Here is a 72,089-nt window from a genome sequence, read left to right as displayed (position 1 = left end):
CACTTATCCCTTGATGCGCTTCGGCCAGCACAGCTTGTTGTTCATGCTCAAGGACACATCTTCTCAGGATTTGGTCAATGCCCATCTTGTAAAGCTGACCTACTAGCACCATGAACGACTTTCTCCGAAGAGTCAGCTTTTTCCTCTTATCTCTAGACATATACTTTAAAAAGAACAAGTCGGAGAGGAGCTGCAACATCTCATCATACCTCTCTTCATCTATGATGATGAAGAGTTGAGCATCCGAGAAGTCATCTTCCACCCCTTCTAGGTTTTCTCTCGACTCCAATCCAGACAAGAAATCTACTACTACGTGCTTGTTTCTTGGGGTGTGCTTGATAGTGAACTCAAACTCTTGTAAATAGTAGTATCCATCAAGCTAATTTTCATGCCAGGTCAGGTTTGTTCACCAAATACAAGAGTGCTTTTGTGGTTCTTCACATGAAATTCAAACACATTTCCTAATAGATAGTGCTTGAATTTCTTGATCAAGTAGATAATCCCCATTGACTCCTTTTCTGTGGTGTAGTTCCTTTCTGGCTTAGACAGCCTTCTGCTTGCATAGTAAACTAGCCGGAACCAACCTTCTTGTGCCTCCTACATCAAAGCACTACCAATGGCAAAATCAAAAGCATCAACAAATACATGGAACACTAGATCAAAGTTTGGCTGTTGAAGAATTAGTGTCGATGACAATATCCTCTTGAGATTTTGGAATGCCTCCTGATAGGATCCTGACCAGACATATTCTACATCTTTCACAGTTTGGTTGTACAGGGGTATTGCCACATTCGCTAAGAACCTCATGAATTTGCTATGCCATTTAATCAGTATGAAGAATCTGGCAAGTTCTTTGGTGTTCTTGGGCATCTACAATTTTACAATAATCTCGACCTTGGCTGGATCTACTGCCAGTCCTTTTACAAAAACTATGTGCCCCAATAGGGATCCACTCAACAACAAAGGCCCACTTAGCTAGATTGAGGCTAAGTCTAGCTTTTTTACACTTCTCCAAGCACATCATGAGGTGCATTATGTGGTCTTCTTTCTTTCCGAACACACTAAAATCGTCCACAAAGACCCTCATGAAGGTGGTTAAATATTTGTAGAATATTTCTTGAACCATCCTTTGGAACATGGCTGGAGCATTCTTCAGCCCAAAAGTCATTACATTGGAGGTGAAATCTCCCCATTCTGTCTCACGAAGACTATTTTTTCCTTATCCTCAAGAGCCATCTGCACCTAGTTGTACCCACTAAACCCATCTAGGAAAGATTGTCTCGTGCCCAGCTTCCGCATCCAGTAGTAGTAGAGAATTTATGAATGGTAGCGGGAATGGATCTGATATGGTGGAGGTGTTCAGTTTGCGGTAATCTATATAGACTCTGAGCTTCCCATTATTCTTGGAGACAATGACTATGGGGGTGATAACCATTCTGCTCTATCCACTAGATAGATGAACCCCACCCTTACAACTTATCAATTTATTCTTTCCCATGTTTGGCGTAGTTAGAGTTCATTCTATACTTGCTCTACCTGATACGAATTGCATCCTCCTTTAGGTTGATCTTGTGCTGGTAAAAGTTAGGATCGATTCCTTTCATGTCCAAGGAGTTCAATGCAAACACGTCCTTGTAGGATCTCAACAGCTCCAGGAGTCTTCCTCTAAATTCTTGATTCAACTTTGTGCTGACTCTGACTGTTTTGGGCTCTTGATCATCTCCCCAGTTTACTTCCTCAAGCTCATCTTCTTGAAATCTTATGTTCCCGCCTCCTCAGTTGGTCTTCCTCCTGTTTGAGAGCAACCATGGCTTTTTCTTGCTCTGCCTATATTTTTGCTATATTGTCCTGCATGGCCCCCTCATCCTCCTTTGTACTTTCCTCATTCATGAGCATCTTAGGGTGAGCGACTATGACTTCTGAACCATATCTTTATACAATCTGCTTAATTTCCACCTCAAAGAGTGACAACAGTTCTGGATTTTCTTTTAGGATCTGCTCTTCCTTGTTATCTTCTACCCCTTCTAGGTAGTTTAAGCCTTCTACATGCGATCTACTATGGCCAGATTTACCTTATCTTTTCTTGCGATTGAGATGAATACCTTCTTTTTCCCCCTCTAGATCGTGATTCTGTATGTATCCTAGTTGTGCTTGATTCTTCCACTTTTGAGTCAGTGTGGTCTTTCCAACAACATGGGATATGTGCCCGCTATCTCAGTCATTTTCAAGACTATGAACACAGTAGTGAACATGCATCCTACCACTTCTATTTATTCTCCCCTGATGATTCCAACTAGTCGGACTCTTCTCTGGTCAACCATCCGGATCTAGAATAGAGCAAGCTGCATATTCATGATTTCTAGCTTTTTGGCCAGGCTATCTGCTATTATGTTTACTCTTGATCCTCCATCTAGAATGACCCTTGACAGACTCTATGTTGCCCTGCCCACTATTCTAGCTTTTTCTTCTGTTCTGGCTCAGAATTCTTACCTGTCACCGTCTTGAAAAGTCATTGTTGTGATCTAGTCATAGCCATCACCACTAGTGACTTTTCTTGTTGTTTTCCTGTCCATTGGTCCACTTTTACCATATTCATACTGCATCAATTCTTGCTAGGTTTGCCTCGCTTTGCTACCTTCCTCTTGCAGTTCTTGCTGATGGCACTATAATATGGGAAAACCATTTTGTCTATGCCTTGGGCCATTGCAATAGAAGCATATCAGCCCAACTCTCCTCTTTTCTCAAATCTTCCACCTCCTCTTCCATATGGTCTGTTGTTTTGAGGCCCTATGTGGTGACCTGGTTGTTGATAGAGCTGGGACTTACGGGCGGATGATGTTGCTGCCTTTCCACCACTTTTGGATTCATGTTCTGAGTGTTGTAAAAACACATGTCAATGATGTGATTGTTCTTCTTGCAGATAGTGCATGGCTGATGCATGCTTTTCAATTGGCACTCTTTCTTTGTATGGACCTAATTGTTACACTTCGTGCACCAGACATCTTGTCTTAGTTCAGAGCTTGCATGTCCTCCAATAAGCTTGGCCAAGGTGGCTTTTAGTTTGTCTTAAACATCCATTGCCTACTTCTTGCCTTTCTTCTTTTGGGGCTTTTGCTCTATAGCATTTGACTCTTGACTGGAATCTGATTCTGAGGTGTCTTCTTCAGAATCCGATTCGGAAGTTTCTTCCTCCTCTTTCCTTTTGTCCTTCTTTTTCTTCTTGGGGTCTTTGCTTGTTTACTTCAAGATCCCCTTAGCTCTAGTTGCTCCTGCCACCACCACTTGTTCGAAAGTGAGGATATCCAAATCATATGAGGCCACTGTTGTCTGGAGCTTTTCCCTCAGTTCTCTCATGAACCACTGACTTAGTGTGGCTGGAGCAAGTCTGTTGGGCTGATCTAGACGCATTAACACTACTCAAAATTTTGCTGCATAATCTTTTGTTGGCCTCTTCTTTTGAGTTAGCCTCTGCAGCTTTTCCAATGATGGTCTTATCTTTCTTGAATCTTTTCAAGAAGACTTTCTTCAATTCTTCAAACGTCTAGAAGTGCTGGACCAGAATATATTGTGCATACCAGCTTTGGTGGGCTTGCCACCCAAAGTTCTCACAAAGTACTCTGCCTTTTTTGCGACAATGGAGCTCAGGTGGACAAGATGTGGTTTCGAAGGTGAAGATGTGAACATCTGAATCCTCCTAGCTCTTATCCTTAAACTTCGGGTACTGAGAGACATCCTTCCCACAGCTACCGGTTCCTCTTCTTCTTGAGCTTCCTGCCTCCTGTTTTGAAGCTCTTGGTGCTCTCCTTCTTGGTTCCTTGCGATGGTTCCTGAATTTGCCATTCTTGTTGGCACGGAATCCCTTCTGAAAGTCTTCTTGGACGATGCACTTACCCTTAATTTCCGGTAGCTTCGGCTATGTCTGTGGTGGTACGGCATCACTCTATTTGAGCTCCCTTCATTCTCCATGCACTCTCTATCACACTCCTATGACTTCGTCGCGTGAACATTCCTGACATCAATGTGTGTGCACTTCCTTTCTAGATCTACTCCAACTAGCTTTTCTATACAGACTTACTGTGCAAGATTGACCTTATAACTAGCCTCTATCTTTCTACTCCCCTACTTGTTTGCATACCATGTTCCCCCCAGCAGGATCGTTAAAAAGTCGGTACATTAGGAGAAATGTGGACTCAATTTTGGGCCCTGTAAGAAGTGCGAACTCAGCTTAGAGAGAGAAAATAAAAGGTTTAAAACATATCCAAATTTGTAATTTGGCTCATTTTTTACTATTATAATAGTAGGTTTAAATATATTAAAATATACATATTCTTTCAATGAGGTTTCATCATGAGGCGGCATTCTTTGTTGGATGCACGTAAAACTTGTTAGAACCAAGCTTTCACAGATTTGAGGTAGTTATGCATTTAATAGATTTGAGGAAAGCTTTAATCATCATCTCGACCATGGGTATTATCCTGCTGAAACTTTAAAAAAACGTTCTTACTAATCAAGTTAATTATTGTTTCAATTCTTTAATATATTTTATGATGATAGAAAATACTAGCTTTGCAAATGAGAACATTAATCCAAATTTGGGGATTCCAATTAATCCACCTTCAACAACACATGGAGACACTCAAATTCTCAATAAGAGTAGTAGAAATGGTGCATGTAAAAGAACATATGATACTTACCATCTTCATGTGCACATACAATCTGAGTACCAGCCTTTGAAGAAACGAAATAAGAGATTTTTTTAATGTTATGAGCAAAAAGAGCAAAGGAGGAATAATGGAGAGCATCATTTGAACTTCTGGAGACCGATGGGTCAATGTATCCCAAGGATCCATTTACAAATGCACCACCTCCATTTTACAACATTACAAACCTACTACATTTCACGGGTGATGGTAGACAAGGTTTGCTGGGTTATGCCCAACACTTGGAAACAAAAGCGATGGTTGCAGTACAGCAGAGGGATTTTCTAACAGATAGAAAACACTGAAATAAAAAAACTAAATGGGTTATATGCAGAGAAGCTTATGGCAAATAAAGAAACAATTCAAGACTTGGAGAAAAAAATTGATGCTTTAAGGAGAAAGGACACAACACTAAGGCCACGTAATGAAAGAAGGCAACTTTGCAACATAGAGAAAATGAAAGTTGGAAGTGGAGGGATGAAGAAGCGAGTACAGGCTGTAAGGTAATGTTAACTCTTGTTTCATATATATTTCTCTTTTTAGATTAGGTTCTTGGTTTGAAACTAGACATAAGTAATCAGATTTGTTGTTATTCTATTTTTAGATCTTTACTTCATCCAGAGTCCAAGGTACATTCCGAAGTTCGAGTGCATTATAGTCATTTGGTACCAAAAGGAATAGTGGAAGAGATGCCGTATCAAAAGAAGTTTCAAAAAATCAATGAGAAGCATGTGTCTTCTTTTATGAACAAGAACCAGCTCGATACAACTCAGGTGCAAGCAATGCTGGATGAGATTGGCATCTCTCAAAAAAGCATATAGTATACTATTTAAGGCACTAGTAGAGAAATGTCAAAGTAAGAAGCATAAAGGTTCATTACTTCCAAAACCAATGCAAGTAAATTGTGCACGCCAACATGTGAAATCAGAGGTGTTTGAGAAGCTTGGTTCAATACATATTGAAGCAACATTCGTTGCTAAAGACAGAGATGTGCTCTTTAACTAGCACAACAATATTTTCTTTTATCTTGAAGCTTTGCAAAGGTACAGAGTTTAGTTCTTTGAGATTAGTCAAGAAGAATGTGAAGGATTTCTAAAATTTGTTTTGAAACTGGATGAGTGTGAGATTTTAAAGAACAGAAAAATGGAGAGGATTACTATCACTCTAATGAACAGGGCCTTAGACACATCAATTACAAAAGATGATGCAAGATATTTCAGTGTTCAATCGGAGAATAACATATTGCCGCTTGGATCTTTTGAGGTATCTTCTTTATCATTGAATATGACTGTGTATTACGTTGAAATAATTTAAACACAAAACTTTTATTAAACATGAGCTTCTTCCTAATGACACGGGTGGATAAAGTGTTGCCATATATATAGGTGTAGTGATGTGTGTCCGGGGCATTTTTTTCCCTCTTTAGGAGGTTTTTTTCCCCGGCTTGTATATACACCCATTATTCTAGGGCTAACTCATCTTTTGTACATTAACACAATCTAATACATTGTGTATTGTGTGCATTCTTGTTTCTTCTCCAAGCTTTGTGTGCTTTCCTGCAACCCTAATTCCAACAATTGGTATCAGAGTAGGCATCGACTCCCAAGGCTATGCCGCTAGCATCCTCCGACTCACGTTCTCTGATTGAGATGAGCTTTCACGAGCGCTTGTTGCAGGTCCTTATACTCTATAAATGGCAGCGCAAAAATTGCATATGAGATCGTTTCGGGCTTCGTTTTTGCATTTCAAGTTCTACACAAGTGTTTTCGTCATTTTGTGTAAAAATTTTAACAGTGCAGTTTTCTGCAAAACAGGCATACGTATTCTATTGTGGACCGTGCTACATAGCACGAGTTGTTTTTTGTTCAGACTTTGCTTCATTACAAGTAGCTTTTGCATCAGTTTCAGTCAGTGGCCATGGCTGATAACAGCAATGATGTATCTCGCATGTTATCTGCTAATGATAAACTGGATGGAGACAGTAACTACCCACTTTGGGCATACATGATGCAGCATGTTTTGGTTGCAAAAGGAGTGTGGAACATTGTGCAAAGTATGGATGTACGTCCAGGTTCTATGGATGTAGGATCTGTTGAGGATGTTGCAGGTCCTAGCAGCTCTACTGTTGCTGTTGACACTGCTGAACAAGCTCGTTTTGGGATGGTAAAGATGCACAAGCTCATGCCTTGATTGCACTTTCTGTCAAACATAACACCACTCCACATATTTGTTCAGCTAAAACAGCAGAATAGGCTTGGGATATTCTAGCTGGTTTGTATGCAGGTCATAAACGAGGCAAAAATCTCTTACCTGTGATGCTAGAATCGAAGATTATGCAGGAAGATGATGACATGAATGTTTTTCTTGTTGAGATTAAAGATCTCAAGGAACAGTTGATTTCTGCAAGTGAGATTATTCCTGATCATCTCTTGTGTGCAGACTGTTCTTGATGCTTTACTTGAGTCATATCAGACTTTTGCTTCCACGTGGAGACTTGTTACTGAGGATAGACCTGATGTTGTCAACAAGCTCTTGCAAGAAGTAGAGTCCAGGTAAAACAGGGCTAGGCAGCGTGTAGTTGATCAGGCATTTGTTGCTGCCCAGCAGAGAAGAAGTGGTAAGGCAATCCCTTCCACTGTTTCTTCTCCTATTAGTAGGTCTGCAACTTCTTCTCCTTCCACAGGTAGCAACAATAGGTCTGAGAAGGTTCTTGATAAAGGTAAGAAAAAGATCAAGTGCAACTATTGTAAGGCAATTGATCATGTCATTAAGAATTGCCCTAAGCTAAAGGCTAAAGAGGCAAAGAAGAAAGAGTCAAATGCAGCCACAATAGTGGATGCCTCTACAAATGCAGATTCTACAAATGTTGTGCAGGATACAGAATGGGCGTTTAGCATGTATTGCCAGTATGATCCATCTGTACATATGAGGTCATTTCGGGCTTCGTTTTTGCATTTCAAGTTCTGCACAGGTGTTTTCGTCATTTTGTGCAAAAATTTTGACAGTGCAGTTTTCTGCAAAACAAGCATACGTATTCTATTGTGGACCGTGCTACATAGCACGAGTTGTTTTCTGTTCAGTCTTTGCTTCATTACAAGTAGCTTTTGCATCAGTTTCAGTGCATCAGTTTCAGTCAGTGGCCATGGCTGATAACAGCAATGATGTATCTCGCATGTTATCTGCTAATGGGACAAATTGGATGGAGACAGTAACTACCCACTTTGGGCATACATGATGCAGCATGTTTTGGTTGCAAAGGGAGTGTGGAACATTGTGCAGGGTATGGATGTACGTCCAGGTTCTATGGATGTAGGATCTGTTGAGGATGTTGCAGGTTCTAGCAGCTCTACTGTTGTTGTTGTTTTACCCACTGCTGAACAAGCTCGTTGGGATGGTAAAGATGCGTAAGCTCATGCCTTGATTGCACTTTCTGTCAAACATAACATCACTCCACATATTCGTTCAGCTAAAACATCAAAATAGACTTGGGATATTCTAGCTGGTTTGTATGCAGGTCGTAAACGAGGCAAAAATCTCTTACCTGTGTAAAGAGCTAGAATCGAAGATTATGCAGGAAGATGATGACATGAATGTTTTTCTTGTTGAGATTAAAGATCTCAAGGAATAGTTGATTTCTACAAGTGAGATTATTCCTGATCATTCTCTTGTGTGCAGACTGTTCTTGATGCTTTACCTGAGTCATATCAGACTTTTACTTCCACGTGGAGACTTGTTACTGAGGACAGACCTGATGTTGTCAAGTATGATACTTTAGTCAACAAGCTCTTGCAAGAAGCGGAGTCCAGGCAAAACAGGGCTAGGCAGCGTCCAGTTGATCAGGCATTTGTTGCTGCCCAGCAGAGAAGAAGTGGTAAGGTAGCCCCTTCCACTGTTTCTTCTCCTGTTTGTAGGTCTGCAACTTCTTCTCCTTCCACAGGTAGCAACAATAGGTCTGAGAAGGCTCTTGATAAAGGTAAGAAAAAGATCAAGTGCAACTATTATAAGGCAATTGATCATGTCATTAAGAATTACCCTAAGCTAAAGGCTAAAGAGGCAAAGAAGAAAGAGTCAAATGCAACCACAATAGCGGATGCTTCTACAAATGCAGATTCTGCAAATGTTGTGCAGAATACAGAATGAGCGTTTAGCATGTATTGCCAGTATGATCCATCTATACATGATGCATGTTTGGCTTCTTAGAAATTGCATATGAGGTCGTTTTGGGCTTCGTTTTTGCATTTCAAGTTCTGCACAGGTGTTTTCATCATTTTGTGCAGAAATTTCGACAGTGCAGTTTTCTGCAAAATAGGCATACGTATTCTATTATGGACCGTGCTACATAGCACGAGTTGTTTTCTGTTCAGTCTTTGCTTCATTACAAGTAGCTTTTGCATTAGTTTCAGTGCATCAGTTTCAGTCAGTGGCCATTTGGCTGATAACAGCAATGATGTATCTCGCATGTTATCTGCTAATGACAAATTGGATGGAGACAGTAACTACCCACTTTGGATGGAGACAGTAACTACCCACTTTGGGCATACATGATGCAACATGTTTTGGTTGCAAAAGGAGTGTGGAACATTGTGCAGGGTATGGATGTACGTCCAAGTTCTATGGATATAGAATATGTTGAGGATGTTGTAGGTTCTAGCAGCTCTACTGTTGCTGTTGTTTTACCCACTGCTGAACAAGCTCGTTGGGATGGTAAAGATGCGCAAGCTCATGCCTTGATTGCACTTTCTATCAAACATAACATCACTCCACATATTCATTCAGCTAAAACAGTAGAATAGGCTTGGGATATTCTAGATGGTTTGTATGCAGGTCGTAAACGAGGCAAAAATCTCTTACCTGTGTAAAGAGCTAGAATCGAAGATTATGCAGGAAGATGATGACATGAATGTTTTTCTTGTTGAGATTAAAGATCTCAAGGAACAGTTGATTTCTGCAAGTGAGATTATTCCTGATCATTCTCTTGTGTGCAAACTATTCTTGATGCTTTACCTGAGTCATATCAGACTTTTGCTTCCACGTGGAGACTTGTTTTACTGAGGATAGACCTGATGTTGTCAAGTATGATACTTTAGTCAACAAGCTCTTGCAAGAAGCGGAGTCCAGGCAAAACAGGGCTAGTAGGCAGCGTGCAATTAATCAGGCATTTGTTGCTGCCCAGCAGAGAAGAAGTGGTAAGGCAGCCCCTTCCACTGTTTCTTCTCCTGTTAGTAGGTCTGCAACTTCTTCTCCTTCCACAGGTAGCAACAATAGGTCTGAGAAGGCTCTTGATAAAGGTAAGAAAAAGATCAAGTGCAACTATTGTAAGGCAACTGATCGTGTCATTAAGAATTGCCCTAAGCTAAAGGCTAAAGAGGCAAAGAAGAAAGAGTCAAATGCAGCCCACAATAGCGGATGCTTCTACAAATGCAGATTCTACAAATGTTGTGCAGGATACAGAATGGGCGTTTAGCATGTATTGCCAGTATGATCCATCTGTACATGGTGCATGTTTGACTCTCATGTATGGTATTTTGAGAGTGGTGCTACAACGCACATTACCTCGTATCGTGATATGTTCACTTATCTTGAGGCTGTCCCTAATGGGAATACTGTCACATGTGCCAATAATGCTTCTTACCCAATGAAGGGCATTGGTAAAATTATGCTTATACTGCTACAAATGGCAGCGCTTTCACACTTTCAGATGCTTTGTATGTGCCAGGGATAAAGAAGAATCTATTGTCTGTCTCTGCGCTTGCTAGACTTAGACTTGTAGTCAAATTTATGGATGATAGATGTACTGTTCATGATTTGACTTCTGGTGATACGATTATTATATCTGGCACCTTGTTTCGTGGGCTGTATAGGCTCAATTCTTATGACAAGTGTGTGGAAGATTCAGCAAATGTAGTTTCTAATGAAAAGGCAGTTTCACATGCAAAAATATGGCATGCTCGTCTTGGTCATCTGAACTTTGCTAGTTTGCTGCGTTTGGAGAAATTTGATATGGTTGCTTCATTGGCCCCTCTTGAGGCACCATTGAAACATGTTTGTGAAGGCTGTATTTTGGGCAAAATGCAGTGTTCTGTGTTTCCAAAGGATGGTTCTGTGCGGGCCACTCGCAAATTGCAACTTGTACATAGTGATGTATATGGGCCTATGCAAACTCCGTCATTTGGTAAACACTTGTACTTCGTGACTTTCATTGATGATTACTCAAGGCATGCATGGGTATATCCACTGAAGGCAAAGTCCGAAGTGTTTTTGTGCTTCAAACAGTTTTTACTTATATGGTTGAAAATGTATCCAATTGTACTGTGGGCACCCTCCGTTCTGATCGAGGGGGGAGTACATGTCTAAAGAGTTTGATGCATTTCTGGCTAGTCGTGGGATAAAACACCAATATACACAGTGCCGTATACCCCTCAGCAAAATGGTGTTGCTGAGAGGAAAAACAGGTCACTTATAGAAATGGCACGATGTATGGTCAAGAGCCAAGCTTTGCCACATGCGTTTTGGCTTGAGGTTGTCATGTGTGCTGCATATGTACTCAACAGGTGTCCCACTAAGGCCTTGCAATCTGTTACTCCATACAAAGCTTGGCATGGCAGGAAGTCTTCTACTATTGGTCACTTGCGTGTCTTTGGTTGCTTGGCCTATGCTTTAGTGCCTGTGCAACAACGTAGAAAATTGGATGATAAGGCTGTCAAATGCATTTTTGTTGGTTACAGTGCTGAGAGCAAGGGTCACAGATTGTATCATCTACAGTCAAAGCATATCTTGATTAGTCGAGAGATAGGTGTGAGCTCACGGGATGTATTTGATATGTTGTTGCCTCTGTTTACAGGTGGGAATTCAAATGTAAGTCCTAATGAGGCAAATATTCAGCCTATGCAGATTTCAAACGACATCATAGATCAGCCTATTTCTGATGCAGATTTACAAGATGTAATTTATGAGGATAGGGCTGAAAATGAGCAGGCTAGAGGTATGCCTAAATGGCTGGTACAAACCTTGCGTGGTATTAAAATTGATGCACCTATGTCTAGTCGTACTCGTTCAGGTTTTCAGCATGCCTCTTATGCATCAGATTGTTATGCTTTGGCTGTGTCTAGTATGTGTGAAGAGGAAGAACCTCTTTCATTTGATGAGGCACAAAAAATCAGAAAATTGGTTGGCTGCAATGCAAAGTGAATATGTTGCTATAATGAAGAATGGTACATGGTCTTTGTGTGATTTGCCTATTGGTAAAAAGGCCATTAGATGTAAGTGGGTTTTTAAGTTGAAACGAAAGCCAGATGGCAATGTTGATCGCTATAAGGCTAGACTTGTTGCAAAGGGTTATGCTCAAGAAAAGGGTTATGCTCAAGAAAAGGGCATTGATTTTGATGAGACCTTTGCTCCCACTTGTAGTATGACTACCATTCATAGCATTTGTGCATTGGCAGCTCATAATGGTTGGAATGTACATCAGTTGGACATAAAGACTACGTTCTTGAATAGAGATTTGCATGAGGAGGTGTACGTATCGCAGCCTCGTGGTTTTGTTCAAAGAGGGCAGGAAAACAAAGTGTGCATGCTGAAAAAGGCTATATATGGTTTAAAGCAAGCTCCACGAGCTTGGTATGAAAAGATACATGCATATTTTACTGCACATGGTTTTCAGAATAGTCCAACAAAAATCACTTTGTATGTTAAACATGTGGATGATGTACATCTAATCATTGCTCTCTATGTCGATGACATGCTGCTCACAGGACCAAATGAGAGTCATATTGCTGATTTTAAGGCTGATTTGAATGCCTCTTTTGAGATGTCAAATTTGGGGCATTTGCATCATTATTTGGGGAGACAATTTAAGCAGTGTGATGGAGGTATTGCTTTGTGTCAGACAAAGTATATTGAGACATTGTTGCGGAGATTTGGCCTTGAAGACTGCAAGCCTATTGCTACTCCAATGGAGACAGGTTTGAAGTTGAGTCTTCATGATTCTGGAGATTACTTTGATGTCACACTCTGTCAGACAGCTGTTGGTTGCCTCATTTATGTATGCATTACGAGGCCGGACATTCAGTTTGCAGTCTCACAGGTGAGCAGGTTTATGCATAGCCTAGGGTCTCAACATTGGAAGGCAGTTAAATGCATCTTTCGCTACTTGAGTGGCACCATACATCTTGGGTTATTTTATCCCAAGGGGGGATCATTGCCGCCAGATTTACATGCTTTTTTGGACTCAGATTGGGCTGGTTGCTATGACACAAGAGTTTCCACAAGTGGTTTTTGTTTCATGCTTGGTTTTTGCTATGACACAAGAGTGTCCACAAGTGGTTTTTTGTTTCATGCTTGGTAGCTCATGCATATCTTGGTTAAGCAAGAAGCAACCTACTGTGGCCACTTCTAGTTGTGAAGTAATGTGGATTAATGAGGGATAATGTGGAAAAATGAGAGTTAATATAGAAACTGTATTTGTAAACTGTTTGTAAATGCTGTTTGTAAATGGCTGTTTTATGTCAAGAATGCTGGGGAAGCATTTTGACCGTCTTGTGATTAAGGTCGTGGAGACCTAACTGATAAAGTTGCAACTGCTGACGGAGAGTCAATGGAGGACGTCTCGCGTAGCAAGGTCGACCGAGGTCTTGACCAGCCTCGGTTCGATTAAAATGGTGAGCTTCCGGTACGGTGGATGAGGGACCAAGGAAGCGGCCTATGAGTGAAGCGCTAGGTCACCTGCGAAGGATCCTAGAGGGTGCTGACCATACGGTGCTCGGGCTCTGGGTCGCCTAGGATACCCACGCGTGCGTCGAGGAAGATATTGGAACAAGGAGTAAGAGTTGTTTTATGAAACCGGGCATGGATCTGGTTGATTGACCTTGCTGGTCTTCAATGGATGAGTCCATGGCTCTTTATATGGATCTGTTGGTTGATCTTGCTGATCTTCAACGAGAGTCCATCTTGAATTTTTATAAGTGATTATATTGCCGAGTATTATGGGCTAGGAACTATTGAAAAGGCCCCTGTGTGGACAGGTGGTGAGCGTTCTAGTTGCCAATGATGCCATAGATACTCTGATGAAGGAATGATGGGAAATTATGAATCAACCGGATAAATTGGAAGATTGTGATCAGTGGTACTATGGTTTCATTAAAGGATTGTTTTAAAGTTAGCTGATGCTAAGAAAAAGGCAATTTCATATTGGGTGTGTAAGTGGTGTGACTAGTTTTATGTTTGCATGAACTTCCGGCTAGGGGGCCTTGGAACTCTTTTCCTTGGTACCCGGGACAAAACCTAACCAAATTCCAAATTGGATCCCATCACTACAGTGGTTGGGCGGTTGGCTAACCCATGGGATCGGATGGGGTTAGGCTGGACTGATGGATCCGTAAATCGAGACTCAAACTTTTGTTTTTACGATAGAAAAAAATAATAATAAATCCCGGACAGAAACTGTTCTATGGATAGGAATCAACGGCTGTGCCTCTTGAATGGGGAAAAAAGCGTTGATCCCAATGATCCAAGTGCAAGTTTCTTCCTTGAATTGACTAAGTATCTTATAGATGTAATCGGATCATCTCGATCAGAAATGATCTTGACTACGTTAGAGTAAAAAGTTATCCTGGTGGAATCGCCCGTGCTTTCCGGTAAAGGAAGTTTTTCCGGGTTCGGTTTTGGAACAACCGACGGATTAGTCTCTTATCCGGATATCCGTGGGCGAGGCCCCGAGTGTGGGACCCCTGTCCCGCGCGAGAAGCGCTACTTCCGCTGCTAGTACCCCGAATCCGTTGCTCGGTGGGAACAGGGATCTTACATGCATTATCACTATGTCAGGGAGAGACTCTCAGCAGGAGAGATCAGCTTGGCCTATGTGCCAACACAGGACAACCTCGCCGATCTTTTCACAAAGGCGCTTCCTCGTGAGAAGTTCGAAGCTTTCCGCAAAGCTTTGGGCTTGCTCCCCTTTGTGGACTGATCTACTTCGGGCATGGCACTTCCCTGTACATGAGTGCCAGCTCTCGTTCACACCATCACTCCCAGGGGGGATTTGTTGCCATATATATAGGCAGTGATGTGTGTGAACACACTTAGGACCGCCGGGGTATTTTTTCCCTCTTTAGGAGGTTTTTTCCCCGGCTTGTATATACGCCCATTATTCTAGGGCTAACTCATCTTTTGTACATTGACACAATCTAATACATTGTGTGTTGTGTGCATTCTTGCTTCTCCAAGCTTTGTGTGCTTTCCTGCAACCCTAATTCCAACATAAAGAAGACTTTGAAATTTTGCATTGGGTGTTTCATCAAACTACAATTCCATCACTGATTAGTGAGCAAAGAAATGGAAGGGCCCTTCATGTGCCTGGGTTTGGTGACTATAAAGTGGAATGGCACATGGCAGGTGATTTGAAGACTAAGCAAAGGTGCAAATGCAAAGAGTCCATGTCTATATTGCATGTCAAATGCCAAGATTAGATCGTGTACTATGGAATAAAGCTCCTGATAGGCATTTAAAAGATAAAGATTTCAAAGTAGTGCTTGATATTCCTCTATCCAGAGTGCACATATGCACATTGCATGCACTATGTAGAATTGTAGAGAAGCTGTTGTATTTGTACATATGCTTTGCATGGACATTAAAGCCTAAAAAAGAATCTTTAAAAGCAATCAAAGCAATATAAAAAGTGCTATCAGACATTGACTTGCATGGGGGGGCATGTTAAAATTGAGGAGGACGACAAGCGGTCATAAGGGGGGGCAGCAAAGTACCAAAAAAACCTCAATAGGTGGTGTGAAAGCTAAAAGATTTTTATCATAGTGACTCAAAGACTGTCGAGATAAAAACAAGCAAAAGATGTTTAATCAATGGAAAGATCTACATAATGCAGTCAAGGACATTGGAAATGAAGGTTCAATCCAAATCGGAAGGCAGATGTGTGGATTTCACTTGACAAGATCTTTTCATTCATGGAGAAAAAGAGCTGGAGCAATAGTGAGATAAAATTATTTGAAAACATATTAGAGACTTGGAGGAAGGCATTCATTGCAGGATGGAGTGATCAACATGTAACTCATTACATGGTAAGAACTTTAAAAACTGCTGCAATCTCAATACTGTGAGACCAACTAATACATACATCTGATTTTTTTCTATTTTGTCATTGATTGTAGCATATACTATATAATCATACACCATATTTCGCAAATACATACGGTTCATTGTCAATATGGTCAACTCAAGGCATGGAGAAGTCACATTACATGGCAAGAACAGGTTACTTTAAGCACACTAGACATGGTGGAGGCAAGAATCGAGCCAATAGTCTTTTAGAGTTACATCAATGGACTTACAGGAAATTGATTCACAAAGCAAAATAAGAAGACACATTCAAGTCCTCATCATCGACACGTGCAATACAATTGATTAATAAAGAAAAGCAACAATGCGCTTGGAATTAGTCAACTGCGAGAGAGCGCCATTAGTTGGGGTGTCGCTCAAGAGTCAGGGTTGGGAGAAGGTGGTCTAGATGAGGTAGGCTTGATCTTCTTCAGTGGTCTTCCTTCTTCATCTTCCTTTTTCTCTTCTTCCTCTTCATCTTCCGAGAAATCTATTTTTGGCATCTGCACCGTTGGAGGCAACAGTTTCGACCAGCTTTTTCTTGTCCTTATTAGATATCTTTTTCCATATGGATGCAATGTGTCTGGGTCTGTAATTCCTGCTACAATAGCATGCGCTGTATATGACAGCAGGTAGTAGGGGCATCTTAGTGCTTGGCAACCATACCCCTGACCAAACACCCGTAGTGCAAACTATTTCTCAACAAGGACCACCTTCTTAGCATTTAAAGGTACTTTGTGTCCACTACAAAACCTGGATAGTACTTTGAATGCGAATAAAGGAAATTTTGCATTGTCTTTTAAGAACTCCTTGTGAAATATAATGATCTACGTATTAAAATTGTAATCATCATGACTCATGTCACTACATGCTGTTATTAATTCTAAGCAAGTGTCATAAATTGCACGTACCTTTTGATGATTCAAATGTCTTATATATTGAGCGAGAGCAACATCCTTTCGATGACCTATTGACTTTGAAGTGGAAGCACCGGATGATCTTGAGCCTCCTGCTCTCTTCAGGAAATCATTCATCATATACAAAAACTTGGAACCAATGTTATATGTTTAATTGACACAATCGACAAAGTCTACGTAAATCAAATTCTTATAGTTTGAAAAATCTTCGGCTCTATTACCTGTTGATTTTCATCACCCTCAAGCATGGATCTTGTCCACAAAGGGATCGTGGACTTACTATCTTCATGCACAGTAGGTGCCAAAAATTTTGCCCATATCTGCCAAACCAAGACAGTCGGCAATTGTTGCAGCCTCCTCCTCGGAAGGCAATTGGGTTTCATATGTCCTAGCTTCATCAAACATCTTCTTAAATATCTCCTTTGCCAAGCAGGTACTCGGAGTCCTGGACTGCAGAATCAGCTAGTAGATAATTGTCAACTCCTTCCTCTATCCAACCCATGTCTACTTCACCAAAATTTGCTAATGTAGCCAAGCAATAGTCTTCATGAATATTGAAATGTTGCATAATGTCTGTTAATAATACATAATCAGCTTGGGCTGCCATAGTAAAGTTGGGCAAGGAAGGTAGTGATAACTCCCCCTGTTCATTCTCATAAGATTGATTGTCTTCCAATGAAATAGGTGCTGCATCGAAGGGGATAAGGGATGCATTAGCCTCAAAGGTTTCCTTTTCGGCCTCTGCTCTCTCCTCTGTTGGGTCTATAGCCACCTCTTCCTCAACCCCATCATCCTCGATTGGCACTTGAGTGCTTGCCAAAGTCATTGTCTCAGGCTCTGAGTCCTTAGTAAGAAGATGCAGAAAACAAAGAAAACCATAACTAAATTGGAGCATGCGACACTTCTTTGAGTGTATTGGGCATTTCTCCTCTACTCTATTGCTGTTGCTGCAGTTGGGAATCTTTTCAAGAAAATGGCTAAGCCTCCTCTTCATGACTTTGTCTCTCTATTGCAAAATCATATGGATGAGCATATCGTTCACCATCGAACATAACGATATTGGCAGAAACAGTATCTTCATACTCCTGCTCACGGTCACCGAGAATAATCCTACAAGAATTAATGATGTTCTCAAGAGAAAGTTCCTTGTTGAACATTGAAGACAACTCATGTAAACGCTCGTGGACTTGTGCATTTTTCAAGAATATAAACAACTTTTTTGCACAAGACTCCCTAGACTCGTCATCCGATTCGTAGAAAATGTCCAACTATTTCGAAGACATGACTAAAAAAAATATTTCAGTTAATTAGAACATACACGCTTATTATACATGGGGTGGTCAGTACTACTTGGCGGGGTGATAAGGAGATTTGGATATACATATGCAAGCCCCCTATCGCTTGGTACTTACACCAAAAAAGAGGGGTTAGTACTAGGCGGTAGAGGGCTCATGCGGAATTCACGAGCCCATCACCGCTTTGGTACTGACCCCTAAATTTAAAGAGACTTAAAGGGTTCAATAAGTTTTTTTTTAGATGAAGCCTTTATATATTAAATAAAAAACATACAAGCAGCATATTTTGTATTTTAGTTGTATTTTGTAAGCTGAAACAGTCTATCTTCCAAGCCTGAAAATTGATGGCCTGCCCTAACCTTCAACATGAAAGCCTATAAACTTACTTGGCCTTCATATTTACAGAAAAAATATGAAGGTTTTTGCTTTAGTGGAGAGTGGCTCAAACCAGCTCACCCCCCCACCTCATCGTGTGTGTGTGTGTGTGTGTGTGTGTGTGTGTGTGTGTGTGTGTTTGAGAGAGAGAGAGAGAGAGAGAGAGAGAGGGAGGGAGGGAGGGAGGGAGGGGAGAGATGGGCATACCTACAGAAGAAATTGAAAGCTTCAGTTTTCCAAGATGAAGAGGCGATGGCATTGGCAATGCAGAGGGACGGCAACGTATCTTACTCAATGCAAATGGGTGTCTCAGCTTATCACAGAGCCAGTTAGCTTTGAGGATTTCCTATTAGACTTAAACCTAGAAGGATTTTAGCTTGCAAAGAAAATTTATGAAATAGTGTAAAGTTTTAAAAATGTAATTAATGAAATAGTGTAAAGTTCTAAAAATGTATGTCCCAAATTGCTTGATTTGCTGGTTTGAGAAGAGTACAATGGGAATTCGGGTACGTTTCTCAAAAATATTTCCCCGAACACTGCTCCCAAGGGAGATTTGGGATGGTATCGACTCATACCACTCGTGCGGACATTTAAAAGATCGGACGCATTAATGACGCGTCAATATGGTATGTACTATGTGCTCACTCCTCTCCTTTCTTGCATGTGTTTATTTTTTTCACCTTTGAGTCTCTCACAAAATAGCAAGAGCCAAATGCCATCGCTGCTACATCCATCGTCCTCCGAGTCTCCGACTACATCAGCCTCCTCAATGCCCCCCAAACGGAGCCAAACGCCATCGGCCTCTACATCCATTGTAGGTATTTTAGAGTTCTTTCGGACCCTCTATTAAAATTTTGCTGGTTCCAACCTGTGGGTTTTTGTCTGTGCATATCGCTTGGTTCCGACCTGTGGGTTTTTGTCTATGCATATCGCTTGGTTCCGATCCCCATAAGGGGATAACGTTTTTTGTGGGGTCAGTACCAAGTGATTCAAAGGCCTATGGAATCTTGTTTGCTTTATATCGTTTGGTATACCGACCCCATTGTCATAATGTTTTTCGTTGGGTCAGTACCAAGCGTTTCGAAGCCCTTTGGAGTCCTGTTTGTTTTATATCGTTTGTTGGCGACCCCATTGTCATAATGTTTTCCATGGGGTCGGTACCAAGCAATTCAAAGGCCTCCAAAATCTTGTCTGCTTTATACCACTTGGTACCGACCACCCCACTGCGATAACGTTGGTCATGGAGTCAGTGTTAAGATTCTAGAAATGGGATTGATCATGGTGAAGGACATAGATTAAGCAACATAATTAAGGTGGATTAAACCACACTAAAAACTCCATGAGAGAGAGAGAGAGGGAGATTGCACACTCAACACTATTCCCTTGTATTGCATATCACAATGAACCATACAATGATATAGGCTCTCTAGCCTTATCCCACTTTACACATCATCATCCATGTGGCAACTCCTTTTCCACTCTTTTGGTCAACTCTCACACACCATGCAATATTACATGTGGCATTCCTATCTCACCACAATATCTTGCACCTCTAGGGTGCTTTCCCACATACACACAACACCGCGATTATATCTCTCAACACCCCCTCTTAATCGAGGTGTTCCACAACTCACCCATCATCCATCACCCATATCAATGTAGCATTGCACAACCGCAATCGCTACCTCTCAACACACCCCCTCAATGATACATTGGAGTGTTTATCAACCAAACATGTGTGCCCATGTCTACCATCTTAGACACCTAGTCCATTTTGAGCCGACTCATCGCTCACAGCGGAACCACTGGAACATGGAAGCTCGGGTGGGATCCAACCCATGCGCATGCACCTCACACGTGCATCGCTCTTGCACACATCACACGACAACCATTTTGAGCTTCTCGGTGAGCTCGGGTAGGTTACCCTCATACCATGGATGATTACAAAAAATTCTGTTTTGAGCACGCATGCTCGTGGACGATTTGTCCATCATCATTTTTGGGTGAAAAATAAAAAAATTACAAAGCCTTTTTGGCCAAAGCCGGGCAGCGGACCCAAGTGTGTGTGAACATCTTCATCAACAAAAAAATTGTGTGTGAAACCATACAAACAAGCTTTGAACCAACATTTGTGGGAATCAAGAACCAAACAAAACATTTAAATTTCTTTAATTTTCAGTTGTGCGTCAACCAGTTGGTGCCTGCTGTGCTGTTGAATGCATTAGCTGTTTACTGGTCTATGCGAGACCCACCGTCTTCTCCAGGTCTTCTCCATGCTTTCGACTGATTCTGCATAGCGGCTATGGCGGACTCCTTTCGCTCCTGTTGCTACGCTTCTCTTACAAGCTCTGTCTCACGACACCCTCAGCCAATGGAGCCTCCACTTTCTGTCCCTTGGCTGTACTCTCAGCACAGCTCTCTGCTCCATACGCTGCATGGCTACTAACTGCATAGCTGCCTTCTCCTTGGCAACTGCAATGCCTTTTACGGTAACGCCAATCACTACCAGCTGTACCAGTCTTCTCCTCCGTGTTTTCTTCATTTCTTCAACTGTTCTAGTGCTACTGCCATTGCGTTTTTGCTGTTTTCTTGCATTCTCTCTACTCTGTCCGCCTTGTGGATGGTGGTGTTGATGCAGGTGAGCGTTTCCAGCTAACGGCCAAAGGCCTCCTGCTCAGTTGCACATGGAAGTTGTCCCCTGCTACTTACAATGCTTGCACTAGATGTTGCCAAAGCTTCCATAGTAGCAAGCTTCTGCGTCTTCAATTTCTTTGCTAGTTTGCTACCAAAAATTTGCTGCCTCTCTATTGTGCTGCTACTTCTTGTAGCTACTTGCTTCTACAATAAACCTTCTTCCATGGGGTTCTTGTAGCCACCACTTTGGCTACTATGAGCTTCATAATGAGCTTCAAACACGCATGCTCTCCCATTGCTACTTTGCCTCTCCAAGACCTCCAAGTTGAGGTCTTCCATGACCATTGACATAGCCTTCATGGCCTCCAAATCAGCATGCTTTTCCTTCAATGCATGCATCCATTCAAGGGTGCTTCTTCACATGGTCTCTCAAATAAAACCATAGGTGCATAAACATGTGAAAACTGCCAAGGTTTCCATCCCCTTCTTTGCTCTCCTTCATTGAGCAAACATCCACAAGTGCATCCTCTTCTTGATGCACACACATGTGAACTCCATTGAGTTCACCATCTCACTTGCCATTATCTTGACAAGCATGCACCTCCACACAAGATTCATGGGATACACAAATCCCATACATAGCAACCCTTCATAGAGCATTCTTCTATGCTCAAATACAAAACTTTGAGGCAAAACTTCACAAAACCAACCTTCTTGAGGAATAATCAGCAGCATATCTTCTCTTGGCAGCTTTTCCTTGACGGTGCTGAAGACTCCATAGCCTTCATAATGCTAAAATCTCCATTTTCAGCTTCCTTGATGATGAGCAAGCTCTCCATGTTGCAAAACTCCATTTGCAACTCTCTTGGGCAGCTTCTTTGATTTTTGATGAAGACTCCATAGTCTTCATAATGCTGAAATCTTGATTTTCAGCTTCATGGGAAGCTTTGAACTCCTCTCTCAAATGCAAATAGAGAACAATAATAGAGTGTGCATAATTTTTTTAAAATGAACCATAATAACATGCTTAATCAAACAAACACACAACCAAACTAATATACATAATCAACACCATGACCAAGAGCCCATTTGGCTCTGATACCATGTTAAGATTCTAGAAATGGGATTGATCATGGTGAAGGACATAGATTAAGCAACATAATTAAGGTGGATTAAACCACACTAAAAACTCCATGAGAGAGAGAGAGGGAGATTGCACACTCAACACTATTCCCTTGTATTGCATATCACAATGAACCATACAATGATATAGGCTCTCTAGCCTTATCCCACTTTACACATCATCATCCATGTGGCAACTCCTTTTCCACTCTTTTGGTCAACTCTCACACACCATGCAATATTACATGTGGCATTCCTATCTCACCACAATATCTTGCACCTCTAGGGTGCTTTCCCACATACACACAACACCGCGATTATATCTCTCAACAGTCAGTACCAAGCAATTCTAAGCCCTCTGGACTCTTGTTTGTTTCATATCGCTTGGTTCCGGCCCCATTGTCATAATCTTTTTGTGGGGTCAGTACCAAGCGATTAGAAGCCCTCTGGAGTCTTGTTTGTTTTATATCGCTTGGTATCAACCCCACTATGATAACATTGGTCATGGGGTCAGTACCAAGCGATTAGAAGCCCTCTGGAGTCTTGTTTGTTTTATATCGCTTGGTATCAACCCCACTATGATAACGTTGGTCATGAGGTCAGTACCAAGCGATTCAAAGGTCTCCGGAATCCTGTCTGCTTTATATCGCTTGGTACCGACCCCATTGTCATAATGTATTTCGTGGGGTCAGTACCAAGCGTTTCAAAGCCCTCTCGAGTGTCCTGTTTGTTTTATATCACTTTGGTACCGATCCCACTGTTTTATATCGCTTGTTGGTGGCGACCCCATTGTCATAATGTTTTCCATAGGGTCAGTACCAAGCGATTCGAAGGCCTCCGGAATCCTGTCTGCTTTATATCGCTTGGTACCGACCCCATTGTGGATAATGTTTTTCGTGGGGTCAGTTCCAAGCGTTTCAAAGCCCTCTGGATTTATATTTGTTTTATATCGCTTGGTACCGACCCCACTATGATAACGTTGGTTATGGGGTTAGTACCAAGTGATTCAAAGGCCTTTAGAATCCTGTCTGCTTTATATTGCTTGGTACCAACCCCATTGTCATAATGTTTTTCATGGGGTCAGTACCAAACGTTTCGAAGCCCTTTGGAGTCCTGTTTGTTTTATATCACTTGGTGGCGACCCCATTGTCATAATGTTTTCCATGGGGTCAGTACCAAGCGATTCAAAGGCCTCCGGAATCCTATCTGCTTTATATCGCTTTTGTTACCGACCCCACTGTGATAACATTGGTCATGGGGTCAGTATACCAAGCAATTCTAAGCCCTTTGGACTCTTGTTTGTTTCATATCGCTTGGTTCCGACCCCATTGTCATAATGTTTTTCGTGGGGTCCTTATCAAGCAATTCGAAGCGCTCTGGAGTCCTGTTTGTTTTATATTGTTTGGTGGCAACCCCATTGTCATAATGTTTTCCATAGGGTCAGTACCAAGCGATTCAAAGGCCTCCGAAATCCTGTCTGCTTTATATCGCTTGGTATCGATCCTGTTGTGATAATGTTTTTTGTGGGGTCAGTTCCAAGTGTTTCAAAGCCATCTGGAGTCATGTTTGTTTTATATCGCTTGTTGGTACCGACCCCACTGCAATAACGTTGGTTATGGGGTTAGTACTAAGCGATTCAAAGGCCTTTAGAATGCTGTCTGCTTTATATTGCTTGGTACCAACCCCATTGTCATAATGTTTTTCATGGGGTCAGTACCAAACGTTTCGAAGCCCATTGTCATAATGTTTTTCATGGGGTCAATACCAAACGTTTCGAAGCCCTTTGGAGTCCTGTTTGTTTTATATCACTTGGTGGCGACCCCATTGTCATAATGTTTTCCATGGGATCAGTACCAAGTGATTCAAAGGCCTCTGAAATCCTATCTGCTTTATATCGCTTGTACCGACCCCACTGTGATAACATTAGTCATGGGGTCAATACCAAGCAATTCTAAGCCCTTTGGACTCTTGTTTGTTTCATATCGCTTGGTTCCAATCCCATTGTCATAATGTTTTTCGTGGGGTCATTATCAAGCAATTCAAAGACCTCTAGAGTCCTGTTTGTTTTATATCATTTGGTGGCGACCCCATTGTCATAATGTTTTCCATAGGGTCAGTACCAAGCGATTCAAAGGCCTCAGGAATCCTATATGCTTTATATCGCTTGGTACCGACCCCATTGTCATAATGTTTTTCGTGGGGTCAGTACCAAGCGTTTCAAAGCCCTCTAGAATCTTGTTTGTTTTATATCGCTTGGTGGCAACCCCATTGTCATAATGTTTTCCATGGGGTCAGTACCAAGCGATTCAAAGGCCTCCGAAATCCTATCTGCTTTATATCACTTGGTACCGACCCCACTGTGATAATGTTTTTTGTGGGGTCAGTACCAAGCGATACGATGTGCTCTGGAATCCTATTTGTGTTATATCTCTTGGTACTACTGACTTTTTTAAATATGTTTCTCATCACGCTTTGTTTATTTGTTTAGATGGCTCATACCAAGGCAGCTGCTGCTCGGAGGCTTGAAAGACCTACCGAGTAACTGTAGCACGCGTGCAAGGCAGAACAAGGAGGTATCAAGCTCACAGGGCAGTTTTGCAGGAGCTTCGTCGCATTGAGCAACACATGCAGCCTGCCATATCCAGGCTCCCTTTCCAAAGGATTGTGCGTGAAATTTGTGAGCAGTGGCGTATTGGTATCATGCGGTGGCAAGCATCTGCATTATTATGTCTTCAAGAAATCACTGAGGACTGGATCATCAAGTTTTTTGAAGATGCTTACTTTCTCTCCGCTCATGCCCATAGGAGGCTGACAATAATGCCGAGGGATTTTGATACCCTTTGTCGATTGCGGTACCGATACGACCAGATGTTTGAACCTGTTTCTTTAAGCGATCCTCGAATGCGGCGTATCCTTACAGTTCTCCCCCTCCATCCTCATACAAGGCCATCTGAGAGCTCCCGTGCTCCTCACGACACAGACACCCGTTCTCGCAGAGTAGGTTAAGACTAGAACACCCCAATGATGATGCCCCTCAAGCAGAACCTCACACACAACTAGAACCGGAGGCACAACCACAACTGGAGGACCAACCACAACCGGAGGCTACTGTAGCACAGCCACAGCCCTCCACTAAAGTTGAAATTGTTGCAGAAGAAGAAGATGCAGACCAGATAGAGAGGGAATTAAATCTAATTAAAGTAGTGAATATCCGAGAATTGAGAGTTTTGGACTGCTGCGCCAGTTAGAGTGGCATTTTCACTTCGGGGCCAACGACTTGGTGCAATGGAAATCACAGATAACTCTAGATGGATACGATTTACATGTTTTGATGAATGATGCAATGGAAATCACAGATAACATTCTCAATATTTTACTATGATATGTATAGTATATATAATGCATGATGTATATAGTATGATGCATGACTGAGCTATAAGTACCAGTGGACTAATTCTTTGTTCTTTTCATTGTTGCCTTTAGGTATTGTATATTACTACTACCAGAAGATGTCCAAAACTGTACATACATTGTGGATCCTCTCATTTCCGTGCGGCATTACAAAATGATAGCTCATCATTTTTGAGTCTTATGTCCTGGTTTGAACCAGTGAACCTCGATTTGGCAAGACTTATTTTCACGACTTACCATGAAGAGTGAGTCTCATGTTAAGTTTTAAATTGACATCAAATATTTGGTAATCTATATGTGTTTTCTTTAATAACACCTATGTCCTCTGTTTTTTTCAGCCGACACTGGAGTTTGCTTTTGTACGACATTGAGCAAAACACGTGTTATTTTGCAAACTCTATTTAACAATATCATGGCTGCATTAGAGAGTAAAGTCCTTATTGACATTTCCCTCTTCCACAAGCATGTAGATTTATTTAGGCAGGATAAGCTGATGCTTATTTTTTCGACCTCTCACATGTGCTCAAAAATTTGTATATGCATTGGAACATCTCTTAATGGAGTTAAACCTTGTACAAAACGTGACATATCGTAGGATAAGGGTGCTAGTCTAGCCTAGAGATGTTAGTTGTGGATGAGGACAGCCCTAAATGCCTACCTTTTAATAAAGAAAAATTTTGATATTCCTAATGTAAGTAATGTTTGTAACGTAGACTTACATAATTTAATGTAGCTATAATGTCCCTAACAAAGCTTTTCTCTCTGTGTACAGGAAATAATTCTAAACAAATATACTCCCTTGCACGTAAAACAGTTCGGGACCAAAGCTGTATAAAGAATTATTTTGGTTGTCCATGATCGTGCATAAGAAGAGATCAGGAGGACAGACGAACTTGCAAGGGAAGCTGCAGAGAGAGTACGTCAGCGAGACGAGGAGCGGCAAAGACAATTCGAAGCACATATGGCTACCCTAAATGATTATGACAGGCTACAAGTTGAGGTGGATGAATGGGTGGATCTAGGAGAGGCAGGTCGAGATGCAGGCGGAGAGGGAAAGAGAAGAAAGACTGTGGGAAGAAATGAAAAGCCTGCAAGAGGACCAAAATCAAAGGCCACCTCAGCACAGTCTAGTTCTCAATCACGACGTCGCTTCTGTGTCCCAGAGTCTTTTGATCGACGTCAACATCATTAGACTTTTATTTACATTTGTAACATTAACATTAATTTTGTAAGAGACCTGACATTGTTTTGTAAGAAAAAAATCTTTCATATATTAAATTGCTTTTAGAGTTACAATGTTTTGATTGTCATCATTTAATGACTAATCAAGTGAATAGTATGATAGACAGATTCTTTGCAAAAAGTCATTTTCTCTTTTCGCCTTGGCACTTGTAAAAAAAGGGTTTTGTTAGTGGTATCTTACATAATGTTCAGCACAGCATACTAAATAGTGAATGTAAATATAAATGGTTTACCTTTTTAGTATCCATTGTAAATGTATAATCTTTTGGCAATTATTCAATCTCCTCGTATGTAAGGTCTTCTCTAATTTGAGAAAGAGATGTTTTAGATAGTGTGTTCAGCATTGTAAGCAATTGCCCTTCCAAATATATGTCCATTACTAGAGGCATATTCTCGGGATCTGACTCCAAATCTTGATCTAATGGAACAAGGTTGCCATTAACATAATGATATCTGGTGCAGTGAAAAGTTGCAATGAAGTTTTGAGAGCCAATAATGTACTTGCAAACTATTAACTTCTTCTCCAAAACAGAAATGATGCCTTTGTCTTTCTCCTGTCCCAACCATTGTCCAAAAAGTCCAGTGCCTTACTTGACTTGCAAATAAACATTGTTGAAGTATTTCTTATTTCTTCGTCAACAAAGAAAAAGTCAACAAAACAAACACTTCGATTGGCATAAAAATAGTAAGCTTGACATTCTTTGTTGCAAAACAGATGCCTTAAAAGACTTCTGTATGTCGTGATACAACCTGATCCTATAACTTTCACTAGTTTGTGAAGTTGGCGATGGCCAATCTTTGCTTCTAAATAATGGGAGGGGTAATGGAGTCAAACGACCCCATCCAGAAGACGTGTTTGGTTTAAAGCACTGCATATCATAGAAAAATATGCCGTGGTCTGCAAGATTTCTATGAGTTCTTCCTTTGTAAATTTGTTCTCCTACATATGCAGCGTTAAAAATCCCACTTATACTCTCCACTGGTTGCCAGTCTATCCTATTGGATGGATAATTATCTGCATAAAACCAAAAGATTAGACATTTTTAAAACAACAATTAGACACTTTTAAAACAATAAGGAGATAGGATTGAATGGATAAACAACTGCATAATAACAACAATTAAACACTTTAAAACAAAAGAAGCTTTAACTAATATACTACTCACTGTTGGGATGATATTGTGGAAGACCATGAGGAAATTTTTTCACCCTCAAGTCTACATGCTGGAAAACATGTTGTATTAGTACCTATATCACACGCTTGCTAGATTCACATACCTTGAACTCTTTAACTTGTGCCTTGAATGGCTCCACAAATTCATTAGCATTTCTCCTCTTCCTCTTCCTTCTTTGTAAAAGTACCCAGCTCCCGATTGTAAATGTAGATGGTATCCATGTCCCATCGTCCGTATTATAACTATTGAATACAGTAATAGCTGAAATGCTAGTATGAGGCTTTCTACAAGTTGCCATTTTGTGTAGCAAAAGACACACGGAAGAAGAAGATGAGAGCTTAATTTGGAGGAGACTTAGAAAAAGAAAGAACGACTATGTTGGAGATGAAGAAGACCAGGCTAGTTTTGGGGGGAAACATTTACTCAACTTAAAATAATAATAAAATAATACTACAGAATCATTAACTACCACTATCTTTACACGTAAGCTAAAAGATAGTGGTAGTTAATGATTCGGTAGTATTATTTCATTATCAGGCTAGTTTTGCCCAAAACTAGCCTGATAATGAAATAATACTACCGAATCAGTAACTACCACTTTGAGTAAATGTTTCCCCCCAAAACTAGCCTGATAATAAAATAATACTACCGAATCATTAACTACCACTATCTTTACACGTAAGCTAAAAGATAGTGGTAGTTAATGATTCGGTAGTATTATTTTATTATTATTTTAAGTTGAGTAAATGTTATTTTAAGATGCATTTTGAGCATAATTTTACTCTATTTACTTGAATTCTTGCTTTAAAATGCCGAATTTCTCCGTTACACGTAAGCCTCTTCCTCATTGGTTGAACTCTCTCTAAAACTAAAAGGCCCAAAAATGAGCCCACATTTCTCCTAATGTCCGGTCAAGACCCAGCACTTGCATGGTTCCGGACCACCTCTTCAGGTAGCCATTAACACTAAACAACTATCTCGCCTACCCCCTCAAACCATTATGGAGACCCAAAATCTTGCCACCGAAAACGAGGACCACCTCGTGAACCTTAACCTCAGCAACCCTTCACGGAGGTCACCAAGAAGACATGGATACCCAACACTACCCTGGCTAGCCAGGGAAAGTACGACACCCCTGTAAAACTTGGCACCATTTGGCCAATAGCCCAATTGTGAGTAGGATCTGCTAAAGCAAGAACCCAAAGTAATAAAGTTTTATCCAACCTTGAGCCTTGCTAGATTCCCTTCAAGCTGCTAAAAGCCTAGGGCTTCTATGAAGGAAACTCGTATGTCTAGGTCCCGAAAACCTCACCGTCCACACAACCATAGAAGCCAAAAACATCCAAGCAATGGCCTCAATACCTTAGTACCACCCCAAAAGTCTACACTTCACCAAACTACTAAAAGCACAAACATTCTACAAGGGAAACCCCCACATCTGGGTGCTAAGATTAAAAAGGCGTGTGCCTCAAGCCCCCACGGACACACTCGAATGTCAAATCCAAGTGTGTGTGGAGACCCAAAGATATGCCTCTAATAAGGAGAGATTACAAGTAAACTATTCCAAGGGAATGATTGTCTATTGTTAATTTTTCAAAAATGACATATATACAAGTGGACTAGTTTTCACACGGCCGGCCAAACTTAAAAATGGTATAGCCTCTATTACTACTCTATGTACACTTTGTAGACTTTCCCTATTTGACATTACATGCATAATAAGGCCGCTTTATATGTTCCAGTGCCATCTAACAAAAGATAAGTGCATGTTTGTGTGCGAATAAGATAGCAAAGCACCTTATAGTAGGTCAAGTGGGCGAAACCATGTTAACCATCGGAGTGGTTTAACATACATGCCTTCCTAATGGTGATCGGGTCCTCACGTCACCTAAGTCGACGGTGAAGCTGCCGAGAAGTTGATGATGGTGTGGATGGTCAAGATACGGGCATGGAGTTGGCAGCCAAGGTTATGTGTCTAGTTTGAGATTGATCCACAGCTAGATGTAGGGTAAAGTGGTGGGAAGCTTTGGGCCACCCTGATGGTGGCAAATAGCTTGTCGAGGCAACATGGAAAGTGATAGGCGATGTAGAGGTTCTTCATGCTGGGCCTCCATTGTTTATGGAAGTGGTGTAGACCCTTCAACATGAGGTAGTTGGTAGAGGCAGTCCACACCCTTTGATTGGTGGAATGAGTGCCACGACAACCATGGAATGATTGGCATGGCTAGATGGAGGTCCAAGATAGTTGACAACACGACACAGTATTATGCATAGATGGGGCTTTACTTGGCGAATACATCAGCCAGGGGGAGGTTTTATTACTAGTGAATTGGAGTCAAAGCAGAGGATATAGGCATGGAAGCTCATTGCTAGTACATGCAAGATCGAGGGTGCTCTAGGCAATGGGTCGTACCATGGGCCAAGCTTGCACTCATGCCACGGTCTCCCCATCCAGAGATGTACCTAGAGGGTTGGCATTATGAGGTTAGGTGTTGCTGACTATGCATGACATGAGACGTGAGAAGTAAGAAAAAAGTGATGCCCATAGTGAAATATGCAGATGACATGCACGAGCGGCAATAGGTGGAAGGTGTACCTGTGTGGGTGCACTTCTCCAACGCAATTGCTTTCTTCGACATTTACTTGACCCCAGCGAAACGTGCTTTGACAAAGCTAAGGTAAGCTCTTGACTTGAACAAGGAGATACACCTGCACTTTAGCAAGCAATAGTATGCCAAGATCCCCGACGGTGCATATGTAGGCACTTTTTGCCTTGACAAGCATCCTACCTGAAGGGCCTCGTCGAAAGCTTACCTCCAACAAGCTCTAACGCACATTGTGGATTAGCCCCTTGCTTACAATTTAACCTTGTAAGTTAGTTTCATTGGATACCTCATGGACCATCCACACATCTCCAAACTGGCACCATCTTCACCACCTAAGCTTGGTGACACGAGGACGACGTGAGATCACCTTTAGAAAGGGGCTATGGTAACCACTCCAACTCCACCACCCATTTTGTCTTTTGTAAGGTGCTTTGCCACCTTACTTTTATGTAGCCGAAGCTTATCCGTTGTAAGATGGCGCTAGAGTATATGAAGCGACCTTCCTCCAAATGGGAAAGACTATAGCTTCGTGTATAAATTTGCTTAAGGGTAGACATAGTGGCTATGGACTACTTTTAAGTTATAGCCACCCTAGTGTGAACACGAGCCAGTTGTATTTAAGGTAATTTTGACTTGTGAATTCCAAATGAAGGAACACTTAGCTTGTCAAATAAAAGTTTTGTAACGATGTCTCTTATATAATATTTCCCTCAACCCAGTGAAATGTCCAAGAACAAAATTTTCACTAATAAAAGTAACATTAGAATTACCATTGCCAACAAGTTATAAGGGCGCGTAACGATTCACATGAGGCATGTGGGTTACTATTGAAGATTCATAATCTTCTATGTTGACTTGGCACAATCCCTTGTACAAATTGTTTATTGTGTTTGAGTGGATGACAGAATATCAACAAGCTTATGACAAACTAAAACATGCATTGGCAAACACACCAAGTTTACGAATATCGCTATGGGATGTGATTTTTCATGTCCATGTGGATGCCTCAAGATTTACAACGGGATGCGTAGCACAACATGTTAACATAACGTGGATTTTCCTATTATCTTCACTAGTCAGCACCACAAAAAGAGAGAGGCTAGCCATGGTATATGCTAAAAATAAATTTCAGCATTATCTCTTGGCTAACAAGTATGTTCTCTATGGAACATCAAGCTTTATTACATCAAGTGAATAAACTATGTGTCATTCGAAAGGATTACACAGTGGGTTGTGATCCTTATAGAGTTTTGATTTCATAGGGGTTTTTCAGAAAGGATCCCAACATGTTTATGTATATCATTTGTCACAAGTGAGACTAATGGAGAGCCACCAAATGGAGTGGAAGATGATCTCCTTGATGCTCTGTTGTTTTAGCTCGAGTTGCTATCAAAGTGGAGTGAGGAAATTGCTCACTGTTTGGCCAACGGACTTCCACAAGATGTTCCAACGAACAATTAACATCTTGAGAAGATATGTAAAGGAGGATGAATTTGTTTCCATTCTAGAGCAAGCACACGCAAGTGTAGTTATAACACAAAAGGTTATGCAAGGCCAATTTCATTTGGTGATTTGGCCGAGTTTGTGAAGCGGTGTGATGAGTGTCAAAGATTCGCTATACTTCATGAGAAGGATAGAATGCCTTTTGACTCCTATCATTGTCCAACAACCATGAGAAATGGGGTATTGAGACTTTGTAGGTTCAATTAGTCCTCCAACAAAAATAGCATAGGCTTGATATAACATCATTGCCATAGATTACATGACCAAACAGGTTGAAACCAAAGGTTGATAAAAAGGCTATGTGGGACTAGGAGGGGGACATTGATTGCTTCCCCCTCCTAGAGAGCGCCTCTTTCGGCGACTACAGACACTAGGCATACCCTCAGACATGATGTGGGGCATATACAGGATATATGAGCAGGTCTTTGGGAGAGTCTGATACCCAGGAGGCTTGTCCGACACAGTTGCTAGCAACATTGGTGTGAAGCAGGGGTGCCCACTCTCCCCCACGCTCTTTGGGCTCTATATTGATGAGGTGGTCGACTACATCACACAGGGAGGAGGCTCTGGAGTTGAGCTATCAGGTATTACTGTCCATGTTATGCTTTATGCTAATGACATCGTCTTGGTATCCGACACGCAGGTTGGGGTTCAAAGACACCTTGTGGCTCTTGATGGCTTCTGCGCACAGCACGGTCTCACAGTGAACCTTGGGAAAACCCAGGTTATGATCTTCCACACCTCACCCGCAGTCAGGAGAGCCACACTACTCTCACATTAGCACGAGGGCGGGTCGAGGTGGTGAGCTCTTATGTTTACCTTGGCATCACATTTACTAGCTCAGTTGGACGCTTCTCCATGTCCGAGACAGATTGACCCGGGGGTATGCAGCTCTTGCTAGCCTTGAGCGTCAGTGTCATCAGGCACATTTTCAGGAACCCGGCACGAAGAGGTGGCTCTTTGATACCATAGTGACACCAGCCTTGATGTATGCAACAGTGGTTTGGGCACCAGGGCTTGCAGCCTCCACATGGGTACAACTGGAGAGACCACGGATCTTGATGCTCTCGAGGATGATACGCAGCAAACCATCCGTCCCGCATGACATTGTTCGAGCTGAGTTTGCTGCACCACCTATGGCAGTGGAGGCATTGTTCCAGACGATCTCCTTTATATACAGGATGAGGGAGATGCCCACGGAGAGATTATCCCGCCGAGCTTTTGAGGCATCTAGACAGCTGGCCGAGGCTGGACACACTGGATCTTGGTATGAAGAGATGCTACAGTGGTTCTCACATCATGGGGGATAGACATTGAGCGGTTGCCACCTTTTCAGTATGATCAGTCTGCTCCACGGGGTTACCTCTCTCTCAATGAGAGGAATAGAGTGATGAGACAGGACATATGGCAGCGCTACATACAGGAGACATGGACAGCACCAGAGAGCCCACTACCATCGAAGATGCTATATTACAGAGGTCACTTTCTGAGCATCTCAAGGGACGGGTTTATACAGCGACCACGGTATATGGATGTATACATGCCACACAGCTCTCACGTTGCTATTGGACAGCTACGAGTCTCATCACATCAACTAGAGATAGAGGCTGGGAGAGCGGCACGAGTTCCCAGAGCCGAGCGGATATGCAGATTGTGCCGCAAGGAGGTGGAGACTGAGGATCACTTTGTATGTAGATGTAGAGCCCACCAGGGGGTCAGAGATAGATATGCAGGATTGTTTGAGGAGCACTCTTCACTACATCAGTTTGATGGAGGCCTCGGACCAGCGACAGCTTGGCGGACTACTACTAGAGCTTCATAGTTCTGGAGAGAGACTCCTCCAGACACCCGCTCCCACTAGGAGTGGGAGACAGTCCTAGCTCACAGATTTCTTCCAGAGAGCTATGCCAGTGCTAGCTGATGTACCGCGTGGGGTGAAGAGAGCAGAGGAATTGAGAGCCAGGAGAGGAGACCTAGACAGACTGGACATAGAGCACCCCGACTCCGTCACTGAGAGAGAGCAGCTATCCGGATGAGACACCAGATGGAGACACAGGAGAGGCTAGCTCGCTTTCATTCAGACTCAGGGTACATGTTCACGCCACTCACAGCCTCAACATCGGCAATGTATGATATCTTATATCCCTCTTATGGCATTGGATGTAGTTAGACATAGATCTGCATAGGATGCTTGTACTACCCCTTCAGCATATAGAGATGCATCTTGCCTTAGCACTCCATCCACATCCCCACCCCCCCTTTATATTGTTTGTACATGGGCTCCACCGATCCATGATGATTCACAGTTGTATCCAGACACATGCACACTTTTTCTTTTCTCTCTTTTCCTTTTCTTTCTTTTTCTTTTCTTCCGATGACCGGAAGAACACAGTTGTATTATTTTTTGTCTCATAGGCCGTCTTTGGCCTCTAGTAGACCTTAATATATATATATATATATATATATATATATATATATATATATATATATATATATATATATATATCTCTCTCTCTCTCTCTCAATTTTACTTTTAATCAAGTTGATCAATGGACACCACATTGAATTTTTCATCATGTTTTAACTTTCAAGCTCTACAAACAAGATCTTCAATGCTAGAAATGTCACAAAGCTTCTCAATGAAGTATTGCCTTGTTAGAGGGTGACTACATTGAATTTTCTAGCCTACAAGGTAGAGGCAAGGATGCATAGATGTCATTTTTCTTCCTTTCAGCTTATTGATGATCTCTAGGCTGCATGAACGTCCCAATACCACCAATGGTCAATCTCAAACATTCAAATCCACTAACAATGGTAACAATAATACAATAGTAACCACGCCACCATCATTGACTTTGGGACCAAATCCATGATGGCTTAAAAGCTCTTAATTTTTACATGATGGCCATGAAACGCCCAAAGTACTCATGTAAGTGCTCAAATTAAAGTTACCAAAGCATACCTCATGATTCGTATCAATGTGCTCAAACCAAATTTTAAGTTCTCAAACCAACGTTCAAAAAATAATTCTCATATGTACAGCACCAAAGTGCTCAAATAAATTCCAAAAACAAATCTCATATGTTGAGTACCAAAGTGCACACATCAAATTTTGTTTTTCTAAAATCATATATCAAACTCAATACTAAAGTGCTCAAATCAAAGTTAAAAAATCAAATCTCATACCAAAGTACTCAAATCAAAGTTCAAAAAATCAGATCTCATGCCTAAGTGCTCAATCAAATTTTCAATTCTAAAATCATATATTCTTCCAAGGACACGTTCCTTGGCTCAAGTGTGCTAATTTTCCACACATATCAAATTGTGGGTTTAATGCTTGTATATTAATTTATTTATGGATATACATACAAATATTATTCACGAGGAAATCCCATTTCACTTGCAGTCATTGTCTTAGTTGAGGAGGTGCTCGAAAACCTACTCACCTAACTTTTGTTGCATGATGAATCACTATTAAAAACATTAGTACCACTTTTAATGGGGCCTCATAGGTTACTTGTGTTGCTCGCATGATGAATCAGTGTTAAAAACATTAGTACCACTTTTAATGGGGTCTCATAGGCAGTATTTGCAGCAGCAGCAGCACCACCACCACCACCACTACCACTACCACTACCACTACCACTACCACTACCACTACTAGCCCTTGCCTTTAGGCACACACACAAATGGCTCGCACTATGCACCAGCGAGCTCAGATTCAATACAGGAGACCTATCATCAAATCCACTGCAAGCGCTATGACCATAGTGACATACACCTAATGGCACAGCAGACCCTTTTTGATCTCATCTGATCACCGCAAGAGAATCGAAAAATTATGAAGCTTCCACTACTACCCATTACAGACTATGGTTGGTCTCATGGACCCAATTTGACCATTGATCTTGTAGATGATGGCATCAAACCGATTGTATTGAAATGGCCATTGATCGACTCTTTGACCCTGGTCTCTCACTTTCTCCTACAGTTATTAACTTGGCATGCAGAGAGGCAAGATTATGGATTGTGCAAAAACTGGGGATATAGGTTTTATTTGGTCAAGTACCAAGTTAATTTTATCACATCATGATAATGTGAAATAATGAAGTTAATATCATCGTGTGATAAAAAGCTAATCTAATGGCTCTACTACTTCAGAGCATTTTTTTGCTTCTAATTACTACCACAAAATTAAAATATGACACCATAATTTTATTTTTTTTAACAACAAAGGTGAAACATCCAAACAACCACACCAAATCAAGTAAAACATGCCTTTGCTTCTAGATGTGAAAGTTTGCAAATATAAAATGTAGGAATTTTAGGCAACTTTTCTAAACCAACATAAGCTACAAAAAGCTGGTCCTGATGAACAGTGTTCAACTACATTGTTTTTGGTTGAGTGTTTTTTCCTAAGCTAACGTGCTAGGGTTTGACCCTGGGACCTGTTGTTTAGCAGGCACAATATCAATGACTCCGGCTTGTGCCTGCCGTGCAACTCTGCAACTTAATTATTTAACTGCTCGAGTTACATATAAATGTCAAAAACTTTTACATATATCAAAACTGCTCTTTTGTATTCTAAACTCTCCCTACACCACTTTCCCAGGTAAAAAATAAATAATATTTCCCAGCAGAAGCCATATTTATTTGAAAGCTAAGCTATTTTGAACTACCAGAAAATCTCCAACCCTGTTCTATGCTCATTATCCAACTTGGGCAGTTACCTCAGCAGGTGCTGCCGACTCCTCCCTGTGACAAACACAGCTTCACAATATGTTTTAAAAAAACTAAAAATCCTCGCGCACATGATTTTAACAATCCAACCATACCTTTCAACACTTTCACCAACATCCAGTCGGAGATAACATCCAACATCAACAGTAACACCTGCTTGCTTCGAAAGATCCTCAAGAACGACCTACATTGTTATAAAATATACAGATCAGAATACCTTTCCGAGTACAGAAAATTCATATAGAATACTTCGATTTCCTGCTATGCAAAGCACATCATGTTCAGGTAAAACCAGCAGTCAATCAATTGGTATTTTTGTGTAATGTTTGTTTTTTTTCTGGAACTGTCCTGAGTTCCGTGTTTTTGACCTGCAGGGTGTTTTTCCAAAACACCAGAAAGATTGCCCTGCCCTTCCTGACAGCTTGAGTTGCCCTGACTGCCTTCCCATCTGCCTTGAAGTGTATCCGTTCATAGAGCAGGGGTAACAAATTACAATGCCCTCAGCCACCTCTTGACAAAGGACAATCCAAATGTGCCGCAGGCCTGCATTGTGAAGCTCCTAATAATTACCCGTCAAGAATCTAAGGGATTAAATGATCTCATGGGGAGTGGGATAATTATCTTGTGCTGCTCTAGGGGAAGTGCGATGCAGTGTGCAAAGGCAGGGCCTGTCACCATGGCCCAAGATACACAACCCCAAGTGCCAAAGCCAGTGCTTACCCTGTGCTATTGATAGCGCCATCCTGTGTCATACCTATTGGACGGCCCAGGACCTGCCATGTCTTATATAGACAATGAGCTATGTTTCAACTTTCCCATCGCGCCCAGCAAGCCTCATGGATAATAACCTGTCCCCCATGGCACGCCAAATCTCCTGCAAGAGGGGTGCTAGCCAACCAAACTACACAAGCACTACCTGTCTTAGAGGTGCTACTCCAACTCTCATGAGATATGTCATGTCAAGCCTTGAGCCCAGATAGTGCCCTTGTTTGGAAAGATTGTGGCCTCTGACCTTAAGCTGCCTTCCCATTCACACCATGTAATCAAAGACAGGTACCTGTGTGGTCATGGCAGGTGTTTGGGCCTCTCCAAAGCAACCCCACCTCCCACTATACCCAAGCCAACAGTCCATAACACCATAAGGTGTCCACTGTCATTGAGGTCAGAACTCCGCAATGATCCAGTGTGCCAATTGCACCCGAGGCAGCCCACACCATGTGGACGACCTGAACAATAGTTCCTAAACAATGGCCTCGGTGTGGGGAACAGCCATCCGTATTGGTGAATGGTAAAGACCACAGGAGGAAGCTCTGTGTGCGGGCCAAGGATGATCGAGAGATATCATAGAGGGAAAAAATGGCTGCCCAAAGGTCTAAATGGAGAGGGTGGATGGAGCAGATTGCTTCATGCAACTACCTAGGACCACCAACTTAATGGTGAGAACATGTTTGCAGGCTGCCCAAAGGTCTAAATGGAGAGGGTGGATGGAGCAGATTGCTTCATGCAACTACCTAGGACCACCAACTTAATGGTGAGAACATGTTTGCAGGCCCCACAAAGCCCCGCTGCTGTTCACTGCTGCTTTTGCTCCTTTGGGAGAGAAGAGAAAAACAACCAAGCGCCAAAAGACTAAGCAGGTCAAGGGTCAATGCACCTTAAGGGGGGTGTGACTGCGTGTAACACACATTATAGACTATCTATGAAGCATGAGGCCATAATGGTCCAACCTCTTCATCCATCTAGATCCACCCATCCGAATGCACATGGAAATCTTGGCCATCCATGTCCTCCCTCCAATGCCACCCAGCACACGGTAAGTTGGAGTGCTTACCAATAAATCTCAAATCCCATGGTTTTGAGGCCATCTAAAAGCTGAGAAAGTCACAAAGCTTCCCATGCGACTTAAGCTTTGAAACTTCCTTCTCCCATCACACCTACTTGCATCAAGTGCCTATTATTGTTCCAGACACTCATGTCCTGAGATCTTTTCATGCATTCATATTTACATTCAATTGAAGATGACATCATGATAAACAAATAAGAATTGGTCCAATGGTTTTCACGAGGCCAAACTTTTACCATGTCTGTGCAGAGGTAATAAAAAATAGGTCTATTTTATTATGTATATACTTACGACTTATGTCTGTATATATGTATACACATAAATAAATCATCTCTTATGAGTATAATATCATCTCTTATAAGTATACACTTGTAAGATAAATATTTAGCACCACTACTGTAAGTTGAATACCTTAGAAACTAATGAATAGTAAACCTCTTGTAAATGTAAAGACTGTGCTAGACCTGATTAAAACACTCAACTCCTGCCAATGAGATGATAGCTCAAGTGGTAGAGATGTTTAACTAGGACCAGGAGATCTTGGGTTCAAAACCCCACATGGTGCTTCCTGCGCCCCCCACATCGCCTACAGGCGGATTAAAAAACCCCTATGGGCGGTGAAAAATAGTAATTACGGGAGGATCATGGGCCCAAGGCCAATCAGGAAAAAAAAAACACTGGACTCCTATGCATTCAAGTAATATTATAATTTTTCAAGTCATGCCCTCAGGGCAGAAGTTGTGTCCAATGTTTTACTACCAACACTAAAAGAAAAGTGACATTAACATTCGTGTTACTTACCCGCACTGTAATTTTTTCATTCATGACAAACTTCTGGTCCAACAAAATAACTTCTTCCGCATACTTGCGCAACCGTCCCTCAACCATCTTATTCAAGATTGCCTCTGTCTTGTTGGTTCCTGCCACCTAACAAGGAGAAAAGCAGGAATTTAGCACCTTTGATCCTGCAATTTGGAGATGCTGTGAAGCTTCATAAAACTGTGCCTGCCAGTATCTTCAGTCTTAAAATTCCAATAGTCTTCTTTTAGGAGCTCTTCATTTCACGGGGACAGATATAAATCATATCATACCTGCGATAATATGATGTTTTTCTCACGTTCCCAAACCTCACTTGTGACGCATTCCTTTGATAAGAACAGCGGTCGCGCTGCCACTACATGCATAGCAAGAGAACATCCAACACTGCTCAAAAGCTCAGAGGGTAATTGTATCGAGCCATCTTTAACATCCAAGGCCAAAATGCCCGCTGTCCTCCCAAGACCTGAAAGCCACTGACTCATGCTAATGTTAGTCATTGCTACATGTTCCATAGCTTGATTGTGAGAAAAAACCTAGACATTTTCACTATTTTTTGATGTCACACTCCTATCACAAAGGTTAATGATCAATCTTAATATAAAGCATCCTTAGTTTCTTCCAAACACAATATCAAACAATCCAATTACTATGACATTTCAAGGCCAAATACTTCATGTTTTCATTCTTCAGATTCAAGAAGAATCAAGAAGGCAAACACACACATGACTGATCTATGATAGATCTAGCATTTCAGTTCATTCCATACAAAGTTAGGGACTTGAGTTACATGTGTCAAGCTTTTCAAAATGAAAAACAGCTTGCACTTAAGCTAGCTGCCAATATATTGAAGGAGCAGATTTACCCTGTCAAAACCTGACATGGAATAAAGAATTAATTTAGATGCAATTTTCTGATCTCTTTTGGAGGTCATGATCACGATTCACGATCTCAAACAAGCAAGTCACGGTTACACAGCACCTTGCACTATCTAAAATAGAAAGAAGAACACTATACCATGTTGAAATTAAAATTGCATGATATGTCTTACATCTGAAGGCTAATCATGTTAGGCATCTTGAGTGGGGGTTGGTAGCTGTGCAAAGACCGGAAGAGGAGAGAATGTGAACTGTAGCATGCTGGGCATGCTTTTTGACACCATACAACATTGTTTGCTTCACACACACAAGCATGGAGGCCTGAGTATGTATCGTGACACACCTACGAGCATAGTTTTTCAATACCGCAAACGCATACGGGTATGGAAGTACGAAAAAAGTACGGTTCACACTCCCAAGAAATTCCATACGTTGGACACTGAAACCGGCCTTCAAAAATCTGACGGGAGGTGAAACAAACACTCGCACACAAAACACTTCATCACCCATGGGAACCTGGAAAAAGAAAACAAACACGGGGAGCTAGAGTGCTCCTGCAAATAGTACAAGGACACCGATTGGCCCCAAAACGCAGTGGCACCCCTTGCGGTATTTCTTTACTTGATCAAATATGAGTACAAAGTACAACTTGTCGAATCCTCTACCAATAGGATCCCTTATAGCTTTTCACCCAGGACTTTCCAAATAAGAACTCTCGTTATCCAACAAAGCATTCCATAGAGAAGGCACACCTGTACGACACCTCCCTGCTTGAAAAGGTCTTCTCCATCTCTATCATGGATCCCACAACCCTTTCCCAAACAGTAGTAGGGCTGTACCAAACTTCATGTCCTTCCTATAGTCACAGCTTGCATGTAAGCTCAAGAAAACTAGAACTTGTTCACGTGAATCCAAGGACATGTTCTCCTTATGAAACCAAAGACCATAGACCTGTATCCCATAACCCATAGGCCTGTTTCCTCGATACTAAAGTCCTGCTTCCTCTCGAAAACCAATGTCATGTTTCCATGACAAATAAAGCCACATATGCACCATCCAATCACGATGCCAAAAACCTAGAGAGAGAAAGATAGAGGACGTGTCAAGCAAACCCTGAATACACATAAGTCCAAGATGAAGAGCAACACACATCTCTTCCAAGAACATCGTCCTGTGCATATGTAGCTTGATCCTCTGTATTCCAATCTCGTAAACAGAACCTTCTTGCGAAGAGAGATAAAGAGACCCCTTGGCTGTTAGCCCCTCGGTGCCTCCTTCAGCTCGCCTTCTTCCAAAAGAGATAGAGAGAGACCCGCGCTGACTGCTTCCACACATGCAGCCACCTGGCGTAGAGGGCCTCCCATCTGACACCCATCTGGCTGCCGACAAACTCTTGCCTGACGCCTGCCTGGATGCCCCTTGCTGGTTGCCCATATGGTTGCCCGCTTGGCTGCCCCATGCTGCCCATTGCTACCCAGCTGTAGTCCATATGCAGCAGCAACTCCTAGCGGCAGCATCAGCAGCTGCCCATGCGCAGAAGTAGCCCAGCAGCAGCAATGCCCAGCAGCGACAGCAGCGGCGGCGGCGGCGGCGGCGCCCAATAACGGCAGCAGCCCTTCTGCGCAGCAGCGCCCGTCAGTAGCAACAACTGCATGCCCAGCAGTCTGTGGTATGCGCAGCAGCGCCCGTACATACCATGTGCAAGCTTTCGCTCAAGGAGATGCGCGTGTAAACCATCCGACGACTCTACACTCAAACTGATGCCTGTCCACACTGTCCATCCCGTGCCCACCTGCTTGTTGTCCAGAGGGAAAAACACACGGTCGTAACAAATACAGGTACAAGGAAAGCTCCACAAGCAATCTCCTCAACAACTCAGCTACAAAAGCAACATAACAAGTTGCTAGGTACACCGCTCCTCTAGAAGAAAACAACCATATAGGCTGCGACGTGCTGCTCCAAATAATGGTTCCAAACCCAAGTGTAAGAACACCCTCGAAGTCGAATGTCGTGTTTCCAGCTTGGGGAAGGTATGAAAAACCTCATAACCAACCAAGATCAGATCTTGTAGATAATCAATCCTGGGAAACTGCTCCTCACTGGAACCCTCGAAAGAAATAGAGTCAATCTGCTCCAACTCTATACCAAGAGTAGCCAAATGCTGTACAAAAGCATCCTCTGAAAAGGTCAGCATCGCAAGACGTAAAGACTATGTAGAAAAGATGGGGTCCATCTGCTCAAACTCCATACCATGAGCTGCCCAATGCTGTACATAATTACACGCCACTAAGGTGGGCATCGCCAAATGAAAGGACTCCACATCCCCCTTTGAGAAAAGATGTCGTCGGACTGGTACAAGCCCAACCTGATTCTGATCCAAATCCTAAAAACTCTGGAAGTACCACTGTGCCCTAGGCGCGGTTAGCAACCACATATCCAAAGCATCCCACCGGGTTCAAAAGTCCATCCTCCAAAACAACAAACCTGCAAAATTGGCAGGGAGAGGGGCATCCTCAAAAGCATCACAAAGAGAGGCAGAGGTAGACTCCTCACAATGAGGAAGGGAAGCAAGAATATAAACTGCAGTGGTAACAAAGTCCTCAAGTGCATCACTGAGAGGAGAAGACTGTTCCACAGATAGAATCAAATCCCAAGAATAAGCAACAAATAAGTGATCCATGTGAAAGGATCACACCTCACAAGCAAAACACCCTCCTTGTTCTGCAAACACTGCAAAGAACACAGGCTCGAACAAAATAAACTCTACTCAGGATCTCTGAAAAGATCACTGCTCTCCTCCAAAATCTGTAAGTCTCTCTCACAAAACAAAACAGCTCCCGAAACTGATCCTCAAGTGAAGTTGAGGGAGATGGGTCCCCTCTGAGTGTAGAAAACTCCTTTGGGAAGCAAAACGTAGCCAAAACACTGCTGTCCAGCAAAAAACAGCACTCCACCGCCAACAGAAGGCAAGGAACATGAAGAAACCCGGAAACCGTGTAGGCCAGGAATAAAACACAGGTATAGATGCTCCAAAATCAGCAAAACGCTGACTGAAATCAGAAATTCAATATCCTCCTCAAGTACCAAACTGCCTCCAAAGCCACAATCCAAACAAGAAACCCCCTCTGCAAGTGATCTATGACCACTGGAGAAGAAATGCAGCCAAACAAGGGCTACAAACCTGAAAATTCAGGCCAACCAGTGTCCACACCTCTTATGAGGAAAAACGCTAAAGAGAAGGTACCTTCGGGTCCAACGGATGAAGCCCAAATGAAGGTAGAGCTACCAACAGAAATCAGTCCAGAAAACCACAACAACCATGGCTGAAAATCTGAAAACGCAAAGGTATTCAGGGCAATAGAAAGGGCTGAATCTGGAAACGTAGAAGAAATAGGTACACCCAAGCCTCAAATCAGCAAATCGACATCAGAAAACCTGTACGAGAAAAAACACAACATGTAGGCTGCTGCTGTCCTGCAAAGAATAGGTGGCCAGCACTACAGGGGGAGTAGATGCTGCTGAATACTGAAGACTTGATGCAAAACTGTTGTAGAAAAACGCAGCACTCCAAGGTGCTGCTGCCCTGAAAACACAGGGTTCTTGGCAATGGCGATGCAACTCTGATTGTCACACCAAAGAAGAGTAGATCCGGTATGAGGACAGCCGAGCTCCTCCAATAATCTCCGCAACCATATCGCCTCACATGCAACATAACACACTGCACGATACTCCACCTCAGTAGAGGAAAGCACTACAGCAGGCTACTTTTTACTGCTCCATGAAATGGCTCAAGACCCGAGTGTAAAAACACAACCAGTGGTCGAATGCCGAGTATCTGGATCTCCAGCCCAGTCTGAATCAAACCATCCAACAAGAGTGCATCCTTGGCCATAAAAGATGCCAAAGTCCAGAGTGCCACGCAAGTACCGAAGAACTCTCACAGCGGGCTTGCTGAAGCTCTCTCCCCCCCTCCCTGCTCGAGCCTTCGCCCGCCTTCGCCTGCCTGCCTTCGCCCCCCGCCTGCTTGCCCTCGCCCCCCGCCCTCGCCCTCGCCCTCGCCCTCGCCCTCGCCCTCGCCCTCGCCCTCGCCCTCGCCCTTGTCCCCGCTTGCTCGCGCCCCCACCCTCCGCGTCCCACCCTTGCCCGCCTGCCCCCTCTTCCTTTCGTGCCCCCCGCCCCCCTTTCGCGCCCTTCTCCCCCCTTTTCGCCCCCCCCCCTCCTTTCGCACCCTTCCCGCCCCCTATCGCGCCCTTCCCGCTACCCGCTCCCGCTCCCTCCCCGCTTCCCCTCGCCCCCCCCCCCTTTTCTCTCCTCTGTCATCCGCCCCTCCCCCCCTCGCTTTCGGTCTTTCCCTCCCCGCTCCGCGCTTCCCCCTGTTTTCGTGCAGCTTGGTTCTTGCAGGACCCTCCGTCTCCGCTTCGCCCTCGACTCAGCTTCAGACTCTAATGGAGGCCCCTCCCGCCTCACCTCAGAGGGACTCTTCCGCAGCCCCCTCGCCCGCCCCTGAGGATACCCCCATCACGCTTTCTCTTTCGCCAGAAGAGGAATCGAGCCTCGCCGTAGAGGTGGAACGCCTCCAGGTACATTCCACCATCTGCCGTATAGTTGGCACCCGCTCCAGCAGAGGGGAGATCCGGGATCTTCTCCAAGCCCGCCTTCTTGCAGATGTGGGCAAGATCCTAGATGTTCAGTTACTGGGCCGCGGACATTACCAGATTGAGTTCGAGACAGCCCAAAGCGTGGCCCAGGTCCTAGCCATGCGTCCCCTTGACATCAGGGGCGCTCGGGTCTTCTTCAGACATTGGCAGCATGGTTTCGACCCAGTAGCGACCGAGCAGGGAGGGCGCCTATTCCATGTCACAATTTGCTTTCCTGGACTTCGCCGCGAGTACCTTCCGCTCCTTTCCAGGATAGAATCATTGGTAGGCTCAGTGCATGGGACTGGCCCCACAGCAGCTTCAGTGGTGGCTAGAGCAGCTGGCCTTCCTTTGGTCAAAGTTTTGGTTCCTGACATCTCCTCCCTTCCGAAGGTCATTCAGTTACCTAGGATGGAGGGGGGATGGATCGATCAGAGAGTGGAGTTTTCGGGGCTCCCAAACCAGTGTTTTATATACAGGCAGGTCGGCCACCTGGCCAAGGCCTGCCCTCGCAGGAGACCCCGACCTTCACTGCAGCAGCAGACCTCCGATGGCCCGTCCACAGATGCGGCTCGGCAGGCAACCTCCGGGACACCTGCTCAGCCCACAGAGACCTCTGATTGGCAGCCTGGACAGGGGTGCCGTAGAGGGAGACAGCCACAGCAGCATGCCCAGAGACCGACGCAGCAGCAGACACAGCCTCAGCATCATTGGGTTCCAGTGAGGAACAGCTTTGCTCCCCTCCAGGAGGAGACCCCAGCGCAAACTGAGGATCGGGAGATGCCAACGCCCCCCCCTTCACCTCCACCACCCCGTCCCCCCCTCCCGCCTCGCTTCCACCCTCGCCTCCTCCCGTTCCCGCTCCCGCATTTTCAGCGTCTCCTTCCCCACCCCCTTCTCCCCCCCCCTCCCCCTCCGCTCGTCTCAGCTCCCCGGGCTGGCAGTGCCCTGGCGCTCACCTGCAGTCCGGTGGGCACTAAGCACCGACCTTGCTCGTGTACCGCAGAGGAGACCTACCATGCCGATTCGTGCTTCACGGATATCCTCTATCCGTAGTTGGCTGAGTAGTCTCGACACTAGACAGCGCTCGGAGGCTTTCAACTACTCCTTTACACGCCTATTTGGAGCGGAGGGCCCCCATGAGCCAGCACCTATCAGAGTTCATGTGGTGATACTTCCGGCCCGAGGGGAGGAGGCACTTGATTCAACGGTGGCCTTCTCCAATAGGAGACCTGTTCTGAATGTAGACAGTAGTGAAAGCCGCCTCAGCCCAGAAACGTCGAGGTAATGAAGATTGCTCAAGCATAGCATGGGCCATCTCCATAATGGTCCTATTCTTTCTCTCGACAACTCCATTCTGTGCTGACGTATATGATGTAGTAAGCTGTTTCCGAATGCCATGGGTCTTGCAATATTGCCGAAACTCCTCGGATGTAAACTCACCCCCTTCGTCAGTCCTGAGAGCCTTGACCGAGTGACCGGTCTCTTTTTCCACCTCAGCTCTCCAATCACACAAGAAAAGATCACCTCCACACCCTGAGCTGTAAGAGCACTCACTGACAAAAGGTTAAAAGCCAAATCTGGAATATACAGAACGTCAGAGAAGTACCTCTTGTCCTCGGAAGAGCAGAAGATGGGAATAGTGCCATGTCCATGCACTGGCACGGAAGAAGAATCACCCAGAGTGATCTCGCCTGACTTGGCAGTGAAGTCCTCGAACCAATCTCGATGGGGTGTCATATGAGCAGTAGCACCGCTATCCACAATCCAAGACCGTGACTGTTCAAAGGAGGTAAAGGAGGCAGCAACAACAAAAGAGAGAAGGGCAAAAGCAAGGGTTCTAAGGAATCCAAAGATTCCAAAGAAGAGGAGTGTGCCTATTGTGGCAGGCTTGGCCATACGGAGGCTCCGTGTTTTGCAAAGAGTAATGATTCCAAAGCCGCCAAAGCCAAGTACAAGCCCAAGGACACCTCCAAAGATGCTGACAAAGATTCCAAGGACAAAGGCAAGGATAAGGTTCCAGAGGAGGGCAATGGTGGTTACAGATTCTCCCGTTTCTTCACAGGATTCCTTCCTTGTGGTCACAAAGATCACTTATGATGCAAAGGTGAGTGCCACACATGAAGAAATTGAGTGGATTGGTGATAGCGGCGCTTCGGCACATATGACCAAACATTCCCACATTATGGAGGATTACAAGCCACTTTCTTCTTCTGTACGCATTGGAGATGACTCCTCCTTACCTGTCCATGGAGTTGGTAACATTTCTTTTGGTTCCTCTGCTATTTTACAAGATGTTTTACATGTGCCACGTATTTCGAAGAATTTGTTTTCAGTGAACATGGCTGCTCGGAAGGGACTTGGCATTTATTTCAATGATGAGGTGATTGAGGTGATTGATCGGAGGACTCTTACGGTTGTGGCTAATGGTGTTCATGATGAAGGCCTCTACAAGATCACCAACTTCTCTTCTCAGATTTCTTCCTTGGAATCTCATCTTCATCAGCTTTTCTCTCCCTCCCATGCCTTAGTTTCTATTGTAGATACTTCTTTGTGGCATTCACATTTTGGTCATGTGCCGATTGCCGCTCTGCAAAAGCTTCATTCCAAGCAACTTGTAAGTGGACTTCCAGAGTTGAGAGCTCTCCCACACATTTGTTCCTCTTGCATGATGGGGAAACATCACAGGGAGTCCTTTCCAGAAGAGGCTACACATAGAGCTACTCGGAGACTTGAGTTGATCCATGCAGACTTGGCTGGCCCTATGGAGGTTGAGTCCCTTGGCGGGGCCCGTTATTATATGCTCTTGGTGGATGACTTCACACGGAAGGTATGGGTGTGTTTCTTGGCACACAAATCTGATGCATTTGCCAATTTCAGGTCTTGGCTTCCAATGGTTGAGAACCAATCTCAAAGCAAAGTTTCATTCTTACGAACTGACAATAGTGGTGAGTTTGAACCTTTTGATGAGTTTCTTACTTCTAAAGGCATCCAGCTCAGCAAAATGGAGTAGTGGAGCGGAAGAACCGAACAGTGAAGGAGATGGCTCGATCCCTCTTGCATCATGCGAGTCTTCCTCCCTCTTTCTGGGGTGAAGCTGTGGCTACCTCAGTTTATCTCATCAATCGCTCTCTCACAAAGGCGGTCGATGGGAAGACACCAGAGGAGGCGTTTTCTAGACATAAGCCCTCCGTCTCACACTTACGAGTTTTCGGTTGTGTTGCGTTTGTACATGTGCCAGGTCAAAAGAGGACTACACTTTCCCCGAAGTCGAAGAGGATGATCTTTACAGGATATCGTTCGAAGTCGAAAGGATACCGCTTTTGGGATCCTGCGTTGGAGGACATCATCAAATCTTGTGATGCTCGCTTTGATGAGACCCTCTTTGGATTTAATTCCTCTTCACCCATGCAGTTTTCTGAGGATATTGATCCATTTCCGCCCGATATCAGTGAATTTTCTTTGCTCCCATCAGGCACTTCATCACCCCCTGTGCCTCCGGTGACTTCGGCAGCAATTCAGCCCGCTGTTGCTACTGTTTCAGCCCCTGTTTCTGCTGTTTTCAGCCCCATACAGAGTGCTGGATCATCTTCCGGAACTTCTCAGCCAGTCTGGACAGCCTCTACATCATCTCCCACACGCTCGGAAGTCCCTTCTTCATCCCCGGCTGCCCCGGGTGCGTCCATTACAGTTGTGGATACTTCCTCTTCCACATTTGTGAGGAGGGCTGGTCCACCCCGTTGGGTCCACAATTACTTCAAGATTCTGGCTTTTCTGACAGTCAGTTGCATGACCATGTCTCTACTTCTTCATCCGGTATGAGGAGATCTTCTCGGGTTCCCACTCCCACAGTGAATTATGCTCTTATGAGTACTTTGCAGACGATTGATGAGCCCAAATCTCCAGAGGAGGCCCTTGCCCAACCACAGTGACGACAGGCTATGGAAGTCGAGATGTCCTCTATTGAGAGGAATCATACATGGGATTTAGTACCACGGCCTTTACATCGACGAGTTATCAGTGTCAAATGGATCTTCAAAGTCAAGTTTCATGCAGATGGTACTTTGGATAAGTACAAGGCCCATCTTGTTGCTCGTGGATATGCTCAAAAGGCCGGCGAGGACTTTGATGAGACATTTGCTCCTACAGCCAAGTTTACTTCCATTCGTATTGTTTTGGCTCTGGCTACTCGTTTCAAATGGCCTGTGTTCCAAATGGATGTTAAATCTGCCTTTCTAAACGGTGATTTAGAGGAGGAAGTTTATGTGGAGCAGCCTCCTGGTTTTGTGATTCAAGGACATGAGGACCATGTTTACTTGTTGAAGAAAGCTCTTTATGGTCTCAAACAAGCACCTCGTGCTTGGTATCAAAAGATTGATGCTTTCTTGTTATCTCTTGGTTTTGAGAGGTCATATGCAGATCCAAACCTCTATGTGCTTCTTTCTGATGGGGATATATGCATCATTGTGCTTTATGTTGATGACCTCATTCTTGCAGGCTCACATATTGAGTTGGTCACTCAGGTTCAGTCTCAACTTTCCCTACCGTTTGAGATGACGGACCTTGGCTTACTTCATTATTTTCTTGGTCTGGAGGTTTGGCAGAGAAATGATTGCATCTTCATTTCCCAGGAGAAGTATGTGAAGAAGTTGGTTGCAACTTATGGTTTGACAGATTGCTCTCCTCTCTCTTGTCCTATGGATCCCAATGCGAAATTGTCTAAGGAGGATGATACACCTTTGGTGGATTCCACAAAATACTGGCAGTTAGTTAGCTCCTTGCTTTATCTTGTCAACACCCGACCAGATCTCTCTTATGCTATGAGCGTACTCAGCCAGTTCTCTTCAGCAGCTCGAAGATCTCATTGGCAGGCAGCTTTGAGAGTGCTTCGGTATCTTCGCGGCACATCAGATTATGGCATCACTTATTCTGGTGGTTCTTCTTTGGTGGGCTTTACGGATGCTGATTGGGCTGGTTGCATTGATACTCGGAGATCTACTACAGGATATTGTTTCGTGCTTGGTACAGGATTGGTCTCTTGGAAATCTCAGAAGCAGAGGACAGTTGCTGCTTCTTCTACCGAGACTGAGTACAAATCCTATCTTCTCTCCGCAGCCGAGGCATTATGGATACATCAAATTTTGGAGCATTTATGTTGTGGGGATGATACCCCTGTTGTCATCTTCTCGGATTCTCATAGTGCCATTGCTTTAGCTTAGAATCTTGTGATACGTGGCCGCTCCAAACACATTGAGGTTCACTATCATTTTGTTCGGGATTGGATTGAGCTTGGTCTTCTTCGACTTGAGTATTGTTCCACTCACGACAATCTTGCTGACCTCTTCACCAAACCGCTCCCTCGAGCCTCTTTGGAGGTCTTTCTTCACCGTGCTGGAGTTGGTCCGCCCATCTGGCGCTAAAGAGGAGGTGTTGGCATTATCATCTCCAGATTGGGCATATATGTGCATATTTCATGCTGTATCTAGCCAGATTTATGAGGCCATGCATTCATCTTATTTTAGATTATTTTCAGCTATTTTTGTCTATTTTTAAGACATTATTCTAGTATTTTTTGCATAGTCGGCCAACCCACTGTTTTTTATGCTGGCCGACCAGCTCTTGTCCAACCTATAAATAGGTGGCTTGGGTTAGCATCATTAGCACTTCATTATTCAGCCACCGCTGTTGGTTGTATGCACCTACGGGCAGCCCTCGTGCTCTACTTCAGCAGATAACAAGTTTTCTACTTCAGTTCTTTTGCACATGTGCTTCTTTGCAAGATCTATTTGCTATTTTTCTGATTTACAGCCATTCTTTCTGAATTGATCTCAAGAGTGGAAATCATCAAGTGCGTGTAATGCCTAAAGATGTACACAAAACTGCTTTTAGGAGAGCATTTGGGCTTTATGAGTATCTTGTTATGCCCCGGCTATATTCAATAGAATGATGGATCGCATATTCCGTGGGTACAAGAAATTTACAGGTGTCTTCTTTAATGACATCCTAGTCTTCTCGAAGACCGAAGAAGAGCATAGAGCTCATTTGGCCATTGTTTTTGAAGAACTCCGTAAGCATAAACTCTTCATAAATGCAAAGAAGAGTGAGTTCTTGTCAGAGATACATTATCTTGGACATATTGTGTCCAAAGATGGAGTGCAAATGGATCCTACAAACATTGATGCAATTCGGAATCGGCCCGAATTGAGTTCGGTGCATGAAATCCGTAGTTTTCTTGGATTATGCTCTTACTACCACAGGTTCATTCGCCACTTTGCATGGATTGCTTCTCCTTTGCATGATTTGACAAAGAAGAAGACCGTGTTCAAATGGACTAATGTAGAGAGGGATGCATTCCTCAAATTGAAAGATGCAACTACTCATGGTCCAATGTTGATCATTCCGGATTTGCAAAAGCCTTTTAGTATGGAATGTGATGCATCTGGAAATTGCATAGGAGCTGTCCTAAATCAAGAGGGACATGTCGTGGCTTATGAAAGCCATAGATTGCATGATGCAGAGCTATCTCTTGGCATTTATGAGAAAGAGCTCTTGGCTGTAATTCCTACACTAACTATATGGAAACATTACCTTCTTGGGGCTGATTTCATTGTGAAGACAGATCACCAGAGTTTGAAGTATAAAAGAAGCATGAGCCTCTCTTGAGCATCAAGTTGAAGAAGAACCTCTTCATCGCGTTGCCATCTTCGTTGAAGCGTGGAGATCATCTTCTTCATCATCATCTATGAACCAAATCATGGAGTTTTTCATCGCTGCCTACTGATTTCAGAGCGCCTCCATCAACTACAATGCCACGTCATCATCTTTTCATACGACTATATGGATCCGTACAGGCATTCAGAACTCTACGGACAGACAATTTCAAAAACCCTAAAACTGTCCCAAAAACCCTCAAAACTGCTTTTTGGAGGTTTTTATCGTGTGAAAACCATTAAAAACAGATTTTATATCAATTTTCTTGTGAGAAAGAGCTTTTCCATGGTTTTCTTCATGGACAAGGCTATAGGAGTTGTGGAGATTACTCATGAGATGAGTGAGTGTTTGCTAGACTTGGACTTGGATTTGGACTTGGACATAGAGCTTGGACATGGAGAACTTAGGCATAGAGCTTGGACATGGAACATGAAACTTAGACATAAACATGGAGAACTTGGATATATAGCTTGGGCATGAAGCTTGGACATAAACATGGAGAACTTGGACAAATAGCTTGAGCATGAAGCTTGTACATGAACATGGAACTTGGTGAACTTGGACTTGGAATTGGATCCAAACTTAAATTTGGATCTGAACTTGGATTTGGACTTGGATTTGGATCTGAACTTGGATTTTGGACTCAGACTTGGATTTTGGGCTCAAACTTGGATTTTGGACTTAGACTTGATCTGGACATGGTTTTGGATATTTGATCTGGACTTGGAACTTGGACTTGGATTCATTGGATTTGGATTTGGATATTGGATCTAGTACTAGCCCAGTGAGAGACACTTGTGGGTCATCCCCGTGGTGTGCTCCGCATCAAAGATCTTCTGCCTCGACATCGACATTGACATCGATATCAACTTGGATATCCTACATCGACATATCTCTTTGTTTTGTATTCATTGATTGTATTGATCATGGCCAGCATGCCCGTGGATTGTTCCTGAATAAATTCCTGAACGGGAGCGGGGCCTATTTTCTGCTCAATGTGGTGCACAGTGCAAGATCCCTATTCCCTTCTCTCTCTCCCCTCTCTCTCTATATCTTTATCTCTTGGACACGTGGTTGAGTCTGTCACTGCACGCCCCGCTGGGCTTACAAAGTGTCTCTATCATGCCAAGCTTCGTAAGGAGTGATAGTCTGCAAGTCTTTTGTTGGACACTTGTTAAGTTGCACACATAACAACTTCCATCCAAAACCTGTGAGGCAAATTCTAGCCTTTAACCATACATCGTGCATCTCCATAAGAGATCTATTCTTTCTTTCCAATACTATTGCATGCGTGGAAGCCTTGCTGTACTAATCCACAACCCTAAGCCTAATTAAAAACAAGATGCTAAATGAACATGATTAAGACATACGTGAGAGAGAGAGAGAGAGAGAGAAAGAAAGAAAGAAAGATTTTATTAACGTCTTCCAAAAGACCGAACTCGACCTATGAGACAAATCGGTGTACCTGTATGGGGTATCCTCTGTCATCCCAACAAAATGAAAAAGTACTAAACTAAAAAAGCTGAATCTGGGTGTGCAATAAGTACAATGAGTGGTGAAGGGGATGGAGCTCTACTACTAGGAGAATGCAAAGCTATATGCATGGAGTATACAATCATGATATGCAACCTAGCTAGCTCCATCCTGTACCATACTGGGGGTATAAAATGGTATCCATCAATGAAGGGGGTGTCCACAGCTCCCTGAAGAACATGCTTGGGTGTGCTCTGAAGCGAGCCAGTCGCTCCGCACCCTCTCTATGAAACTGAGCTCTAATCTCTGTCATCTCTCTCTGGTATAAGCGTGGTGTCCGAAAGCCAGGTGTCTTCTGTCTCCTGCGGACTCTGAGTGTCTCTGCTCTCTGGAGAGTAATTCCCTGCCGTGTAGGGGCTGGGAGTGGGATGGATCTCTGAAAAAATGTAGTAATCTGTGTCTGTCGTCCCTCCTCTGGAGCTGTCCGAGCCTGTAATGATGTCTCTCTGTGGCGCTGTATGTCTAGAATGAATCTCCCCAGTATCGCTGGTCTGCTGCCTCAAAGATCTGGCGTAGGGAATGTGGCTCTCTGAATAAAATGGGATATCTCTCTCTGATGGCTGTATATGCTCTGCATCTGCATACATAATGCTCCTCACTCTCCACCTCCTCTCTGCACAATCTGCATACCCTCTCCTCTCGGGGGATCCGTGCTGCTCTGCCAGTCTCAATCTCCAATCGGTGTGATGAAACTCTAAGCTGACCAATAGTCACTCGGGAGCCGTGTGGTGAAAAGCCCTCCATGTATCTAGGTCTCTCTATAAATCCATCATCAGTGATACTCATGAAGTGATCTCTGTAGTATAGCATCTTCGGTGGAAGAGGCTGTGTAGGCGATATCCATGTCTCTCGTGTATAGAGCTGCCATAGATCTTGTCTCAATACTCTGTTCCTCTCACTATGAGAGAGACGGATATGTGGTGCATCCCTGTCATACTGGAATGGTGGCAGATGATCCATGTTGAAGCCATGCTGCGAGAACCAATGTGTGACCTGTGCATACCATGATCCTCTGTCTCCTGCCTCAGCCAGCTGTCTAGATGCCTCAAAAGCTCTGTATGACAATCTGTCCTGTGGCATCTCTCTGAATCTGTCTAGCAGGCATATAGTCTAGAATATGGCCTCTACCATCATAGGGGGCGTAGCAAACTCTGCTCGGATAATGTCATGAGGTACTGACGGTTTGCTGCGTATCATGCGTGCCATCATGAGGGCTTGTGGTCTCTCTCTGTGTCCACCAATGGGTAGCAAGGCCTGGCGCCCATACCGCTGCTCCATACATCAATGCCGGTGTGACTAATGTGTCAAATAGCCACCCTTTCGTCCGAGGCTCCTGAAAATGCGCCTGGTGGCACTGTCTCTCTAGCATAGCCAATGCTGCATATCCCCGTGTCAATCTAGCTCTGGCTGCTAAACCCATGGTGAAGCGGGTGGCTGCTGCAGAGAAGGTAACCCCTAGGTACACGTATGATGTCACCACCTCCACCTGGCGTCCTGCGAGAGTGAATGTCAGCTGACTCCTGCCCTGTCTCGATGTATGAAAGACCATAACCTTGGTTTTTCCAAGGTTCACAGTAAGACCCCTCTGTGTGCAGAAATCATCGAGTGCATGTAGATGCTGCTGTAGACCACCTGGAGACTCAGACACTAATACAATATCATCAGCATAAAGCATAATATGTACTGAGGTACCTGCTAAATCAACCCCATCTCCGCCTCCCCGTGTAATGAAGTCAGGCACCTCATCAATGTATAACCCAAATAGCGTGGGGGAAATTGGGCATCCTTGCTTCACACCAATCGTGCTAGCAATAGTCTCGGACATACCTCCTGGACATCTGACTCGCCCAAAAACCTGCTCATATAATGCATAGATGCCCCATGTCATATCTGTTGGTATGCCAAGAGACTGCAGGCGCTGAAAGAACCTCTCTCGTGGTACTGTGTCAAATGCCTTGCGAAAATCCACAAAGCAGCAATAGAGCTTTCTCTTCCTCACTCTGGCCTGATCCATCATACATCTCAAAGTTGTTGGGGTAAAGGCGTTATGCCCACCCTTATAGTGTGTACAAGCCCATAAGTTATAGTACATAGTACACTTAGTACTTTTAATGTACTAAGTGCACTATGTGTACTAAGTGCAATATACATGTGTGATAGGGGAGTCACACACTCATGCTTTTCATGAGTTGACTTATCCCCACAACTCTCTCTCTCTCCCTTGCTTCTCTGTGTATGTCTCCCATGAATGAACTCTAAACCCTAATTGACAGGTTTCTCCCCATCAACTGGTATCAGAGCAAGGTCGCCTGTTGAACCTCTCTTGGAGCTGGTCGCCTGCTGAATTTTTCTTGAACTGGTCGCCTGCTGAATCTCTGACAGAGCTGCCTGTATCTTTTCTGGCTGCTGCCCAGCCAGCTGCGTGGGGTGCCCCAGCTGCCCAACAGCCAAGCGAGGACAGCAGTAGCAGGCAGGTGGGCGGAAGGAAAAGGTGGCCGGCAGCCACTATTGCGCTGAACACAGGCGAAGCAGGCCGATAGGTAAAGGCGAGCTCGTAGCGCTACAAGGCGTCAAAATAATAGGCCACGTAAGCCTCTAGGCAGGCGAGCGAAGAAGCAGGCGGGCGAAGAAGCAGTCGAGTGAAGAAGTTGACGAAGCGGTGTGCGTGATGCTTTCGCCATGCTGCTCTCGTCGTGTAGAGCTGATCGTGAAGCTGGGCGTAGACTGGGCGCTGGTGATCGCTTGAGCAGTGCAAGCGTCGTAGCGAACAGAAGCATCGCTGGTGAGCAAGGAGCACCTGGCAGACGCCCCTTCACGTCACCTTCTCCTCTACGCCAAAGACAGGGTCCTTCGCCTTCCCAAACAGGACCACATCTGTGACCAGCCCAAGCAACACCAAATTCAGCAAATTGCAGCATCATCATCGTGCAGCACTCTTTCTGCACCAACAATCTGCAGCAGCAAGAATTGCCCCCATCTCCTGCAACAGCCTGCAAATTGAAGATAAATCAAAAAAATTTCAAGGTATTCTGCTTCAATTTTTTTTTGGGATTTGCAATTGAGCAAATACAGTAATCAATTGAGCAGGTACAGGTGCCCAATTGCTCAATTTTTTGAGCAAAATTGGCAAAATTGGGTGACATTGGTCACAATCAGGATAAATTTGCAGGAAATTGGTCAAATCAGGATCAATTTGCAGGAAATTGGATGTCGAAATTTGGGGCTTTTGATGTAATTGTGCAATTAAGCACTCATACATGCTGTATGATGTGAGAAATTGCACATTTGGGCAAAATCGCAGCAAATTGCAGCAAATTGCAGTGCAAATCAAGGGGCTTTTGTGCCGATTTGGTTGATTTGCATGCAGGCAATCGCAATTGATGCTGTGGTTAATGTGCTGATGCCTTACAAGCACTCAATGTGCCTGTAAATCAAGGGGCTTTCATGTATTTGATGTATATGTGGCCAGGGGGAAGCATCGTGAACACTCTGGATGCCTTCATGTGCGCCAATGTACCATGCATGATCAGAAATTGATCTCAAATCAAGGGGCTTTTCAAGTTTGTATGCTTGTTGAGCTTGGCAAAGCAGCAGGCGAGACTTTTATGCCTTGAATCCTCAAAAATCAGCTTGCAGTCAAGGGGCTTTTGCCCAATTTCTGTTCGGGACTGTTTTATGCAGTGTACAGGACTGTAAAAGTCTGATTTTCACTCATTTGGACAGCCAGGAGAGCATTTATTGCTATTGTACCTGCTGGTACAGATTTGGCACAGCTTTGTGCATGTTTTGACATGGCTGTACACTGTTTTGAGTGATCAAAAGGTTCAAATTCAGCTGCTGAAATTGCCGGTACAGGTTTGGTACATCATTTGTAAGCACTTAGTACTGCTGTACAGTACTTTGGAAGGGCAAAAGAGCACATTCAAGGTGCTGTCCAAAATCTGCAGCAACCAGATTTTGGTGTTTTCATCACAAAAAGTGGGAGAAAAGTTGCATTCTTGCTTCCGCAGTGGGAGATAAAGCTTGGGAGAACATTTGTGAGCACTTTGTGTGCTTTGGGTGCAGTGTTTGCACATCTTGGGTGCAGTGTTTGCACATTTGCAGGGAGTCAGGCATTACAGGTTGTATTTTGCTATGGCAACCACAGGTGAGAGCTCTTCATTGCTTCACATCAAGAAGCTTGAAGGCTCGCAGAATTATGATATTTGGCAAACCCAGTGCTACAATGTGTTGCTTCAGAAAAAGCAGCACAAGCCTATCAAAGAAAGGGGTGTGATGCCCGCTTCTCTTACAGCTGAAGAGTGGGAAGATATGGATGAGCTGGCAAGATCTACTATCATGTTGTCTGTGTCAGACTCATTACTTTTCAGCATTCGTGAAGAGAAGACAGCTTGGGGAATGTGGCAGAGATTGCAGGACTTGTATGCCCAACAAAGTGCCTCAAGCAAAGTGTGTTGGTTGAAGAAACTCATAGGTCTTCAGATGAAGGAAGGGGCTTCTATGACAGCCCATCTCAATGAGTTTAATGGTATTGTCAGCCAGGTTATAAATCAAAAGTTGGCAATGGACGATGAGTTCAAAGCCACTTTTTTGTTATGCACTTTGCCAGAGAGTTGGGACACATTCAGGACAGCCACTAGCAATTCGAATGCTATGCTGTCATATGCAGATGTTGAGGGTGCTCTTCTTCAAGAAGAGATGAACAGGAAGAACAACTCTGTTGGCAAGTCTAATGCAATGAATGCACGTGGGAGATCCCAGCAAAGGGGGAAAAGCCAAGAAAGGGGAAGGAGCAAGTCTCGCTCCAAAAAGGATTTGGAATGCCATTATTGTGGCAAAAAGGGACACATCAAAAAGCAATGCTACAAATGGAAAAATGATCAAAAGGAAAAGGGAAAAGGCAAAGACAAAGAGAAGGATGAAGCCAAAGATGTAAAGCCAAAGGGCAAAAGTGGAGTCAAGATCGAAGAAATCAATGTGTCACATGCAGGTGGCAGTGAGGATGAGGTCCTCTTTACGTCTTCACTTGATGCCCATTCACTTCTTACAGGTGGTCATGGTATGCACTCATGGATCATTGATTCAGGTGCCTCCTTTCATGTCACAGGTTGCAGAGACTTGTTTGTCAGGTACACTGCTGGCAATGAAGGAGTGGTTTATTTGGGTGATAACCATGCATGCAAAATTCTTGGCAGAGGTGATGTAAGGCTTGTATTTTCAGATGGCTCACAGCTTATGCTCCATGATGTCAGGCATGTGCCTGAGATCAAGAAGAATCTGCTTTCTACTGGACAGCTTGATGATGCTGATTATGTTACCACATTTGATAGTGGAAAGTGGAAGATTAGTAAGGGCTCACTGGTTGTTGCCAGAGGCTCTAAGGTGGACACTCTTTATTTCATGCATGCAGGTGTTTGTCACCATGCTAATGTAAATGCAACCGAGCTGCCGGAAATTTCTATGTGGCATAGCCGGTTGGGACACATGAGTGTCAAGGGAATGGAGCAATTGTCTCGTTTGGGTTACTTGCCTTCTCTAAAGTTTTCAAGTTTTCAGTTTTGTGAGCATTGTATATATGGTAGGCAACTACAGTGCCCCCACAAGAAAGCTCTTGGACAGAAAGATGCTCAGTTAGAGCTTGTGCATACAGATGTATGTGAGATGCCTCAGCTTTCTTTGGGAGGGGCAAAATATTTTGTGTCTTTCATTGATGATGCCACACGCAAGGTGTGGGTCTATCCTCTTCGCTTGAAGAGTGATACATTCTCAGTGTTTCAGAAGTTTGTTGCTCATGTTGAGAATCAAACTGGTAAAACACTGAAAGCTTTGCGTTCCGACAATGGTGGAGAGTATACGTCCAAACAGTTTCAGGACTTTTGTGATGCTAAAGGCATCAAGAGGGAGCTCTCTACTCCTTATGATCCTCCACAAAACGGGACAGCAGAGAGGATGAACAGGACCATACAGGAGAAGGTCCGTTCTATGTTGTCACATGCTGCATTACCTCATGGTTTTTGGGCTGAAGCTGTTATGACAGCCGTTCACCTTATAAACAGGTCACCTAACACGAGGCTTGGTGGGAAAGTGCCAGAAGAAGTATGGACAGGGAAGCCTCCGTCATACAAGCACTTGAGAGTATTTGGTTGCGTTGCGTACGTGCACATACGCAGGGAAATGCGCACCAAACTTGATCCTAAGTCTCACAAATGCATATTCCTAGGATATGGTGACAGAGGTGAAATGGGGTATAGACTTTGGGATCCCATGAATAGAAAGATCATACGCAGCAATGATGTCATTTTTGATGAAACATGCATGTATAAGGAGCCTGCAAGGCAACAGGAGCCTGGCAGAGTCATCTTTGATGACGATGGACATCATGGACAACAACAAAGGGCTGTAAATCAGCCATTACAGCAGGAAAACCAGCCCTTAAATGGTGCTGAAAATGGTCCAAATGGACAGCCAGATATGGCAGAAGATATCCCTATGGATATACCACAGTTGGAGGATATACCGGGCATGATTTTTCAGCCTTATGGCATGGAACAGGAGCCACCAATGGGTGATATGCAGGCTGGACAGCAACCTGCAAATGATGGTCATTGGGTACGGAGGTCCACTAGACCCTCCAGAGCCCCTGACAGGTTTGTTCCAGGGGTTGACTACTTGATGCTCACTGACTGTGGGGAGCCCTCATGTTATAAAGAGGCTTTACAGAGGGCAGACAAAGCTCTATGGGAGCGTGCCATGAAGTCAGAGATGGATTCTCTGCATAAAAATGGAACATGGAAGTTGGTGCCTTTGCCTGCAGGCAAGAAGGTTTTGCCATGCAAGTGGGTATACAGGCTCAAAGTTGCATCAGATGCAAAGCCAAGATACAAAGCCAGGTTAGTGGCTAAGGGCTTCAAGCAGGAATATGGTGTGGACTTTGATGAGATCTTCTCTCCAGTGGTCAAAATGACCACACTTAGAGCTGTGTTAGCTTTGGTTGCACATGATGATCTGGACTTGATTCAGATGGATGTGAAGACTGCTTTTCTTCACGGTGATCTCCATGAGGAGATATATATGCAGCAGCCAGAGGGTTATGCAGTAAGTGGAAAGGAGAAGCTTGTATGCAAGCTGAAAAAGAGTCTTTATGGGCTCAAACAGGCACCAAGAGAATGGTATCATAAATTTGATACATTCATGAAATCTCAGAAATTCAGGAGAAGTGACATAGATCACTGCTTGTACACCAAGAAAGCTTTGGATGGCAGTCTATTGATTCTCATTTTGTATGTTGATGATATGTTGATTGCCGGGAAATCTCGTAAAGAGATGGATGCTTTGAAAAAGAGGCTGCATGAAACCTTTGATATGAAGGATTTGGGTGATGCAAATCACATTTTGGGTATGCGGATACTTCGGGACAGAAATCAGCATGTGTTGTATTTGTCTCAGAAGGAATACATTGGCAAAGTCTTGCAGAGGTTCAATATGGATGGGGGGAAGAAAGCTAGTACTCCTTTGCCTCCATATGTGAAACTCAGTGCTATGGACAGCCCACAGTCAGATAGAGACAGGGCTGATATGGCCAAGATTCCGTATGCTTCAGCTTGTGGCAGTCTCATGTATGCCATGGTTGCTACTAGGCCGGACATTGCATTTGCAGTGGGAGTGGTTTCTAGATACATGGCCAACCCTGGCAAGAAGCATTGGGAAGCAGTGAAAGGTGTCATGAGATACCTGAAGGGCACACAGGATTTGTGCATTTGCTTTGGCAAACAGGATGCATTAGTGCATGGTTACACGGATTCGGATTATGCCGGTCATCCAGATAACCGGAAGTCTACTACCGGTTATGTATTTACATTCACAGGAGGTGCTGTGTCATGGATATCCAGGATGCAGAAGTGCACTGCCTTATCTACTACAGAGGCCGAGTATATTGCAGCCACAGAGGCTTGCAAGGAGGCATTATGGCTATCTCGGTTAGTGGTTGATTTGGGTTATACAGGGGATATTCCATTGTTGCATTGTGATAGTCAGAGTGCCATCCAGTTGGCAAAGAACCCTGTCTTTCATGCAAAGACGAAGCATGTGGATGTGAAGTATCACTTCATCAGAGAGGTGATAGAGAACAAGCAAATTCAGCTTGTTAAGATTCACACGGATGACAACCCGGCTGATCTGTTGACGAAGAGTTTGCCTCCGGAGCGGTTTGCTCATTGCAGACACTTGATGGGCATTGGATGAGGCCATTTTCAGCCTTGATATGGCCTTGTATATTATCATGTACATGCTGATTTTTTCTTTTCCTTTACTTAAGGGCACTTTGCCTTTAAGTGGGAGGTTGTTGGGGTAAAGGCGTTATGCCCACCCTTATAGTGTGTACAAGCCCATAAGTTATAGTACATAGTACACTTAGTACTTTTAATGTACTAAGTGCACTATGTGTACTAAGTGCAATATACATGTGTGATAGGGGAGTCACACACTCATGCTTTTCATGAGTTGACTTATCCCCACAACTCTCTCTCTCTCCCTTGCTTCTCTGTGTATGTCTCCCATGAATGAACTCTAAACCCTAATTGACAGGTTTCTCCCCATCAAAAGTGAATACATGGTCAGTGGTAGAGAAAGCTCTCCTGAAGCCTGCCTGCCTGCCCTGATGAACGTAAACCTACTCGCTCAGCATATAAGCTAAGCTCTTGCTCCAACACTGCACCATAGAGTTTGGCCAGCACGTGGCCAACCATAACCGTCCTGTAGTTGCTCGAATCGAGCATATCCCCTGTTTTGTGAATCGGCACAATGGTGTGCATCGTCCGCTCCGCAGGCAAACCCTCTGCTAGTGCCCTGTTAAACAGGTGTGCAAGAAAAGGAGCCAAAGAATCTACTGCATATATGAGATGCTCACCCTGCAGGCCCGTATGGTCGGCGGCCCGTCCATGCTGTAGGCGGCGGATAGCTTCCTGTACCATCGAGTGGGTAAAGAAGCTAGCTGTGGTAGGTCGAGGCTCCGGTGGTGGCTGAGGTATAGGTGGCTGCTGTGGGGCGTGGTATAGGCCCTCTGCATATGTGTGCCATGTCTGTGGGTCTGCAATAGGTGTCGGTGTCCGGGGCTCTCTGAAGTGCCGCCATGAGACAGGGCTATCTCTACTCATGAAGAAATGAAAGATCTCTAGCTCCTGGTATCTCTGCAAAGGCCCGCCTTTTGCGGCGAGTAAGTCTCCTCATCTCTCTCCTCGACTCCTGCTCTGTGATGGCTCCTAAGGCTCTCTGTATGCAGAGCCATGAGTATAGGGCTCTGCACTCGTCATCATACCATCTGTTCTCGGGCATAGTCCCAGATCTCGCAAGCTCTCCTGAGTGTACACGATGTGGGAAGCTCTGTAATGCAGCCGTGTGTAGGAGTGATGCCAGCTGGGCTGTAATGGTATCCATAGGTGCCAGGGGATCCATGAGTAAGAGCCCATCCTCTACTCTGCCAGTGTATATGTCTGCCATGTCATGTGTGAAGTAGATGGTAGTGTGTGGCGTCGGTATGTGGGGGGCAAGTGATACTGGTGATCCGGCTAGTGAAAATGCCAAGTATGTATGATCTGCCCCAATAGGACGAGGTGGAATGGAGAATGAGGTGACAAGCTATGATGCCTCCAAAGACCCCATAATGTAGTCTACCACCGTGCCTCCGGTCCGTGTCTAACCCCCATGTGGGAAGCATGTCAGCCCTCCTGATCCCGGCCACTGTAGCATCCCGTTATAAATAACGAGACGATGCCTGGCTCCCAACTCTAGTAAGTGGTCCCCATAATGTCCTCTGTCTGGTCCAATGTCCTCTGATGCCCGACTAGCCCCTATCTCCTCTGGATCCACAAGGTGGAGGATCTCCATGTCATCATAGTCATACACCTCACACTGTCTGCTCTGTGTGTGGGCATTGAAGTCGCCCGTAAGAAATACTTCCCCTAGTGTAGAATAATGCATAATCTCCTCTGACAGACAAGTGTATGGCGAGACTCCTGTCTCCTCCTCCTGTGGCATGTCCTCTGTAATGACATAGGAGGATCCTGATGGAGAAAAGGAACATAGAGCTATGTATATAACCTTGTCCTGTGAGAGCTGTAAGCTGATCCACATGTATCTGGCCTCTGGATCCTGTGCTACCACTCTCAGTCTCCCCTGTAGCTCCCGTCTGAACAGAACTGCTACTCCCCCCGACCCTCTCGAGGTACCCTGGCGTGTGGTCCTCCTGTATGCTGACTCCCATTGGAATCCCTCTACTCGAGGTAGCCCTCTCTCTGGGCTCTGATGTGTCTCTGTCAGAAGTATGATGTCTCTCCCCACCATAACATGCTCCAGTCGTCCAGGCTACACCCATAGTGAACCATTACAGTTCCATACTGCCATGTGTATCTCTGTCAGTGGCCTGGTCAGAGAGAGAGAGAGAGAGAGAGAGAGAGTTGGTGTTACGGTCAGTGTCGAATGAGCAAAGAGGGCTACTGTCCCGATGTCGAATGATGATGAAGAGCAGAGAGGGTGGTTGTCCCAAGATGAGTGGAGATGAGCAGAGAGGGCTGCTATCCCAAGATATGTTGTAGCAAAGAGGGCTGCTGTCCCAACAACATGATGTAGCAGAGGGCTACTGTCCAACGATGTGATCTGTTGCTGTAGGTACACGGAGGGAAGTCGACTGCTTCTGTGTACTGTGCTACAAATGCAAAGAAGGAAAAATGATGGTTGTTGCAGGTACAAGGTGATGTGCTGTTGATCAGAGAAGATGATGGTGAAGATTAGACTGAAGCAGTAGAAGCGCCGGCAACAGCAGCAAAACGATGATGAATATGTTGTTGGAGAAAATCACACAATTGCTAAATTGAGAGATGGCTGCAGATATTCTGATGTGGACCAGGCGGTGGCAGCAGCAATGTAGACAGCCTGATAATGATGAAGCGCGAGCAACAGCAGATTATGTCAATTATGTTGTGTTTGCTGAATTATGCAACATTTCTATATATATGTTTATGGGCTGCTGGTCGACCAGCAACAACACAAAGAATTTCCAAGATAAAACCCCTTTTGGGCTAGGTAAAAATACCATGTTGGGCATATTTTCACACCCCCCCTCTCAAGCCAAAAGGGGACCATAAGAGAAGATAAGGAGGTTGGTAAGGAGACTCTGAGTAGTAGACCGTCAAAGAAGTAAAGATGAGGTCGGAGCTGAAGCACGGTCGGTGTCGAATGAGCAGAGAGGGCTGACGTCCCGATGTCGAATGATCATGAAGAGCAGAGAGGGCTGCTGTCCCAACGATGTGATCTGCTGCAGGTACAAGGAGGGGAGTCGACTGCTTCTGTGTACAATGTTGCAGATGTAAAGAAGGAAAAACGATGGCTGCTGCTGCAGGTACAGGGTGTTGTGCTCCTATTCAAAGAAGACAATGGTGAAGATCAGACTGAAGCAGTAGAAGCGCCGGCAATACCAGCAAAATGATGATAAATATGTGTTGTTGGAGAAAAACGCAGACTGTTGAATGCAGAGATGGCTGCTGATATTCTGATGTGGAGCAGGCGCCGGCAGCAGCAGTGTAGACAACCTGATAATGATGAAGCACCAGCAGCAGTAGATTATGTCAATTATGTTGTGTTTGCTGAATTATGCGTTTCTATATATATGTTTACGGGCTGCTGGTCGGCCAGGAAAAGCTGTCGGCCAGCAGCAAGACACAGAATTTCCAAGATAAAACCCCTCTTGGGCTGGGTAAAAATACCATGCTGCGCATATTTTCACACACTAACTTCTAAGCTTCTTCAAAAGGTTGTGATGCAAATGCAAATGCAAATGCAAATGATGTCTTATGCTTATATAGGATTGGATAGAGCTGGTTGGCCACAGTAGAAGAGGCAGTCGGCCTACTGATCTTGTCCACGACCTGATAACTCAGCATTAAATGCTGTTCCCTTCACACATGGCCTTGATGCAATCCATGCTGCCGATTGGCTGCCCATACTGCTCCTAAGCCCATAAAATAGCCTTGCTAATGTCCTAAATCAGGGAATATACTGAATATGCTGAGGTTTATGCCATGGTATGGATGTCCACGTGACAGATACACCATTCTGTTGAGGTGTATATGGCAGGTGCACCGTGCACTCGTGTTGAATGCCCCCCTCAAACAAGTATGCATTAAATTCTTTGGACCTCCTCTATCTGTACGTAGAGTCTGCACTTTGCACCCTAACATATATTCAGCCACGTGCTAAAAGTGCCTGAAACAATAAACACCTGTAACTTTTGCTTCATATCATAGACCCAGCTGAATCTAGAAAGGTTATCAATGAATGTAACAAAATAGAGGCATCCTCCAATAGATGGTGTCCTCATTGGACCCCAGGAGAGACTTCGAAAGCCGCTGGTTTGGAACCCCTTGATTACGCTTCCCAATGGCCACCTCTGGGTCAGCCGATCCCTATCATAGTAGTGGTCTGAGGAGCCATCTCAACCATAAACTGAGTCTTGGGGTCATGCATCTGCTGCTTAAGAGACATCGATGATGGACTCAATCACATGATCAAGTGTAAGGACATAATCAATATCTGTCTAGGACTCCACACAAAATAACCTATCCCCAACACCCACAAGATGCCAAATAATCAAAAGAGGGAAATATGAATGTCCTCCCTCTCGAAAAAGCACCAACACTAATTTTACAAAGAAAGTTCCCTTTCTGGGCTATGTCAAACCCCTCTTCTAGGCTCTTGTACTAGACGTCAAGCTCTCCGTAGCTTGGACCCTAGCAACCCTAGTCATCAAGTGAGCACATATTTCTCATAAGAAATAAAATGATAAAGATGAAACCCCTAGCATGGCATAAGTGTAATGTTTCACCCTTCCTATACATACCAATGGGATATTGGGCATCCAATATGAACCATGCATGTCGCATGTGGAAGCTCTCGGAGTCTTCTTCTAGCCCTAAACACCATCCTAGAACAACCTAATGCAAAACGCAAGCAAGAGAGATGGAGAGAAGAGAGAGAGAGAGAGAGAGAGAGCTGAGTTTCATTATATTCATATAGTACAAAAAGGTGTACATGTCTTGGCAAGCCTTTGGCTACCATCAAAAGAGTCCTACTCTAATGATTCTACTCCCTAGAGGAGTGAATGAATCAAACAATGAGCAATTGGTGCCTTATATAGGCCTTGGAACCCCTCATGGATTGACCAACCTACTGCTATCGGCCAGGTCCTTGGACAAATACTCCTTTCTTGCTTGACACAAGCATATCTCACTTGGCCGACAGCCACCTGAGCCCTCCACACGTATTCCCTGCCCACACTAGCTACACCAACTCTTGTATCTAGTTCTAAATTGGTTCTTTATCTATAGCCCTTCAAGGAAATAGCCCTAGGAATAAGCATGCACATGTCCTGCACATGACATCCCCCTCTTTTAAACTTGATGACGCGATTCCAACTTCTGTTCTTGGATGACAGTCATCATCCCTTTGTCTTTTTTACTGGACTCCCAAACATGTCATCCTTCCCTTCCTGGCAACCTTTTCACTGAAAAACCTGCCCGGTCTCCAAATCCACTCCAAATCTGATGAAGATCTATGCATCTTGTTTCCTATCCCTTCATGCCTTGTCCCTGAACACTTTCTCTGGTCTTCTTTTCCTGAGTATTGGGTTTGGAACTCTCACTCCATCCCTTGGAGGATCATCCTCCCTCGGAACCGTTGCCTAAAAGCCTTTCCTGGTATGCCCCAAGTGGCATCCGACTCACAAGACTGCCATTCTCCTTGGGTATTGTGGAACACCACCAACCACCCTCCTGGGAACTTCTTCCATGTCTTGTGCTACTCTCCTTGGACTCCGCACCTTCATCTAGGACTGATTCAGTGTTTAGCCTTGCTAAGCCTGATGCTCTGATACCAATGTCACATGTGGAAGCCTTGGGAATCTTCTTTCAGCCCTAAACACCAACCTGGAACAACCTGATGCAAAACGCAAGCAAGAGAGATGGAGAGCGGAGAGAGGGAGAGAGAGAGAGAGAGAGAGAGAGAGAGAGAGAGCTGAGTTTCACTATATTCATATAGTACAAAAAGGTGTACATGCCTCGGCAATCCTTTGGTTGCGATCAAAAGGTTATCTTACCCAAAAGAGTCCTAGTCTAATGATTCTACTCCCTAGAGGAGTGAATGAATCAAACAGTGAGCAATTGGTGCCCCTCGTGGACTGGCCGACCTGTTGTTGGCCAGGTCCTTGTACAAATAATCCTTTCTTGCTGCAGCTGACAGAAGCATATCTCACTTGTGTGCTGGCCGACAGCCACCTGAGTCCTCCACAAGGTATTCCCTGCCCACACTAGCTGCACCAGTTCTAAACTGGTTCTTTATCTGTTGCCCTTCAAGGAAATAGCCCTGGGAATGAGCATGCACATGTCTTGCACATGACAATGCCTAACCCACACCACTCACACGCCCACTCTCCATATGGTCCCCGCACTACACACTAGTGAGCCCCTAGCCTTTCAACACACCCTGTCTCTCAGGTCAAGCATTCACACTTTCTGCTATAAACAGTGATGTGCAAACTATGTCACCATGGTCAAACTTTCCAGCATTTTGCTTACTCGGCTCATCACAGTGGAGCTGGCAGGATCTCAAGCAAGGCACGGACAGAGGTGTCAAGTCCAAAGCAATACTTGGATCATAGTTCATTATCAATGGCCACAACAATGGTCTTTAAAACTGTAAAGCTTTGGGGCACTTCAAATGAGAAGCCTGCACAGATCGTTAATGGGCCGCAGGATAAAGATATCTACATAAAGAATGTTCTTTAAAGGACCATTCTCACTGTTTAAGCGTTACCTCTAGACAAGGCTACCTGAAAAATTGGTCATCCAAGGAGCAACAAAAAGTGTACAGTACAAGTGAGAAAATCTTGAGGCTTCTCCATTCAAGCTAATGCACAGAAGCCTTTGACACAGCCTCAGTACAAACAATACTAGATTGAGACAGCAAATTACCAGAGTTTAAAAGCACAGGGTTCTACCATTCAAAAAGCAAGGACACAAGTGCGGACCTGCTCGGGGGCTCATGTGTAAATACGATGACACCACCCCAGATTTTGAGCTGACAGAATAACACCTTCTGAGCCTCAAGTTCTCTCCCATAATAGCAGCAGCTTCATGTATAGCCTCTTGCACTGTAGCTTCACAGTTTAGCTTTGGATGCTCCAGTTTAATCCGCACAGACTGAACAAGCCCCCAAAAAAAGAACTTGAGATGCTTCTCCATATTTAAAGTGAAAGTTCATAATGATCCTTGTGAGCCCAAAAAGTCTAGTCTTGCTAGATTCTGACATATACTCAACACGTGTAAATTTGAATGCATACCAAGCAAGCAGTTTATAGCCTTTGATCATTAAAACTAATGTTTTGATCCTTATTATACGTGCTCTTATCTTCCTTTGCATAATAGCACCTTCATCTAAGGCTGGTTACAGAACCTCCCAGCACATCAGTATGGGCCCATCTTGGTAGCCCATGAGGGATGGACTGGCAATCTTCCCCATCCAACTGTCCCCCATCACAGTGCTTCTTATCGAGCCTAGGACTTCTTGTAGTATGGTTGCATAAGAAATGTCATACCTCCAAAGCTTGAAGATCAATGGCAGCAGCCTGTGATGGGATGCTCGAACATGCACCTGAGATTGAAAGAGCCGCACTTGCCACACGGGATGCCTACATTCATGGGTAACTAAACATCTTCAGTTCATTGCTAAGCATTAGTGGTGGGACATTCACCAATGATGAGACATCACTTGAGTTAGCTACCATTGCAATGCCCACCATTCACTGCAGTGTCAGTAGGACAAGTCCAACTTCTTAACTCAAATCAACTAATTCAATCTATTTACACATACGTGTATGTGTGTATATATACATACATAAATTCATGCACATACACATACATGTATGCATGTATACATCCATAGATACATACATGCATGCATGTATGCTTACACACATACATGTACTCATGTATACATCCACAAATACATACGTATATATGTATGCATGAACATATGCATACATATGCATGAACGCATGTATGTATGCATGCATAGATATTTATGTATATGCATATGTATGTACATGTGTATGTATGTATGTATGCATGTATATGTGTATGCCTGCATGCATGCATGTATGCCTGCATGCATGCATACATATGTATGTATGTATATGTATGTATTTATGTATGTGTGTGCATATGTATGTATGTATGTATCTGTGCATACGTATGTATGTATGTTTGTGTAGAGAGTATGTATGTTTGTGTAGAGAGTGTGAGTGTTGTGCATGCCCATGCCAGCATGCTTGTATGTACATACATATATAGATATGTACATGTGTATGTATGTATGACCATGCTTGTATGTACATGCATATATAGATATGTACATGTTTCTATGTACATATCTTTCTGTGGGGTCAGATCACTCCGACTCTCAAGTCACCAACTTGATCACCCATGCTGTGCAGGAATCACTACAAAACGAATCTTGTTGCTGTGAATTAAGTGTATTCTTTGAAGACCCTGGAAAGATATCATACAAGGTGTTGAAAAATCTCATTTCGAGCCACAAAATCTGTCTCGCTGTTAAGCTCTATGATTGCTGCCACTCCAGGTTTCTCACAAAACGCAAGAAGACCTTCGGTTGCAACTCTAGAAGCCTTCTTGCTTACAGCCGCAAGTCCTTTCTTTCTTAATTCTGTGAAAGCTGCCTCTGCACAGTTTAAAACAAGCATTATTAACCATCATACGGGGATTCCCTGATGGCCAAAAAGAGCACACAACTGCACATTTCATAATGATCATGTGCAAAGCGCAAAAACCATTTTTAAATGATCAAACTATTTCTTATGGAAGTATCATGTATGATGTAACAGCATCACAAGCATAAGAGAAACAAAAAATGATCCCTGATGCATAACGGCAAGATGGGGAGAATTCCTTTTGATGATGCAATCTATGAGGGTAAATGGCATAGCATACATGTACAATAAAGCCTACCAAAATCATTTGACTATGTAAGTTACCAGCATAAAACTCTTAAACTGTAATCATAATGTGATTCATCACCAAAGCATGAATGTACATGTGGGACTAAAAATGGGTTTAGGGTAATAAGACTTATAAGCAAAGCACAGAATTTTACAGCTGGTATGAAACCTACAAAGTGCATTCAAATGTGTACTTTATAGGCAAGGCACAGATTTACATGTGGAATACAACCTAACAAATGTACTGTTTATAAGCTAAGCTGAGCTAACATGTGGGATAAAGATTTTTAAGGGTATGTCACTTGTGAGCAAACCAAAGACTTAAAAAAACTGGCATAGCACCTACCACGTGCATTTTAAAATTTGTTTCATGAGCAAAACAGAGATTAACAACCTATAAAGGGCATTTTAAATATGCGATTGATGAGAAAAAAGCAGACTTACATGTAGGATAAGATCATCAAGGACATGTAAAAATATGTGGTGGATAAGCAAAGCACAGAAACCTATCAAGTCCGTGTGATTAACGAGTTGTCCAAGTGGCTTTCGCACAGACTCCCCAGCTGGGCAAATGAATTCAAACCCGACGCCTGCTATAATATGACTATTCTCCCCAAAAATAATGTGTTCAGTAAGATATCCATGTTGGATAAAATCTATGATGTAGAGGTGATAAATGTACTTGTGGGGTGCATAGAAGTACACATGTTTTTTTGTGAGATTGCCAGGGCTTAGCCTGCTGGACTGCGGGCCCGGTAGGGCTAGAGCCCGCTCACCCAAGTGCACAAAATTCACAGAATTACAAACGGGGAAAAAGCCTATCAAGGGCGAGGGGCGAAGGGCATTCAAGTATATGCAGAATTGCATGTGGGATAAAGCCAACCAAGGCATGTGATTGATAGGAAAAGCAGATAGAAAACCGGCACGTGTGGATGAAGAAAACCTACCAACATTCCAGTCGCACTGCACGAGGGCGGCCTTGACATCTTTCATGGGGGCGCTGCTCTTCTCGCGGAGCTGGCGAATGAGGGCAGTCTGGTCTGCAGGCGCCTCCGCACTGTAGCATCTGCGAGGGTAGCTTCTGGTCTGAATCAGGTGCCGAAGTAGGCGAATGACTGGCTGCTTCATCGCTGCAGACACTGTGGTGAGGGCGAGTGTTTGTTTGTGTATTTATAACAATGTATGAAAAGTTAATAGCATTTTTCTGGAAAGGTTTTTATCAAGGTTCTTTATCAATGGTGCCCAATGGTTTTTATCAATGGTGCAGAGTGCCTCCAGCAATGGTTTCTATCAATGGTGCACAATGCCTCTACTTAATTAAAGGCCAGGATCACGAGCTTGATAGTGCACCTCAATGTGCTTTGTGTGAGCCTAAAAAATTGGATTCCTCGCAACAACTGCCATAGCGCTCCGACTGTCAGTGAAGATGGTAGTGGCTGAGGACTCGCTAATACCCAAATCAGCCAATAAGGCACTTGAACCAAATACACTCAACTATAGTTGTAAACCCTTCCCTATACTCAACTTCACAACTAGAACTAGCTTTTTTGCTAAGCCATGATATACATGAATCACCTAGGTGAAAGCAAAAACCACTCGTGGACACTCGTGTGTCATAACATCCAGCCCAATCTAAGTCTGTAAATGCATGCAGCTATGATTTACCCCCCTTGGGATAAAATAACCCAAAGTGCCTAGTGTCCTTTAGGTAACGAAACACCCATTTGATAGACTACCAATGCTTTCTGCTTGGGCTATGCATAAATCTGCTCAATATTGAGACCACATA

At 43.8% G+C, this 72,089-nt stretch overlaps 1 protein-coding gene across 2 annotated transcripts; it reads right to left on the bottom strand.

Moving 5' to 3' along the window:
• Positions 1 to 36,346: 36,346 nt before the first annotated feature.
• Positions 36,347 to 71,492, bottom strand: LOC147625952 (translation elongation factor Ts (EF-Ts)). 2 transcript variants are annotated; one of them, XM_086817487.1, is made up of 8 exons: positions 71,248 to 71,492; positions 69,851 to 70,023; positions 68,882 to 68,974; positions 68,285 to 68,486; positions 39,758 to 39,948; positions 39,468 to 39,593; positions 36,919 to 37,007; positions 36,347 to 36,838 (listed from the first exon to the last, which is right to left on the bottom strand). In XM_086817487.1, exons 1-8 carry the CDS (start codon positions 71,426 to 71,428, stop codon positions 36,793 to 36,795), a joined length of 1,101 nt encoding a protein of 366 aa, XP_086673613.1. In that variant the 5' UTR covers positions 71,429 to 71,492; the 3' UTR covers positions 36,347 to 36,792. The 2 variants fall into 2 exon arrangements, with proteins under 2 accessions (XP_086673613.1, XP_086673614.1); XM_086817488.1 differs by having other exon boundaries at positions 68,315 to 68,486; positions 71,248 to 71,491.
• Between the last annotated feature and the right edge of the window lie 597 nt (positions 71,493 to 72,089).

The sequence above is a fragment of the Cibotium barometz genome, chromosome 23 (assembly GCF_041138505.1).
Source record: "Cibotium barometz isolate CiBa-2024 chromosome 23, ASM4113850v1, whole genome shotgun sequence".
NCBI classification, from domain to species: domain Eukaryota; kingdom Viridiplantae; phylum Streptophyta; class Polypodiopsida; order Cyatheales; family Cibotiaceae; genus Cibotium; species Cibotium barometz.
This window is presented reverse-complemented; position numbering and strand designations above follow the sequence as displayed.

Excerpts from the sequence above, each read along its gene's own strand:
- LOC147625952 (XM_086817487.1), bottom strand. The coding sequence starts at position 71,428 with ATGAAGCAGCCAGTCATTCGCCTACTTCGGCACCTGATTCAGACCAGA. Across the intron at positions 39,594-39,757 it reads AAAACATCATATTATCGCAG|GTGGCAGGAACCAACAAGAC; the intron begins GTATGATATGAT and ends TCTCCTTGTTAG. Across the intron at positions 36,839-36,918 it reads GTTGGTGAAAGTGTTGAAAG|GGAGGAGTCGGCAGCACCTG; the intron begins GTATGGTTGGAT and ends TGTTTGTCACAG.